The following is a 64,251-nucleotide window of genomic DNA, read 5'->3' on the forward strand; positions in this document are numbered from 1 at the left end:
ATTATTTGGCCTCCGACTTATCGCATTTTTTGCACTCTGAGGTACACTATCACGACAGATTTGGCCTGCGAGGTTTCCTGATTAGTGCGTATATTAGTAATACATTTCTGTACTTGGGTCAATCCAATACTCGCCTGAATATTTATACTATTCCAAATGCAGAGGTAAATCAATTGCACCATTTTGCGGCTGGGAGCAATACAACCTGCCATCTTGCCTGCCTGACCATAGTGGCTTCGGTCTGTGCGACATAAGGGGATCCACCGAAAGTAATTTTGAACCACCGGAGTTGAATGTACAACTCAAGTTGCGCACTTATTCTGGTCCAGAACATCCCGATAAACGCTGTCCAATCATCAAGGTAAGCATTTTTCCTGATGATAATTTTCGGGTTCAACAGAATTGATTTATGTTGCTGTCCATGCATCAAGCATTATAAGTGAACGAAACCAGGAGTCTTTAAAGTGCTGCCACTGCAAAAGGCAAGCAAATTTCATACAGCCGCAAAATCATGCGCGCCTGAGTGATCATACGTCTCATAGTAAATATAGCTAATATAGCTATGTAAACATGTATACATATGTACATATACATATGATGAAAATGGCTCATTGATCATCCGTTCCGGAACATGGTAAAATACTTATCTGCTATCTGAATGATATTTGGAGTTCTCGAATGCTTCACAAGTACGTCACTTATTACGGTAGCTTCAAGAAATGAGCAAGCAGGTTTATGACTCGGTGCTGAACTGACTGTCATAAGCCAATGCGACTTCATTTCAAATGGTCAGGGAAAAGAACATATAGTTAATTGAAAAAAGTTCAAAAAATAAAAAAAGAAGGCTGAGTCTGTAGATGAAATTATTTCCACTTTGCTGAAACTGCGGAATCCGAAAGGTCACACTTCTGTCTTTCCAGGAGAAGTTATTCACTGATGCGTTTTTTCACTGGAGAACTACTGGTTTATTTGAAAAGTGCCGTATATTATCTGCACTATTTTTGAAACACTAACGTATGTAACCGATTTACAGAGCCTCAATATGGGGGGCGCTATTTTACGGACCCATTCGATGTCCCATACATTAGTACTCTTCCATTTTTAAGTCTCAATTCTGCAATACCACAATGGGTTTCCAGCAGTGGTAAAACGCCAGCGTTTCTCTATCGACACAATGTACAGCAGCTTTGTGGGGCGATATTCAAATGAAAAAGCCATACAGTTTAAAATCTGGTAAAATTGCATGGGGGTATTGGTGAAACCCTTCGCACTTTATGAAACAATGTAAAAATGCAGGCCTACTAACTTGTTGCATTAGACAAATGCTTCCTGACATCTGAATATTTGATGAACTAAGGAGGCAAAAGGAATCCCAGATTCTGTGGCGCTTCATTACACCTTAGAAACGGCCTGAGTGAAATGACTGTATTATTCAACTTTCTCTGGTTGCGGACATTTGTCTGTGAGTACACCTGTAGTGTCTTCAATGGACACATGTACATATTTCGAGCCATGTGACAAAAAGAATATTAACAGTAAAATATTTTGAACTGTTTGCATAAATCCATTGGAAATCTGAAATTATATGAGACCTAAATAGGCTGATATTTCCCTTGTGCAGTTCCGTAGCAGCTGAATCTACAATTTCGAGCAACGCTCTCCAGGGGGTTAAAGCTAATTTTGTTTGGTGTTATGCTAGGACAACTTCACTGGGCTGAGTTTCTTGGAAAAATATGTTGCGTATAATGGAAGGTATTGATTGGAAGGCTCCCAAAGAACTGATACAGATGGATGTCTGCAATCTGGGACGGTAATTTATGGGGTGGGTTTTTTTTACGGATTCTTGATAAGAGAGCATTTTTGATTGAAAAATGGTAAATTTCCAGGTCTCACAAAAACACATGCAAAACACGCTGATTCGGTTTGAGATTCGGTATATAGCCTTATTCATGCTTTTTCCAAGAATACATAGATTACATATATACATTCATTACATATTTTTGAATCCGATGTTTCCAAGTTATGTTTGACAAGACTGCCGTTTATATCTGTCTAGTTTCTGGGGATTGGTTTTGACGTGAGGGAGTAGTTGTGATCAGATCTCAAAACTCTCTTAGTCGCAAAGTTCATCCAAACCTGCTGGGTCTCATCGAGCAAATCCGGATCCACTCAAATGCAAGACAATGTTCGAAGAAGCCTCAAGCCTATACTAGTGTGTGTGAGTGTCATCTAGTGCTAAACACAGCTATAATTTTGTCTTGTCAAATTTTTCCGAAGAATCAACAAACCACATTTTATGCGTGAGAGTAGATAGTCAGTACAATTTTCATACACGTGTGTCCCGTTTGGTGCACCCTCAAGGAAACTTATATTAGTGGAGAAATATTTGTAGGTTTTCTTGATAAAACACTTGAAGAGCAATGGCCCTGGCATATGAGCCTGAATGGTAGTTAGTTTCACGGCAAAATGCAGGGATTCAAGAGCAGCTACGGTTGTGATGGGGTGAATTAAAATTAAAGAAAACAACGATCACTGAAGTTTCTCCAAGCATACAGCCCGTTGCATTTTAGCCCTCCACTCTATTGAATGAAAACTGAATCAACTTCCGTCTAATTTTTCCAGTGTTCAAATAACCAAGCAATCTGTACACTGTATATTGTAGCGTTCGCCAGATATACGACTGGCAAACAGGTTGAGTGACCAATGCAAGCTACACACAAAGCAACGTAAGTTACTTTTTATATAATGGAATTCGTGAATCCTTTTGGTAGTAGTGACGAGATAAAGAGGTTTTTAAAACTATGTTAACTGTTGGTAAAAATAATGTTATCCAACCGATTTGGTTAAATCCTACTTAACGCAAAAACTGTTTCCTTCTTAGGAGCAAGCTTGAAGTTGCGGTATTTCCAACCGAACAGGTCTCCTAGAAAGAACGAATGTCTTAAAACTCCATCGAGAGCATTCAAACTTCGGACCCTTACAGCAAGTAGTTAAATTATAATTTATTCACTAAATGATTCCAATTCCGGAAAAAACGCACAGTGAAATAGTCAAGTCGAACTCGCCCGTATACCACAAAATCCCGTCAGGATAATTACGAAGGTTTCTTTGAAGTCGCTGGGTTAAATTCTTCCTATTATAGAAGTTGTAAATAATTAAATTATGGGCGCCTAACCTAAAAAAGTTGATGTACTGTTCGCATTAAAACTCAGTCATGTCAGGTTCTTCAAAATAGCACATTTTGAGTGAAGCAATACAATATCAGTATAACGCCAAGCAAAATAAAGGTTCTTTGACGAAATGAAATTGGTGGTTTTTGTGTTGAATTGCTCAAGCTGCTAGGCTGAATTTTTTTGTCGTCCGATCCAACTTAGTGCGATGTAATTAGTGACAATAAGTCAATAGTTATTAGGCTATATAACTGGAGGCCTCATGTTGCCCCAGCTGGATCAACCACGACACAATTATAAAACACAAAATCTCAAGAAGACAATCATGGTTTCGATATGAAGCAGAAATTCGATTTCTCCAATACATCAGGTTATCTAAATTATCTAACTTCTTTAACAAGAATTTTGGCTCATAAAATCTGCGGCATTTGCAACCTAAGCTGGCAATTCGGAAGCATCTCACCAGCACAGATACAATGCTGTCTACGGACAAACGGAGGTTGCTTATCAGCTACGTATTAAAAATTTCCGTCAAAATCTAACATTTCTACGACTAATTGTCTCGCTGGCTAGTTGGAATAACAAAAATAAGACGAAAATGTAGTAGTATCTCACTGGATTATTTTCCTCCTTAGCTTTTGGTTTGTTGAGCCCCCCAAACCCATAACAATATACCATTCAAACTATACAATAGCCAAGGCTGTTTCCGGATGCCCGCGAAGCAATTTTATCTAATTTTCAGTGAAGACTCAAAGTATATCTGATTCCAGTCCATTGATTGTTAACGCTTGTGTCAAAACTTTGAAAATTGATTGATAATCTTAGTGAATGCTAACGCGCTCGTGACTCAAAATATATCGAATGTATATATCTATATATATAATTGTAATAAGTATGTACAATTTAATATGTAATATCATACATGTAATATGCATACCATATATGTGAACTCAAATATATGTGGATTTGAAAATTCAATGCAATTTAATTCATACTTTGAAGAGGCTAAGTGATTCAGAAAATCAAAATCAAACCACTTGGTATTAATTTTAAAAGGCGAACTAAATAGTGCCTTTTGCTAAAACGACCAGGAACATTGAAGCGAACCTGGAAGAAATGGATGTCAAATGTCAAAAGTTGACGTCCACACAGCGTTCAAGTTTGCTGTTTGTTGAGGACCCAATTTAAATACATCATTGTTGTTGTCCTTATCACAGATCCACAAGAAAATTATGCACTTGAATACTTTGGCAGTTCCTCTATTTGTGTGGACCACAATCGGCAGGCCCCGTTAATTTTCTCTAAAGGGGTGGAGTCTATATCACTGGACCTGTACGGTGCATCTTGCCACTACGTAAGTAACGCTGAGCGTCTGATAAGCTTGACATACTGCTGTAGAATGAATGAAAGCAAGATTATTTTGGGATTATTTATTTCGAGTAAACTTATTGAGTACCGACTTGATGTGGGGGATTTTCAGTTATCCGCTGAGCTAAAAGACATGTAAATTACTGCACAAAATGACCCATAGCGAGGCTTGGGAACGAATCTGTGCAAAACTTTGAAGATTTGGGAACTCCGTTGCTGGCGCTAAATACACCGGTGAAAACTCTAACTGAGGCCATTACCAGCACACGTTACTCACTGTCTACGCATTAGGGTGTGGACAATGACACATTGGCGTTATTTATTCATCATTCTACCAAAACATCAATGTATCAGCCAATTTCTGGCGGTATCCATTGACAATAAGGTTAATAGCAAAAGCCAGGGTGAGTTTACCCCTGAGTAACCATGTACACGTCTTTCACAATTAAAGGTTGAGTAAAGAAATTGCATCAGCGGACTTTTAATTCTTGGGTTACTATACATTTTAAATGAATATCTCGGAAATAAATTTTCTAGCAATATCTTTGGCTACTACAGGTTTTCAGTTCAATGCCAACTCAATGAAAGTCCCTAAAGTCCACGCTGCAAGTTTTTCACGGACAACAAAGTACCTTGATGGAGTAAGCAAGACAGAACTTGCTAAACGATGAATGCCTTAGTTTCCAGTGGTCAGTTTAATCACGTCGCCAAAGGATATGTTGACATAAATCCCATAAAGTGTAAGAAAAATTCCACTATAAAGTCAAAATTGTTCGCTCAAATCCACTTTGAAAGGAACCTTGCTGTATTTTAGGCAAGCGTATTGTAAAAGTTGGCTGTTCTGTTACAATCATGACATGAACAATTATTCTTGAGATTGAAATGATTTCTCATCCACTGAACATTGCTATGCACATAGAGGTACCTCTTAAACGTTTTTCCTCTTACTGAATACTTAATTATGACCCTTCTGGTAGGCATAGCAAATCCTTTTTACGGGGGATTTTGAAACGTTATAGGAACGACAAACGTGCCCAATAATCTTTTTCGATATCACACAAACTTTTCACAAACTACAAACGTAACGATGATTGATCAGTTAATTTTGAATATGTTTAGAGAAATAAAAGCAATGTGGGTGTCAGTTGTGTTCTGTCTGTTTCGATGAATTCAATAACGTTCCAAGCTTTTTCTGCTGACAGTGACGCATTTGCTGGTTAAGATCGGGACCGTTGGTCGACTTATCTAGAGGGACAATCTTCACTGAAGTAGCATGGACAGTCAGTACAGTCAACTACAATATCGTAAAATGTGTTGTTAAGGGACTATTGCGAATCCAAAAGCTGGCTAATTTATGTGCTAGTATCCGTGAGGGGATTGTGGAGGACCACCATGAAATGGCCTCAGTAACACCAAACGCAACACTTATGCATTCTTTGAAATCTCCCAGTATACATGCTGTTTATTTAACTTGTATTTAGACACATTATGTTATTACCAGGACGCAACACGACTGAAGGCAATACAGAACCTAATGAAATTTAGTTTCCTAAGAAATTTTCGATCAAACTCGAGGACGTTTATAGCCTGAAATGAAAATTGGACATTTCGTAGTGGAAGTGCGCTCGTAAATGAGTGTTCCACCTCATGGGCAGCCAAAATGACACTTAACGTCAACTCATTTGATTTCAAGTTACTCTAAAAGGTGGAAGCTGCGACAATCTGCTAACGTTTCACTTCTGGTAGTGGTTGTGGTTTTCATTCAGCAGAATTTTAAGCAGAGACAGTTTGGAACTAATAAACGTAAATGTTTCCTTGCAGCATGTCTGCGAGCCAATGTTCGGGCTTCGTATCCATTTTGGAAACAAATTTGTTTACTGCCCACTTGAAGGAGGACCTATCATGGTAGAGGTAAACCACGGGAAAATTGGAAATCTAAGGGGGTCTATCAACTGTCCTCCGTGCCCCAAGGTATGCTCGGTGAGTCATTCATTGTGCCCTGACATTTGCGACAGTCCGGTTGCTAGTTATGTTCTGCAGGCAACCTTAAACTTTATCATTTATATTCATTGCTACATTGAGGAAGGGGACAATCAGGTGAGATATAGACAGATATAGATTTCAGGTGATAAATTCACAGTTGATGACTAGGATGAGCATCACGCTGTTACTTTCATCAATATTCTCATAATAATCACCCGACGAAATACAGTTTGCTTGGGCGTGCTGTTTGTGTGATAACACTCCGTTACCTATTTTGCATTACTCTGTTGTTTATGGGATGCTCCCGCGTTAGCTTGGCATAATGACGCATGCGCCTATGCTTGATAGGACCCAAAATCAACGAGGATATCTCTAAAGGAGAAAGCACAATGTTTACCCCTACATAAACTCTCAGACGGAAGGCGCATCTGAAATATAAGTGCTGTACAGGTGTTTCGTATTTTTGAACGGAGACTCCAGACAAAATCATAATATTTATAGTCAAATATTATTGTGTTATGAACGTAAACCAAAATGATTTGACCTCATTAGTTACTTCTTCGACAATCACACAGATAAAAGTGGCAATATGGTGCAACCACTAACCTGTATACAAATATCCTGCAGTTTGTGTCTTGTGTGCTCGATCCATGGCATAATCTCCACCTTCCGAAAGCACTGGTTTCAATGTTAATAAAATAAGGAAAAAACGTTATGGTTCGGGAGTTGAGAAGCTGCCTAATCAACGTTTGCGTTGTTAAAATGGATGCATTTAACCTTCCCGCATGTGCACGCACTTTGATAAGACGCTTACGTTGTGTACATATCTTGAGTTATTGCTCTGGGGCTTCAGTGAACGTAAGGTGCGTTTCTTGTAATAAATGCCTACAGGCCACAATAAAGTCAATCGTTCAGGTCTAGAAGCGAAATCTCTTTAGACATTTTTTTCCTTATAGATAGTAATAAGACTTGAGATGTAGAAGCGTAATTAAGTAGCATGAATTTTAACTGTTCGGCAGGCAAATGGAATGTAATGAGACTAAATATGTTAAAAAGATGGTCTACCAGTCAAAACACTGGACGCGCAAATATGGAGAGAAAATCCAAGAGAACTCCTAATGAATTGACTGTGGTTCTAGTGCGCATGTTTGGTGATGACGTATATTTGAGATGGTATTACTGGGGGCCTAGTTGCAGAGATACTTTCAGCCTTGTCAGCCTGGCTAGACAATAAATCATGAACATGGCCACCAGCTATCACGGAAACGTCAGCCCGGTGTCCTGAAATTTCACCGTAAATCTTCGAATTCCGCAATACAACGCGACCAAATACACCAGAGTGCCGCAGACTAATACACCTTCAAAGTAGTTATGCCTAACTTCAAGACGTGCGCTTCACGGCAGGATTATTGGTCTTGATGTCGTTTGGATCGTAAATGTTGGGCAAGGGTATGTGTGCTATGCTTGCCAAATTTACTTGCTCACTGGGCCACAGTGATCCAAAGGAATGATTATAGGCTTAATTTATATTCGAATTTCGATAAAAATATCACTTTTGAGTACATTTTTCATTTACGTACTTTCAAGGAGGAGAACTGTCAGCTTCAGCATCCATCTGTCTGTCCAGTAGCAAAAGGAAAAGAAGCCTGACAGGTTTGACGCAACCGAAACGATGTAAGCTTTAATAAGTTTTCAATATTTTTCTCAACATATGTCTATAGCATACTAATAGTTTAATTTTTCCCCAGAAATGCGGCGTGTATAATATCAGCCAGGTAGTCAGGTTTCCAGTTTAGGAAATTATATTTGGAATGTAAGGTTTAATGCAGACTTCGCAGGTTAGCGACGTAAAGGTTTTTGAAAATTCTGTATTCCGTCCAGTCATTGTGAAGCCCAATAGGTGGATTGGCCTACCATCTGGGCAGCCTAACCTGAAGAGTTATTTTATCAGCCAGTGCGACAGCAAGTCAACTCCTAGCCCAAAGTGACAAGTGTGTCCATTAGACTACAGCTGATAAAGGCATTCAGAGGAGAGGAGGGCAAATTTTTGTTATTAGTTTCTTGCCTGCTTGATATTTTTATTAATCCTATGAGTTGGTTTTGTTTTGCATAACTAATGTCAGTTTCCGGCCTGAACTCTGATCACAGGACTTTGGTGGTATCCTATCCGCATTCAAAACAATTTATTCCAAGAAAGGAAATTTCAAAGTGTTTATGCCCTAATCATTTGAAACATTATTTACTATTTTCTTATTTACAGTGCCTCCGAGCCCCGGGTTGAAATGAATATCCGAGCACAAAAGACTGGGCCAAGCGTACTGATTTATTTTTACTAAACGTTTGAACTTGCACTGTACATTTTTTAAATTATCTGTGGCACGTACTCATTCACGTCTGAATGTGTTTCATAACTTTCACCAACCTTGAAGCAACAAAATGTCGTTGCACAATCAATTGCCTATTTCACGTCTTTGCTCGTGTGTATCGCCTGCTGACTTTGAAGCACAATCAAATATATTACCTGCGTAATACCCTCAGGTAAAAGGCAACATGCGTTTCTAGGACTTGACGTGAGATCTCAGCCAATGCTTCCGCATTTTCAGAGAACAGCTTTTTGCTTGTGTTTAACCGTCATTCACTCTCTTGCTATTTCAAGTTCTCATAAAAAATCTCTCACCTATATGCAACTTAAGTTTAATTTTGAGACACTACTGAGTCAACAGATCATCTTCATAAAGGCTATCTACTTACCGAAATACATGGACCAAGCAAACTAGTCTGGCTCTCAAGAGTATTTTCTTGGTGCTTTACGGGCTATTAAACAAAAGTGGACTGAGAATTGTTGAGTAATGATTTTACAAATAGCTAATTTCCCTCTACGCACTGTTTCGTTTTCTAAAGCAGAAAAAATATTATTTCAGGGGATAAATTTACTAAAAACCTAGTGATTGAAAACCGTGTGCTCTAAATCTATGATAAGATAGTTCGATACTTGCATGGTCAGTTCCGAGCCGTAAACCGTGAGGTTTTCAATTAGAAATGACGTATGACTCACACGCAATTACAGGACGCTTGCGCGAAAAAATTCACTGCCTAGAAATATTTGTGGTCTTCATAGGTTACTTTAGTAGTTGGTCATATCCTGGGAAAACAGTACACAAGTCAGTGCAAATGTGAAGTCGTATTTAACCTATGAGGCCCTTTTATCTATCTGCACAATAACCGAGCGAGGCGAATTGCTGGAGGCCGACAATTTACTATTTAAATTCCACTCGCATTATTGATAACATCACAAGAGGGAGCAAATTGTGATAGGATATGGAGATAGACTAACGTATCCTGAGCTAGTCAGTACCGCTTCTTGAGATCGAGGCATGCGGATGACTTGTATTAAGTTCTTTTTCTGCTTTTGGTATTGATTAGGCAGCATGGTCTCTTCGCATGATAAGAATGTTGGTTTATCACCCTAGAGTGAACACCTGAGCACACCATTTTGACCACTTCCCTGACCGCAGGATAGAATGTATTTAAGAATTGATTAATCACGTATTTTGGTCTGAATTCTCTTACTGTAAGTCAATCAAAATAGTAATTTGAGACGTGCTCGCATGAGCGTGTATTAGTTATTCTTTAGTGCACCGAAATGGCACGTGAATGTTATATACGAGGTAAGACAGCAAAATGGGGTGCGCACAAAAAATGCGCACCTCACATCAGAGAGTAAGACGTCTCTAGTGAAAACTGGTATAAACACCGCACTACCGCATAAAATTTGCACTGTATGGAAGCAATTAGATGGGTTCCACAGAATGCGATTTAAGTGGAAAATACGCCAGAATCTCGCTTATTTTGTTGTGCGATTTGGACCCATGCTGTTGATTATAAGAAGCTTTGTTGTTCATGGAAACGGTGTAGTTTTACTCACTAAAATAACAACCGGATATCTTTAACGATCCAAAGGACTGAAACTTGGGTTGTGTACATTCAGGACTTTGGCAATCGGGTTGCCTAGATGTGCGAGTCTACGAATATTCAGAAATTTGGGTTGTCAATCTGTTTAGATGTGAACTTTTTATGTTGTGGGTTTGGATCACAAAGGGTCCGAAGTGTGCAAAAAATATTACAATGTTGCTTGCAGGATATAGATGGTGGCATGTGGTCATGAATATTTCTTCCATGATGGCAAAGGGACATCTGCTATTAAACGCACAAGTAAACTACCCATTATTGCCGATTTTAGTGGGAATTTTCAGTACCCAAGATGATCAGTTCTTTGGGAAGCATGTAGTTATTCGGTACACAGCAAAAGTATTCACAAGTTCCTAATTAAGTAATCAGAATATGTTTTTTGTAATCTCACTAAAAACTGGTCGGAACTAGTGTAAATCACACGGCAATTCCTTACAAATGGGACCATTATGGATAGAATGTCAGATTTATGGCGACCGTCTGGTGAACTTATGCCGGGCATAGACCTACAAAGTCAGACTATCTGACAGGAGGTAAACGGATATCATCGAATTATTGCAGAGTTTAATTGAAATATGTGGTTCACTGCAGCGTTTGACTTTAGCACACTACTAGTATCATGCACATCACATGAAAATATATATTTGGGCAGTTCAAGTGACTGAACCCCTGGTATGAAATGAAGTATTTTTGATGCCTGTGGGCAGCGAAAAAAAACAATAAACTACATCGGGTGCCACATCCTGATGCTGCACCCTTATTTAGCATCAAGAATAAAAAGTCGGCTGCGCCGGACAATAGTGGCCATTTTATTTTTTGGCCGAATCCAAATTCAAGTACATTTCTACCTAATGGTTGTAATACGTTCACATTTACGTTTGAGTTTCTGACGTCAAGTGTCTTGCAGTGTAAACCATTTTCCGTCCTGATTACACCCGAATCCGAATCATATTTTCTAGAGTCAAGCATGAGAATCTCGTTATGGTGGCACGCAGAAGTTCAAAAATAGGTAATTTTTTTCTACGAACTAGTCAGTTATCTCAACAGAACGCAAGCAGTCATATTAGGCGTGACGCTTTATCATGGTATGTTGGACAAATCCGGCGAAAGTGTCATATTCGCATACTTCAAATCAGATATTATAGTATGTACATTGGATTAACCTAGAAACTTAGAAATCCATGGGATCATGTTTACAATCAGACTTGGGTAGTTCTCCTGTAGTCACTGTGGTAAACCACCATTCCGACAGCGGGAACTACGAAATTTTCTCTAAAGACCACGATATTATGACACCAACCTATCCGGGCGTTCACGATCGACATCTTCGTGGGCGCAAGAAAGCCATAATGTTATTCAAGAATCTCGAAAATATGCATATCTTCCACTGTGCATTGTGTTGGATGTAGTTATCTTTAAGCTCACCTAGTTGGAACAAATACCACTTGACATCCAAGCAATTTTTCTGGCCATTTGAGTGAGTTTATTCAATAAGTGATCTTATCATCTTTCTCAGCAATTTTGTTCATTAGTGACAAACCGTTCGCGCCTTTTAGATAAGCGGACTGTAGCAAGCATCACAGTTCCATTCAACTTGTTCGGTGTACCATACTGCATTATGGCAATTTTTCCGAACGTTTCCGAAAGTGTTGGTCTGCCAGTGAATTTTGGTTGTGTCCGTAATAAGTACCAGTTAAACAAGTGAATTCCTATTTTTCAAATGTACTCGCCAATATTGCCCCTCTAAATTGTATGTCAGAGTTGATCCTGACGTATCTTTTGTCCTTCCAGACATGAAAAAAAGTGTTTCATCCATCGTCTAATTTGCATCAACATTACTACGTCACTTTCAATCACACGGGCAGCGCATTATTCTACCGTTTTCTTAGAGTAGAGGGTCACGTTTTACAGTAGACAATGAAGTCCACACTTTCTAAAAATTTAGCACAAGTTTAAAATTCAAAATAATTAGGCTTCGTGAACTTCTTTTTTCAAATTGTACAGGTCTGATAAACCTTCTCGATCATAAACTTAATGGACCATCGCGTGTGGCAATCAAACCTACATAGATGTACGGTAAGTACCATGGCCACCAATAAGCATAGCAATTCTCAGTACCTTTTGAAGTTGTTGTCTATAAGGAGCACAACTTTGACCATTTATTTTGGAGGAATACCAGTTTGTCGTCTGTTGGTTCTGTCTTGCTGGTCATGAAGCACACCCAGATGGTAGGCTGGTTTTGCACATTCCTAAACGTAGCCTAAAGCGTGTCCTTTCATAGTGGTGCCACCTTGTGATATGCATTTCTTGTCGTTCTGCCTTACTCGTAAGATGTCCCCAACCTGAAACCACGTGCTAAAACAAATGTGCTGTTACAGTCCAACGATCATTGATACCATGAAGATGTCCCTTGTTATGGGTTTTACGTCGAGCGACTCCAAGAGAAAATACTGAGAGAATTCAGACAGACGCCAAGGATAACAAAATAACTAAAGATACGGCGACATATTTGAGCTGTGTCATAAAACCCAGGTTGGTTTTATGATGAATATGCAAGCTTTCCCGAAATTGTAACGGCAAGCACATGCAGGAATTAAAATGAAGACAAGCTTTGACTTATACACACGGTGTTTCAGAAGAATAATTTACATGTCGGAGTTGGAAACTATAGGTACAGAGAGCTGAACGAAATACATTTCTGTTGCATCAAGTATGACCTCCTATATCCTGAGTCCCCTGAAATTTGCTGCAGTGACTTTACCAGTAACGTATCTCGGTACCTCTCAAATTCCGAAAATATTGATTAGAGTAACCCAACATCTGGGTCGCAAATCATTGATTTTATTTTAACAACTAAATGAACACGGGGAAAATTAAATTTTATTGTTTGGAACATGTATTGCTCCATAAAGTGACAGCCCAATAACCGCACCCCATCAGGTTGACTTACAGTAAATCGAGTAAGAAGCTCGGTCTTAAGGCAGCTGAATTATTTTTATTGCAACACCATCCGGGTATTTCGTGAAATTGTAAGCTTTATTAAACATTTTTGGAAATATCCATCCGTGACAGAGCCTCCTGCACAATCTTAAACAAAAGTGTGATGCAATGCACCTGAACGCTCTTAAGCGGTAGGGTCCTATTATTTTTCGCACAACGACGTTGTTTCCCCTGATCTGTTGGACGTGCTGTCACATAACCCTAGGCGGAATATTGATGGCAGGTCATAAGGCAGCAACGTGAACCTGGTAATAATTTGAAACATGTGCAACCAAGTTTTCATTCACAAGTGTGTGCACCGGTGTACACTGGACGACTTGCTATTGAAGAACCGATGAATTTCGGATACCAGCCAAACAAACAGCTAAATGGATTTGAAGGGAATTATATGTTTTAAAGACATTTTTCACTTGCGAATGAGCATATCTTACTCTATAGCGGTGTTAGAAACACGCTACCTCACAACGCTGGTCACCTGTTTGACGGAAAAAGCCAGAACTGATATCTTTATTATCTAGGTGCACCAAAATGGCTGATTGCCGTCGTATGCGTAACAGCTTAGGAAAGGTTATAAATTTGGACTTTTCTGTAGCAAATAAATTGGATATAAACATGAACGTATGGGGTAAGTTGGCGAGTTCATGGAGACTTGATGAGTGGCAGTAGCTGACCAAGGAAATGCAAAGAAAACACTACCACTGACTAAACGAATTGGTGCTAGCCTTGTCCATTAAACCTGCTTAAATTCAGCATAGGGTAGTATTAAACAAAACAAGACGTCATGGCAAAAAGCAAACAAAAGCCGATTGTGAGCGAGTGTATATGCCAGTATACTATGCCCAAAAAGCGCCTATGGCCTCTCCACTAGCAACAAACATCCAGCTCCACATTTTCCCAAACAAACAAACGTTTCTGAAATCGCAGTCCGCTTCGTCAGTTCTGACTCCAAGAACAATTTCCACAGTAATTTGCGGCTTGTCGGGTTTACTCACTTTTATCCCCCCGCCGGAAACATATTGACGTGGTGTGAAGAGTACAAATGATATGGAACAACGGTTCGAGTAATGCGCAGGAAGATCACCCATGTCTGACTGTTGCGCAGAGGTGTGAACGAAACGACTGCCACCTGGCTACTCCATTTACTTTCAGATGGCGCTTGCGCTGGAAGCTTTTCCAATCAATACTTCCTCAATACTTCCTGGTTTAGAGCGATCCGGTGGAGGGTTGATGTGATGACACTACCGAGGTTACAGAAATATGGCTACCATGTTGCCCCACCAACAACCGAGAAGATATTTTGTAAAGTTTAGCGCTCTAGGAAGAGCTAACAGGAATGAAAGGCTTTGGAAATATTTATGGTGCTACCAAAACTACATGTTGTGGAGGAGATTGTCACTAGGCATTTCATTTCAACTCCAGGACATGACGACAAAGGACATCTTTCAGAAAACGCAACCTGTTTATTCGTGTAGCATGCATTCGGCTAAGAGCGGTTTGATTTGAATAAGAAATCATGAGGCTAATTTCCGAAACATCCATTTCTTATTGATGCTTTATACAACCTAAGTAAGATCGGTGTCAATACACAGCCCAATTTTGTTCCAGTGCCCAAAACTAGCTTTACCATCACGTCGCATATCATACTGAGAAGGTACGACAGGATAGCTACAATTGTTTTAGAGGCAAACTTACGAAGGCTAATCGCTAATGCTTTCTTGCACGCTGAATCATTGACCTCTGTGGAAGAGACAACTATACCATACAGGCTCGACTTACTTTGAGGAACTTTCCATGGACTTGTTTCGAAAAATGGCCTGAAGCCATTTATACTCCACCCGTTCCCGATTCTACGGCATTTTTGCAAACTCATTCCACTCAGATGCTTTTAGTGAACCGATTCCAGATAACATACCTCAGGGTTTTGCTACAGAATAGACCGGTTCCACGTCGAATGAATATTGCCACAGATTTTCGACATATGAATTAAGGGTAATATTTCTGCGTCTCTCTACTCATTTTTCGTATTCTAGAGTCCGAATCTTGAATGGATTAGTTGGTGATATATACAGCAGAACTCTTGCCAATCACTCATTAGTATCTCTAGCAACTCCGGAGGCGATCCATTTTGCATTTGCAAAGTATCATGGGTGAAGTATGATTTACGTGCCGTTTCAGTATTTATTACTGCAAGTGGTTTAAATGATACCATTTGAACTTCATCAAGCGGTAAAGTAGCACATAGATTTGAGTATATCGTACTTTCGGCGTAACTTGATAACTCGTGAGTCATTTATATCCAGAAGACAGGGAGGATTGTAATTCCAATTGATGCTTAAAATAATTAAATGTGGTTCCATTAGCAAGACACTATGTTAGGCCAAAGAATACGTGGTCATGTCTAAGATTCAGCTTTCAAGATCATTAGACTTGATCTTTTCTGAGCGAAAGCGTATCGTCATATGATTCAGAACTGAAATTCCAACGGCTGCAAATGACGATATGTACCCAACAGCAGTTCCTACTCCCTGACCTGCGTTAGGTCTCAGATATCGTTTGAAGTTTGGCTGAAAGTCTGTCCCGGTGTTCAGCATACTTCCATGGCGCACATCAGGGTAACTGATATTGGGCTCATACTGGTGGGATCCCTAACGCAGAACGCCCCTTTTGGGTAGGCCTGTTCAGGATCACTGAATTAGTCTGTCCTCCCCTACACAGATCATTCAGATAACAAAGGCAAAAAGGATATGGCTATGCCCGCGGTGTTTACGGCGAAATTATAACATAAATTTTAAACAGCCCACTTTAGCCCCTGCGGGATTCCACTCCGACCTGCCGGAAGAGCATTAGTTTAGCCCTGCGTGTACCATTGGTTGCACGAGTCCTACGGTGAAGTTAACTACTAACGACGAAACAGTAGTATAAACTCGGCGTATTTTCAGTAAAATGGAGTGCAAAAGTAACTCCGGAATATGGGATCTTTACCAACACTTATGTTGACAAATGGAAGAATGTACGCCACCAGTAGAGACATTTACTTTGTGTATGGAATTATCAAGCTTTGGTACACCTGCATCCGGAAAAACGAGGTAATTTAGCTTATAGTCATGCACGCAGGTAGATATTGAAATTTCAGTAACTATTACTCCCTCCTTTGGGGCATTTCGGTCGTTTGGCTTCTTCCGAAAAATTCAGTTTCACCCGGATACCTTGAAATGATGGTCAATTCGGTGCTAAGACAAGGCAAAAGAAGGCAGGTATTTTAATTCTTCAACTTTTTTTAACAAGTTAGTAGTATTTGAGAACCCTGATACAATGTTTTAATTTGTGTTTTCTCTCCTGCACTTGTATGATACATTTAGATTTGTCTGTATCATCACCTTTCAGCAAAAAGTTTCAAATAACTATAAACCAACAAATTTTTTACTTTTTTCTGAGACTTAGGAAGTAATCACGCAAATTCAAAAGCATTTAAGAGTGAATTGATCACAGTCTGGAAGTTTCAGTTCTCTTTTTACGCCAGTTTTTCGTTAATTGACGAGGAGGATCGGACGGTTCATCTACTTTCCGAGTGATTAATCTATTCTTTTGCCAACAAATGGAGAAAATATCCTGAAATCTTTAACACAGCAACATCGACAAAATTGTATTGGATTGTTCCAATATGTTGGTGGCACTGACCGCATGTAATGAGAATGATTCCGGCACTCTTTATTTGTGCCAGGTGCATCGCATGCAGTCGTTTCATCTAGTATGTTCCCCATAAGTACTAGGAAAACATTTCTGTAGCAGTCTCTAATCGACTGAAGGATGTTTACCTTATCGCATTATCTGGTAGGTAACTGTCTTGCAGGTTGAAATATTCTTCTATCCAACTACACATCTAGAAGAGAGATAGACGAAGAAGAAAGATAGAGAGATAGAGAGAGATAGACGGATGTAATTTCATCCTGAAAGTTGCAGGTCTTTCTCCATATTGTATAAACTACTGCCTTTGTGCATGCTTTCTAGCTGTCAAAAATTCAGGTTAATTAATTTCTGCGTTTTAGTTTGCCGACTGTTTCCTGCATGCATCTCAAAATTTTGTAGAACAAATCTATTGAAATTCCACTGGGGCTGTTTCGAATTGTTTTCTGAAGGCCCCTGAGTGCCAGGCACAAATGGCTGACAATTTGAATAATGTGATCCACGTAACCAGGTTGAATTATATTGCACTGAATAAGCAAACAATGGATATTGAAGTGGTCGTAGGTCAAACGGAAAATAACGCCACTAAGGTGTAACAATACACGTGACGGATAGGAATAATTCGTGATCCTACTTTTATGAGGAAAAGCCAGAAAACGTTAACTATACCCAGTTGTTATATCAAAAAATACCAGCATATCATTTGCGTTTAGTTCTAAAACACTTAGAATTGTACACGTGTTTGTTACCTGCCCGGCAAAATCACAGGAACCTGTGGTGCGTTCGCCAATTCTCACGAACAAGAGGGCTACATACCACAGGGACCGAACTGAAAAAAGACATCGAAATAAGAATCTTGCATGTTGAAAGTATATTTTGTTATATAAGGGGGATTTTGCACTTATTTCCACTTAAACCATCTCATAATTACAATACCGACCTACGGTTTGTGGGAACAAATCGTGCCCCATTCCCGGGATAACTTCCTGAGTTTATCATATAAATTCGTTTGAAATGCCACAGAACCCAACAATTTGCTGCAATACTTAGCCATCCTTCGGCAACGTCCCAATACGCCTATCTGAATGTCAACCAAGAAATGAGTACAATTAAATCTGCGGTCGGCTTCAACTGGAGCACCAGCGTAAGTCACGAAATATTGCGCACAACCTAGTCCATTAGATGCATTAAATATATTCGTCAGGTTCAACGTGTATATGGGTTTTATGGAAATGGAGGGCTCTCATTATTCAAAATCCCTACGTAATAAGTCTGTCTTAATCCAAGAAGATAAATGTATACCATACATGTGAATCAAAATCAATTAATGTGAATCGACCACATTCTGTAGAGTGATCTGTTTGGGGCCCATGCTTTTCGTTCGGAAAAGTCCATCCGGCTGAAATGCAATGTGGATTGAATTTACTGTTTCAGCTTAGCTCCAAGCTAGCTAGTTGTCAAAATAATCTAATATACTTGAATGCTGATTTCTTTGGTAAAACTGGAAATCTCATTCGTAATGCGTCATCGAAGTATTCACTTCCGAAGAACATTTTAGGCGTAGCTCATCACCGTGGCACTCATGTGTTATGCTCGTTGACATTTTGTAGTGAGCAAGAATACAAACTTGATGAAATACAATATATATTTGAAATGAATTCAGCCCGTTCGTTCTGTTATTCGATCTGAGTAACTAAGTGTATTCGGGTAGATGTTTCACCTTCACGTTTCGAATGGACGGCCTGTTCGGTAAACACCGGTAAGTCTCCGAGGTACTGAGAATTAAGACGGACTTTTACAATAAACCATCTTCTCCCACAATGTGAGCTTTCAGAATTTACCTCACTAAAATTCGATCACCTTTGTGACTTTTTGAACGCACCAAAATATGTCAAAATATCAACAATTTTACATTATTTTTACAATTTATTACTAGTGAGATTTGAGAAAAAGAGCGCGTTCGATTTTTAACTGTATCTACTTTGAACGTTCTCACAAAACTTTGAAGCTGCAGAGTGAATATTTGGAATCATGAGCTGTGAGCGTTGAAAGTTAACTGCCTACTCACTTTTTTCCACTCCCGATTGTTAGAACTCACTGAAATAATAAGAATGGAGCTAAGGTTAGCTACTTAAATTTGCATCCACTCAACGTGATAGCACCTATAATATTTCAGAATAAACATCAGTCGCTGAAGAGTACAGATTCGTGCTGATTCAACCCATTTCGCATATAAATCTGTTTGACTAGAATAAATTCAGACGGATACTTATTCCTCAGTGATGTTTTTGTAAATTTAAAGCCTAGAATAGTATACGTATCCCATGCTCCCACTTATTGTTCAAGCAGTACCATCTGCCTAATTTTCATGGGCCAGTAAGACTTGATAAGACACTTTCAAGTTGTCAGGATGAATGATGTGCCTACTTCACATCAGGTGGTAAGGGTGTGGAGGGGACGCAAGATGCCGCAATGCGCTTGCCAGTCGCAAGTTTCTCAGGTTTGCACAAGCGTGTGCGTTGGGTAGGATATCCACCCAAGTGTCTCTCGTTTAGTGCCTTTTGTCATCCATCAACCAGTCTAAAATGAGAACAGATTTTCACTGCATACATGCTCGCATAACTTTTGCTCAACAAGTTTGGGACGTTTCCGTTTATCTTAAACTCAGATTTTTTTCTAGTATAATGCACGCCAATTATGTTTTTACCGTTCAGCAGGTCTGAACCTGAAATCGATATTTACTTAAAATCAACACTGGATAACCCTTCCTTCTATCGAATTTACTATAACCCGGGTTCACCTAACGCATGGTGGACGGTATGGCACAAACCATTCATGGATTTAATCTTATGGGTAGCTTTTTAATGGTTTCACTATCCTTGACCAACTACCCAAATGGGATGACGTCCATTTAATATACATGCTAAAACCCCGCATCCAATCTGTGCTTAACAACGGACGCGCTGAGTGTGCAACAATGACTTTAAAGCACAAGGCTAACGCACTGACGAATAAGTCGGTAAACATTCGTTCAATCTAATGGAACAAAGTGTTAACGAACATTATTTTCAGCTCAAACTCGGAAGACAGGTGCATGATGTGACTTGCTTCTTGTTTGAGAGAATCGATTCTGTTCGAGATCTTACTGAGCCAACCTAAAAACCGCTGGAGATTTCCAAACAATTTGCCAACATTTGCAGTAATATTTTGCCCTGGGTTTTCCCAGCTACTTATCAGAGTGACAAAAATATGCCTAAGGAAATCATGATCATCAGAAAATGAATTTTTTTTAGCTCCAAAACGGTATTTCTTACCAAGAACGTCTCCCTGTTTTGAAAACACATAGACGATCTATTACTTGGAATTGTGCATCTCTCGAATGTGTGTTTCAAGCAACAGTTCAGTTAGTGAAAAAAATATGATGGACGTTAAAATAAAGGAAAGCTGGTCCAGAAGTGAATTATTATCCAGAGTTTATAGGACTACAGAATACAGCAGTAGCTGTCATATGCATGTCAATAAGAAACCCTCACAAATTAGTTTTTTTTCTTAAACTAATTACCTAGAAGGTAAGGTTGAGGGGAACTCATTAGTAGCGTACATTCCGGAACTCACAAAGTAGAGCCTAACGAGCTAACTGGTGCGGGTATATTGTGTATTTCGCTAGCGTAATTTGCTGATATTATCCGGTCGTCCTTGCTTGTCAGCTAGAAATTTGCACATTATGACTAAAAGGAAAATGCTGAGGTGGACACGTAGATGTTCTCAAAAACTGCTGCGGTCAAATACGCTAGCGATGTTCGTCTTGTTTATCAAATACTTTTGGCGTGATGTATCAGCCCGCTTACGTTAAGCTTGTCAAGGCATTCGCCGCATAGTTTTAACGTTGGTTGAATGAATTGTGGTAAGTTGAGTGCGCACAATAAGAAAAAACGACCCATGTACAGTATCAGTCTATTTAATCAGGGAAGTGATCGCAGAAAACGTACCTCCTAAGGTGGTCGTACATTCTCACTACCTACAGCCACTGAATAAGTTGTGATGTAGTAAAATTAGGGTAGGAAGATCAGCTTTGGATGAATTGTTTAATGGGCGATTCATACACGGTCAGCTTTGCGTCGGTGAAGTAGGTCTCATACACGCATGGCTATATGGTTTGAAGCATGTTATGGATGTAACATATTCTGTGTTACCACGCTAATACTGGATGCCAAAAGAGATTACCGATTACTTGGGGAATTACCAGCCCAACCACGCACTAGCAGTTTCTCCTCAAATGATGGAAGAACGCTCGCAATCCAGTTGCCAAGTTTGACAAGCGGGTAAAATACCATTTGATCGACAAGAAACTGAATCATCTTGGCCAATATATTTTTGTTTTGGAAACCGTCCTGCTTACTTCGCATTGACTGTTAGCATGGCAAATCGCGTCGCACATTGGAAATAAAAGAGTGTGAAACGAGCCTGTGTTAGGTTACAATGCTTTTGTGGAGGCTTTCAGAGAAAAAGTCAAATCTAATGAAGTCTAGAGCACGCTTGTCAATCGACTGCACACCGCAAGAGGAATTTAAGTATTAAGACTTGGAATTTCGTGAGGACATTGTGCAGCCTTGCAAACTTTGGCTAGGGTTCTGCAAGTATTCCGAAATGAAGTAAAATATCACGCTCAAAATTCGAATCAATGTATCATGGGTCTAGAACGACGAACTTGGGTTCAACTAAAACCGTGTACGACAAAAATAGAAAAAAAGACAGAAATTCGGATTTAACTTTTCAGATGATGAAGATTCATGGCCGGGGGTAGGATTTGTTCGGTTGCTTATTCATTGCTGACCCAAACGCACATTTACAATATGCACATTTTTCGACATTCCATTATTTTATCCATTTCGATCTGTGCAACTTACTGCCTTGTAGCCATCTAATTTAGCACTTCATTAGATTATTAATTATTATTATTAAATTATTAACTTCACTAAATCATTCACCAGGAAATTAACGTTGGATCTCCAAAAGTAAATTTATTTTGTTTGGAAAAGACGCGCAGGGGAAGTCCACGGAAGAATGGAACAAAAAACAGGACTCACCAAATTATTGGCTACTAGTTTTAGCCACTTGTATGTCTAGTTAAAATAGGATGCTTTTCGGGATAAACGTATTTATTAAGGGTTACCTTTCGTAATGTTTTTACGTAATTTAGCCAATAAGAGCATTTTCGTGAAAGCATATTTTATTATGCTTCCACTGGCCTGGTGAAAACCGTTTCATTTTAACTTTGTCAAACTGAGGGAGAGAGGGTAAATTTCGTCGATGCTCGTATAAGTATCCAATGATTTACCTGAAGGGAAAGCAGCTGGTAGTGATAGGAAATGTTTTATACTAGATGAACACCCAAATTAAAGTTTTCGTGAATAATACTAGTGATAATAATAAGAAATAAAGATGGCATTCGGTCATACTCAAATTTAAGAAAAATTACATCTCAGAGCTCGAGGTATTCCGAATCAAGTTGTGCATAATTGGCTGTGAGTAGCAGAAACATTGTACTTTCTAAGGGAGTTTTGTCGCACTATACAACCAGAATATAAGTGTTTTCCCGATTTAGTCCAGCCATTTATACTTTTTAGAAACCATATGGAGAAAATGCCTGTTTAGGTAGAAGAGAAGAGTAACAAACAGTTTATAAAACGTTCTTTTTGCTTTATGGGCAAGCATATTAAAATTAATACTCACTTCTTGATTAATAAGGCAACGATCCTTATGCCTCAATACCGTAAACGTTGCCCATCTTCATTTTACTTCTCACACGCTCCAATCTTCAAGTAAAAGACCCGGCCGATTCCGTCCTGATCGATTTCCGCTGCACACAGCAGATCACTTCAATGGTATGCTTAGATAAGACAAAAAATCAATGAGTTGGTAGCAAAAGATTATCACTGTGTGCTCCGTGGTATATCATTGAAATGGAACACGGATTGGTGGGAATATCAACGGTGAATTCTTTGTTACAGATTACTATAAAAGTAGAAAGTCACACTGTACTTCATCCTTTTCACATTCAAAGTAAGTCAGTGGTACGTTGCTCTGCAAGAGATGCACTATTGTGGTCACTGAGAGCAAGTGGACAACGTATGGGACTATGAAGAACACCATAAAATTGCTCATAATTTATACACCTTATTTAAATCAGTACAAGTTTTACCTATCGCTTCACAAACCATATCCCGTTTAGCTGATGCTTAGGAAATTTGGGCCAAGTTATTTTTGGCAGGAAACACTTACTACATTTAGTTATCTGTCGGACAGATTGGCGTTCAAATTTAACAATAGTGTGTTCCATTTGCGAACCTCTAAACTGTGCGGTTCGCCCTCTCTTCTCTTTCAGTAGAGAAATAATAATTTTTAGTACAGTGTATTAATTTTGGACGTTCATGAAATGGTAAATCCCATTCAGTCAATGTTTCTCTACTTTATTCTAGTGCAATATTAATGGCGAATTCAAATGAATATTTTGTAGTTTATACTGTGCTGTCAACAGCTGTTCATATCCAAAATCAGCTAATCAATAAAGTATTTGGTTGCATGAATTTCCCCCATTATCCTCCAAATAGCTGTCTAATTTGAAGTCTTAAGTGAGAATGTAGGTAAGGCTCATGATTCTTCGATTACTTATCTTTTTGACAACTAGTTTTCTGGTAAACAGTTGAGGGAATATGAAAATATTATACCCGGTTATTCGCAACAAGCTCTCTTAAAGGACTTGTCATGTTTGAGCCGGCGGTGCAGGCCGGTTCACAGGGTAACTGAACTACAGGTGCTCACCAGGCGCTCACACATCAGTATTATCCATGGTGAACATCATTTTTGTCAGTCTTTTTTTACACGACATGTTGCACTCATTACACCTTCATAAACACTGCTATATATACAGTATTTTACCTACAGCAATTTGTTGCAAATAACCTTTTGCTTTCCGTTTCAAAAGTTACAATACACCTTCACTAGTGAATAGTTTCTTTCCTTAAAACCAACACTTGCGTTCGCGCATTTCATTTTTGCGGTTAGATTAATGGGAATTTAGCAATATTATTGATGTTCCAGTTTTCTTCTGCGGATCGTCGGTTACGACTAAACACGTTACGCCATTTGTAACCCGGTTAATGGCATGTTTAAATCTCCAAGAAACGGGTTTCAGTCGAATGTCAAAGGTAGGAACTGCGAGCCCAAAACAGTCTACAGACGAAATGGGTCAGTCATCTGGGAAACTTAGTGGCCTTGTGCTCTAGCTAAGGGTAGAAACGCAGAGATTCAGACAAGATCCGTTTTAGTTGACTCGACCAGTCCACATATCTTTGTTCGATGTACACACTATCCGCATAAACTGCAGGAAACGTTTACTCTGTTCTTTCACCCCGATAACGAATAAAGACGTGTCCTTTTTTTAGCTTTGAATAGTTTTCTTTTTGTTTGTTGCCACGGGAATACAATAAAGCCCCGGGGAGGTGATTGCAATTTGCGATAGTCTGATTAATACCATCGAAACGATCTTCTTACATCATGCTGCTCTAGTAGCGCTTCAAAGCATAGATGAATAACCAAAGGAAACTTTGCTCATGAAACGAATAGCTGTTGCCATAGGAGGGACCGAATTTGAGATACAGAAACCTAAGTCATAACCAGTGAACCATAACAAGTTGATTCCAAAAGACAATAAGCATTAGCCAGGGTCAGGACAATTAGAGTTTTGAATTAGAAGATTTAAAGTTTTGTGACAAATGGTGCTTTATTTCTCACTTGTTCGGGATAAACGATAACAATTGTGCTTTAGTAGCCCGAATTGCGCTGTTAATCATGTGATGATTTCGAGGAAATAACCTCGGAAACCTGATTCGTACATCAAAACGTGGAACAAGTTTTTTTTCTGTCTAATCCCGGAGATTCAAATCTATGACTTTGAAATTTACCAAGAAGAGCCTAAATCCATTGCTCCAAGAAAAAACCCACTTCAGTAAGTCCTCATGCATGAGGTTCTATACCACTTGAGGTCCGCGCTGCGGGGCTAACAAAACTAGTAAAATGCTTTATACCTAGGGGAGTACCAGTTCACTAAGATCCGAGGATTCACGTGGGCAGTAATTGGGTTATGTCCATACCCAGCTAGTGACCTTGAATTTCCAAGTCATTTTGGAACAACCGAAAATTTGAAACTTAACGCGTATGTAGAAGGTTAACTTGTAATCCGCCTCACTTGTCATTTATCCAGATGATGCGATTTTATTACATGACCTCTTCAGTACACTGAATAATACGTGGAATATCAGGCATTCGCTAATAATTATGTGAATCCCACAAGCAAGCAATAATACAAAGCCATAGGATATAACCAAAATAGGTGAAAGCCAAATACGTTTTCAAGCAGGCATCGCTTAAGCCTTCTATTGTTTTGCCTAGTATTCACCCATGCAATATATCTACTAATAAGTAAGGATAACAATTCACTGACGCACTGTCCGCCTTTTAAGAAGACTTAAATTTAGCCAGATTTTAAGTTGCCTGACGACCAATTAAAAACGTATGAATGGTCGGGACAACTGCACGCTGTATGGAATGAGGTTTAGAGTTGCAGGGATGTATTTTAGTATCATCAGAAACTTTAGTTGAAATGTACATTTTGAGATCGTGTGTTATCACGTGCCTGGTTGCTTCGTTATGGTCGCACCATGGCATCCCGATGGGACACTATATCTTTTATGCACAATACCAAGGGTCAAATCGCATAGTTCATTTTAGGCTTAAACAAAATATGCATTGTGGTATCACCACATACCTTTGTCAGTGTGAATATGTTTTGCCTTCTGGAGCATTGAATGAATCATATCGAAACATGATTCTCTACTTATCTCGCACTTTGAATTAATTTCACTGAGGTGGTTCCGTTTAAGCAAGTCTAGGTGTTAGTGCCGTATCTGCCATTTGAGCCCCGCAACAAGCATTTTCACGAGCCAGTCAACTAACGGTTTGTCTAGACTGATTGTTCCCTGCTACGAAGTGGTGCATGCCCTTTTTGAGTGAAAGGATCAAGTCCTCTAAGCGATTTTGATGGCAGTGGTTTTTTATTTACATGAGGACTTTGATGTCCATAGACTTCTCACAATTCACGGGTGCTTCCTCATTTGCGGACGTGCATTATTTATAAATAAATATGGATTAAAAATATTTTTGCTCAGCTGCACAGAAAATTGGCAATAGCACTTAAAAATGAACCCCGTGAATATTATTCTACTTCCGCAATAGAAATGATTTCCAGAATACCGGCACTGTTGACCGTGTTTGTAATACTGAATGCAGTTGATGCAGTCTCGATTCGATCCACTCTGAAATCAAAGGTAAGGTCTAAAAGTCGACTGACTAATATATATATTCAGGTCGCATCGTCAGCAGCCTTCACTGACGGCGTTAAAATTCGTGTTACTGTTGGGAAAAAGCTGAATGGCAGTGAAACAAAACGTGATCCGGTGAGTCACTTTTCGTGGGGATGAACGCAATTTACAAAACAATACGTTTCAAATTTATAACCGTTAGATGGTTATCATTCTATTTGGAAGGGAGGGATTTTAAAAAAATTGTAGCTAATCATTATGTTTGGGTTTTCCCTTCTTGTAGCTAGTGATTTTCTTCCGTTAAAACCTGTCTAACCAATGTTTGCTTTATAATGTGACATTTTTATTCGATTGCAGGTGTTCTTTGACGGTTTGATGGTTTTTCTAAGCCTGGAGTTTTTGAAAGGATTAGCCTTGGTCTGTGAGGATTTTGTGCGGTTTTATTCTCAGTTTGGGTAGAGGGACTAAACGAATGTGTGTCTGGGAATGGTTATTGAAAGCTTAATCCGGTACTCTGTAAATCTGAAAAACATGTTGAACCTACCTAATTATTGTTCGGGATCCTTGATTCTTTTTACTTCGGTGAGTACTTGCAACCGGCGATCCTCCGGCTGGTTGGTGTAGAATAATCCGCTTTAGAGTAGTGACCCCCAGAGGACTATACAAATGCGCCTCTGCAGAAATCTAAAGATTAGTTAGCGAGAAAATCTTACAAACCACAGTTCCATATGCATCAGTTCCATGTGCGTACGCTTGTTACCAGACTGGATACCTGCTTAATTGTCTAAATTTTGTAAGACGAAAAAGATATCTCATGATGAGTTACGAGCAACGTCTGTTCAAGCCGAGACAAAATCGCTCTTTTAAGGAACCACACCCATGATTCAGCATGTAGGCAAACATGTCATTTGCTATTTATAATGTTACTTCGGCATTTCTCTCAAAATACCCCGCGTAAAATTAGAGGTTTTACATATCCTGAGGACGCACATTCCAAGCATCAAAAACATTCATTTTTCATGACGTGCTCCTGATGGGTGTCATTTCTCAGCAAACAAAATCAGGCTGGGATGGTTTTAACAGTTGGGTTACGAAACATGTCTCTTAGGGTTAGACAACTATAAATCCATACTTAAAAGGAAGAAGCAAGCGGCATTTAATGATCAGAATAAAAACCTTCACCCCCATGGATTCATCACAGAGTAGTTTTAAATTGCATTATTATGCGGCCTGGCTGCACGATTGTAATAAAAAGACTGGGTGCTTCGTGATGTATGTATCTGCTGCGTCTGACGGATTGGATGAACTTTGAAATCTAAAGTCCCAGGTTGTGAGCCCCCACGCCGGGTGCATTCAACCCCGGCCAGCAGTTGACTATTTGACACCTATTGAGTGGCGAAATTTAGAAAGAACTTTCTTCACACAACATGTGACAGCAATAAACAACTGTATGTCATTTGCATAAGCTTGATTAAGTCGCATAGTTCTCAAAATTCAGTGCTTAGTTTCTCATCATCTTTCTACAAATGAATCTGTACGCCACAGATAAGTCAACGGATGACAACAGTTGACAGTGTAACAACAGTGTAAAAGGGTTACTCATAGGTAAAGGAGAAAGATGCTTCGGAATTATCCTTTTCTTGCGAGCAGGATAGGCTGATTTCAACAAATAATAATGTATATATACTCACAGTTCGCCATTTCTTGAGCGAACCAGGCGAATAAGTTTCTTAAAAGATGGTACTGACCCCGTGCGCGAAATCCTCACAATGCACAGCTAAACAGTTGTGTTCAAAAGTATGTCTGTAAACAGATTTTCGCTACATTGAACCGTTTATTTTTGTTATATGCTTCCAAATCCCCCATATTTACATATATACAAGTAAAATACATAACGTTTACGAGAGTATTTATATAATCTGCCATTTGGGAACAAAGTTCACATCAGCGCAGCATTTTTTAACCTTTTTTTTAAATTTCTGTTGATTCAATAATCCAGCTTTCGGCAATGGTCGCTGCTGTCAAGGCATGGTCAGAAACGTTGCGAGTGAAAACCAAACCTACCTATTCGATTTTGTTTCCAAGGTAAGCCCTTTTCTGAAATTTCCTTTAAAATGCCAAATGTTTGTTCTCCTTGCAAGCTACATTCCGTGAACTGAAAGAGCGAACACCTCCCGGCACATACACGGGGTAAAATTGAATGAACTGAAGTGCAAGTAGCTTAATAGTACAGGGAATCTGCGGGTACATTTCTATACAGTAGGTAATGGTCAACATCAGTAGTAAAGTCAGTTGGATGGCAGCGTAACTTAATACCCATAAAGAATAGGATAAATTCACCTTACAATCACAGCCTGCATGTAAACACAGTTTCGGTGGACACAGTTTGGCTATGCAAACTACGTTACGTTTGAGGGAAAATAAATAAGAAATTAGATCCGAACACTTCAAAGCTATTCGCCTTCTACACCACGAAATATAGGGTTGGAGGAACATATCTTTGGAGCAAGTTCTTTTTGATAGCCAAATTACTGAACGTTATATTTCTGAACACATAGTAGGTGTTCAGTTAGATTGGCTATTTATGGCGAAGAGGTTGGTTCCATATCAACAGCGGGATGACCGGGAAATGCCGACGCTATAGAGAGTTTTCGCGTTGAGCGTAGCCCGGGTGTTCTTGGTGGACATCACCCGTGTTTCAACGATGGTTGCATACTAGCATAGGTTTACATATTACTCTGAAAGTACATTTCTAATGGTGATAACCCGCGTTGAGTTCACTTTGAATCAATCGAGGTTAGTTGGTGTCGTACAGATCACGTGAGGGGCCATGTACTGTTGATGCGCTTGTTGTCTGATGATGACTTCCTGACGTGAGCGAACCTGGATCATAACCCAAGAAGTCTGGTTTACCAACGGTGCATTAGCGAGAAATTCATTACAATGTAATCTGGATGTAAATCAGTGGTCAGTATTTAAGAACGTGATTGAAAAAAGCGTTGAATGGGAGCCAACAGTACAGGATTGCGGCGGGCAATAGCATTCTTATGATTTTGTAGAACGGGTAGCAGAAAATCCAAAAATGCCTCTGAAAGGTATGAATCAGACGCGTCGCTATTCATGGCTTCATGCTGTACTCAATGAACAAAAAGCCCCGGCCCTTTGCTATGGCAGACTGCGAAAAGTGATTTATCGGTTGTTCTGTTAACTAGTTGATAAGGCTACTTTTGGTAACCAAGGGCCAAAATTAAAACGCTGAATTGAGCCACCCAATCTATGGTGAAAATGACGCCAAAAAATTAGGTAGTCGTAGGGTCCTTGAATGGTTGGCCCTTGAATGGATGCGAAGATTCGGTGTTGAGCACCAGCGGCAAAACTTGGTGAGTTGGTCTGAGAGAGGAAAAACTTGGATTAAATGAGTTGTTGTGGTAGATTTATTGTACGTACGAACTGGGAAGTGTGGTTTCAATAGAATGTTGAAAGTCGCATCGGCATATTTTGCTTCCAACCATGTCCGTTAACACTGGCCCCAGGAAAGTATCAACTGCTGCATCGTTTTTGGAAATGTCCACGAAGCTGCTATCTTACAAGCTTCGAAAGCACATGTCGAAATCTGCCGTAACCAATTTGCTATTCTGTGGTATGGTAGCTGGAATATGTTCAGACGTGATCTCAGTGAAACTTCGGAACACTATCAAACAAAGGATTATTTTAGTTCGTTAGCTTCATCTATTGAAGAGTTATTATTGCCCAAAGTGAGGTTTAGCTGTATGGTTTTCAGGCCGAAACAATATTCACACCTGTGAAGATTTTCAACAAAAGCTGGCTGATTTTGAATGTCTGACGGATCGCTTACAAATTATGTATTCCATTTGAAGCACGAAAGGTTACAATGCGCACGTAAACGGAGGTTCGAATATGAAGAATATATTGTGGTGGACACCTTTATAGTAAACCACATTCCATGTATATAATGAGTAAAACGACGATGCAATGGCTTGGGATATCCAAATTATTAGGTGCGCACTAAACTGTCAGAAACTTAAGCCTAGTTTCGTTAGCCTAATCACCGACTCGATGGTGAGTCAAAACCCTGTGACTGACCACCGATTTTCCATCAACCTTATGTTCTAATTGAAACCGACTTGCACTGATTTCGAGAAATGCACTCATTTGCAAATATCTCGAATATCGTGACAGCTGAGTCATCAGGCGGCCGGTGTGCAGCACATTCAGCACATTCATAAACGAGCGATTCAGTTGAGTCTCTCGTCAAAAACAAACTGATTTGCAAATGAGTGTATTTCTCAAAAACAGTCCAATTTGGGTTCAAGTAAAGCATAAGGTTGATGGAAACTCTGTTGAGCCCCAAGAAGAAAAAAACCGATCGTTGGCTGCCGAAGAGTTTTAAGCAACCTTGTGAGTAGTCCCCCTCATGAAATACTGCGATATCTCAAATATCGTACCAAATGAAACATGGGGCAACCTGTTTGCGGCACATTCAGTTGTAGAACATCATAAACGAGAGATTCAGTTGAGTCACTCATGAAAACCAAACTGATTTTGCAAATCAGGGATTTCTCGATAAATTTAGACTACCCTTTACTCTAATCCCCGTATCCCTCTACATAACTACAAACACAACGAAAGTCCCATTATATTTCGCAGCTAAACACCGAAACTGCGCGTCATTACGCAATTGTTATGGTAATAAATTAGAATAGTACTTGTAGAACGTAACCAGTTAACAAGAGGTTAAATTCTTATGAACACATCCGACAACCCTGATGGTGCCATCGTGGTTGAACATAATCAACATAGACAGCTTGATGTCCAAATAGCTTCTTACATACAAGTTCGATTGGCCGATAGGAGACATCAAATTCGGTTAACAAAGTCCTGTTTCAGAACAAACTTGGACCGAATTCTTGAAAGTCCAGCTACACGGTTCTGTCGTACTCATTAGTTAATGGACATTCGGGTTTAATTGGCGCCGAAAATCTCGCCTGTTCCACAGAAACTTGAATCCATTAGATTCCGTAGCTGAAAATTCCGTAGCAGTGAATCCACTAGCAGCACAAGTTGACCAACGGACAGAGGGTCATATACACCAAACCTGTTTGTCTAACTGATTAGCGATGAAACAGTCAAGTGAGCAAGCGCTTCCGTATTCAAAAGCTCCAAAACATTTCTAACAAATTACTTGGTAGTTACCAGGACCAATGGATGGATCGACATGCAAACAGAGTACTGACAGCGTGAATGCATCACACAATATATACCGAATGTCATTTTCAACTACCAATAGGTTAAGCGCCATGGGGAACATAGCTAAAACATTCGGATTTTTCGAGGAGACGTTACCAAATTTTATATCCACCAACGCAGTGCTTCGTCCCATAAGTCCCATTTCGCATCGGATATGAGCGGAGAGCAATCCATCCACAACTTGCGTGAACTGAAGGCTGAATAAATGCATATCCCTCGGTTTATGCTCAAAATTATACAGTGCGATCATCTCCATATTGTTCTACGGTGGGCATCCTGGCAACCTGTGAATAACAAACGAAATGCGCACACAGTTTGCAAGCTTTGAAGAGATTCTGAAATTTTTATCTCGATTTTCGTAACGCCAGTAAATTGGGAAACCTGCAGGGAGATTTGGGCATGCAGCCATTTGTTTAGTATCTATACACCATTCAATTCCTCAGTATCTGGATAAACGGCAGGATAGGCTACCTCTCAGCTATTGCTCATGTTTCGCACTCCGAAGTCTACTAAATAGAGACGAGAGAACCATGAAACTCCTGGAATTTTATTCAGTAGTTAAACAGATTTCCTGCATTTAATGGCCGCTCATAGGTGTTGAATTCGGATGCCTTTCATTAGAGTCTTATAAGGCCTAGAACCCGCATTAATGTGATGGATTCCGCAAAACGTTGTTTCGCTGATATTCTTCATTAGGCATATCCGAAATCGCTAGGATCAGAGGCATTAGGTCGGAAGGAAATATTTTTGACTTGAACGGCAACACTAACAAAAGCAAGTGTGCCTCTGGTCCGGAAATAAATCATTTATGTATAGGCCTAGTCGCGGAAAAACTACTGATCCCTGCTGCAGCGCTTCATCAGGCTATGTTCTAAGACCCACGCGAAGTGGTAGAGTTTCCGTCAATGGAAACACAAAAAGAAGTTAGATGTGGAAAAATATTGTTGATAGTAGAAAACTGCATCCTCACCTAGATCAATCAAAAAACTATCTTTTGGGTATTGTCAAAATGCAGTTTTGGGTACCTACTTCTTTGTGGAAGCCCTCCGCAAATATAGCGATTCAGATAAACTATAACAATAAACTTTACATTAGAATTTTCACATTGCTTTCTCATTGCTTTAATTCTTTATAGCTAAGTCTAATGAATAAGAAATTTGATCCACATTTAACATTAGCGGTAGCAGTTTTGTCTAGCTGAATCCTGGCGAGATATTTAAGCACACGTTCAGTCCCGCTCCAACAAGGTTGAGAAAAGTTACCAATGAAACCTGGGTAAACCTGCCTTCTCGGGAGACTGTAATGTTACTTGTAACCGACTCCCCAATAATTTAGTTGACAACTGTTTTGATATTCACAAAAGCAGAACTATTCTTATACATCTACCTCCCATTTTTTAAACATCAGAGATTGTGTGGACGATGACCAAGAACACACAAAAAATGGAATAGTCTGTCGTAAAGGTTGTTTGGAACACACCAGCTGTGGCCCTTTCACCTTCGAAAAACAAACGGTAAACTTTGAGTGCTTTTTCCAATGATTCAATGTGTTTTTCATAGCATCCATACCATATCCTTCGGTTAACTAACAACTAAACAAATGAACTCTAAAAGTTGTTAACAACGTTTTGTCAGTTGAACGAATGTTAATCAGTCTTTTTCCACTTATACTTACAACTCAGCCAACGTTAGTCCTCCTGAAACATTTTCCATGCAGATAGCTCTGCAGTTATAAGTGTGGAATGATGAAATTGGGTACACAAGGCAACGGGTCACTGAAGCAAATGGACGAGGCCTCAAGCAAACTCCTTCCATGAGATCAAATGGCCAATTGCACGGCGCAGGCTTGAAAGTTCCACAAGATTTTGAAACAAAAGACTATAGAGTACAGTGTCAAATTCCGATAGGATGTGCGATTACAACCAGTCGTAACCTGTAGTTTTAGACAAATGTGATGGTAATGTAGTCAAATATGCCTATGTCCAATTTGCATTCAAAACGCTGATGCCGTATTTTCTGAAACGTTTTTTCATATGACCAATATTCGATGTCTGATACGAACATACCTGTGTGAAGGCACACAAAGCTGGTCTTAGTGTTCAAACTTTTGTCATTTAAATGGGTCCCGGTTGCACGGCTGGATTGAAGACTCAGGCGTCCTAGTAACTGTTTCTGCAGTTGATGCACCTTTGAATTAACAGCGAGCAGCAATTAAGGGCCCAGGTCCTCAGAGGTACCGGCCACTCGAACCCTAGAGAATTTGTCTACACACTGTCAATTTGTGACTGCTGTATTTTTCTCCGGATAGCAGAGCGTTTTAAATGATGATATGGCATGATATGTCAGCATCACTTCCGCAGTTGAGTGAGTCCTTGTTGGAGACCGGCGACTTCCGAATGAATCCCGCTGTTCATCACCCCTCTTAGGGCAAATCTGTTTCTTAAGAACACTGAAAATTTAAAGTGCAAGTTTGTAAAGATGCCCGTTGTTGCGTAACCATCTCTCTTCTATGAAAACTACTAAAATCAGAAAAAAATGCTGTTCGATGCCAATCTATCTTACTTGAGATCAGGATTAAGAACGCAAATCAAAGACTAATTCACTTTGAAATATTTTACTAACCTCTGGATTTTACTTAGCGATCCTAAAACCCTGTCTAACTGCAGCAACATTCTACATATATGTATATGTATATTATAATGTACATATATGTCATTATATATATAATGCATATGCATGTATTCTAGAGAGCGGAGAGATGCGTTCGTCCTCGAACGTGTGTGGTTCACAAACCAGGATGATCGCAGGATCTTTGGCCATCGCAGAGTAGGGGCTCTAGCAGCACGAGCCGTGTACATGGAATATGCACATGCCCTCTGTCAAATAGAAAGATATATACCAAAATTGTCGGCCCACACGAAGCTTTGGCTGACATCGGCAATCGTAAGGACGTACTCCGTAAAAAAACGCTCATCACCTGACTTGAGCATACATTTCTCGCAGGGCACACTTAGGGCGTCTTATTTTCCACACAAATAAAAATGTGCGACGACCAACTTATTGAGTGTACTTTACACTGATTTGCTGGATGAGAAACTCACTAGAATGTCAGACTCTGCTCAGCTTCGTATAACCTTGATCGGTATCCCGATTCTACGACAAAAGATGAGGGGTTAACTTCGAAACAATTCATCGGCTCTTATAGAACAGGCCAGTGAAACAAAAACACAAAGAACCGTGAGCCGGCGGTCATATCGTCTAGGCTGGATAAGATCAGCTTAGATCCAGCAAGTCTTTTGGACTGGGGTCATCGGGTAGATCTCGATACCGCATTCATTGCAATTTACAAGATCAACCTTAAGAAACCGCTAAAGCCCAAACAGTAAGTGCTCCGGCCAGTGGAGACAACCGCAACAACAACGACAACAAAATCTTATGTAGAATATATTTTGTCTCCTCGACTGACACATGGTTCAGGACTATGCTTCAGGCACCGCGAGAACTTTTTGCGCTCCGATGAAGTGTAGATTTCTGTCAGTCTGTTGCAAAATGAGTTGTATTGCTCACTTTGTATATTGATTAGCTTTCGCTTAAAATACCTAGGCTGTTACGCATCCCGAGTAGCCAATTGAAAAGATATGAAACAAGATTCTTGACCGTGTTTCGGGTATCCAGTATACCATTATGATTCGCATATCTCTTGATCTTCCCCAGCGGTCCTGAGATTCCTCAGAAAGGGCATGCAAACGGAGGCATAATACCCGGAATAGACAATACATACAGGGTGTGAAAAACGTGTTTGACTAGCACAGTTGGATAATTGGTAATAACATACAGTATCACAATATCACAATATCACAACAATAACATACAATATCACAGTACAAATGTTTAACTTAAAGTTGATCATTTACGGCCGGCTGACCGCTGCTATTCTGTCCTCATTGGAGGATCTGTAAGGTCACTGCGACTAAGTACATTGTTTGTACCGCTAGGTTTGATTCTTTCTTGATTCTAAGAGGCTACGGGCAGACGTTTCAATGCTTTCAATGTCAATTGGTTGAATGCTATGGTGACCAAAGACAGTCGGTGGGAAATTTTGATAAATATTTAGATAAACAACCGAAGATTTAGTGGTGGGCCATGAAATGAAAACTGGAAGCATAACTTCAACACACGGAGTTGTTCGCGCTATTCCGCTTGGTTGTTTTTTTTCCCATAGTTTTCCGTAGTGAGTTGCTGTTTTCCCCAAAAGAATAGCGCCTAATGCCTACAAAATCGTAGTCAAATACCAATGTTGGGTCAGAACACTACATCCACCGATAGCCAGGTAAAAACTGACAGTTACACTCCAGCAGACGCGATAAATGCGTGTTGTTATTCAAAAAGGATATCGATTCCATCCCCCTAGCACATGGTGGTTCCTTGAAACTTACTCTCTCCTCAGCGCCCATAGCCACTATAACCAATCCGATCGCCATCCACCTTCTGAAATTCACAAACAACTCTTATTTATTTGGGTGTGGAATCCGTCTTTACCGATCCAAAATTGAATTTCAACATGTCAGCATCATTTAATGAGGCTAATGCCAATCGGCACGGTGTGGATGTGTGCAAGAAGTTGAAATCCATCGTGAGTTGCAGAGAAATGTTTGTTCTTAGAAATTGAGTATCCAAAAATCCAAATTAGGCTGTTTGGATGTATCTGTAATTTACTGACCACAAGTACGTTATCTTTCACGTTCAGGTATGCAATAACGGAACACAATCGCTACCCAGCGAACCGGTTGATCCAAATCAAGCAGAACTAAGAATAATATTCGAAGAATTGGATGCTACCTTGTGCACCTCTGGGCTAATCAAAGCAGATTACTGCGCAACTGATCCACTGACTGACCGGTGAGCATTACTATCCGGACAATTTTGAAGGGTATGCCACATTTATCGCCATCTTTCTTGAGATAACCCATCGTACTTTGCGTTAAGCTAGGTCTTTTTCATTCGACTTCATTAGAAGGTTTTTATTCTAAGTGTCGTTGCCAAAAACAATTACGGAGCTGGTGAATACGTAACAAACAACAATCGTTTCAAACTTTGTCATCCCCAAGGCTGAAAAACACTACGTTGTTTTATTTATTCGGTGAAATAAATAAATATCACCCCTGCTTTACTCCATATATACTAATACGTCATGGTGTAAAACCTTATCTGTAGGTATCATTTTAAGCATTCTTTACAGTGTACGTGCACTCACCCTCTGAGATACTTGAGGCTTTTGACTCCATTGGCAATGACTTTGAGTTGTTATGGTACTGGGTGAGTGTGTTGTTTCTTCTGCCCAATATGGGCCGCAGGGACGATCTACCAAGTATAACTGTAACGGCAGTGGTAATAGAGATAGATTAGTAACCAAATTTCATCAAATATATATAATAACGATTTATGATTAAATGCGACCTGAAGACGTTCATCACTGACCGATTCAGGGCCGCCGCTGTTGCCTTTGTTTGCGGTCTTATACGCTGATCTGGGTTGAGCATTCTGGCCAAATTTGCGAGTTTTACTCGCATCACTACTAAAGACGGTCCTGTGTGATAAGTAAGATTAGTAAGACGAGAGACCGTTTCCCGAGTGTTTAGCTGTAAACATTAACTGCAAAACCTAAAGGATTGCTATCCAGTTAGTGCACTTGGATAAAACAAAAAGACTTGCATTGAACTATACCGCTCAAGCTGAAAGCGTTTTTCAACACTCCCGTAAAATTGGAATTACATACTGCGCGGATATAAAAACATGTGTTGTGTGATAAAGTAAGCAAGCCAGCTGAATAACTTCAGTGGCCAGGTGACTTTGGCCTATTTATATGGACTCAATCACTCTTAAACTGTACACCCTTTCGCAGGGCTTCAATTGACATGCTGTCTTGACGCAACTGTTTCAACCCTAGACAATGTTTGGTTGACCAGAAATCGTTCGATTACTATAAAGACCGCTAGTGTTCCTAAATTCATGTTTTCTTACTGCACACCACAACTGTTAATTTATTAGAAAGGGCAGTAGAAAATACTCTAAGAAATCGATTGAGACCTTAACCTATATTCGCTGTTGGGCACCACAGTGCCAACCAGCATCGTTGTTCCGCAACTGCGGTTCACGCTAATCTTTCTCAAGTTATCTCTAGTGTTACGAAGCACGAACTGATATATGCATATGTAAGTAAATAAAAATATGACAGCGGTTCTCAGGCTGATTCTGCTAATCGATTCGTTTGCATTAAACATTCGAAACTGTTGTCTATTTTCGTTCTGTTGACACTTCAAAGAGTAATCCTCATTGGGAGCAGCTTAAATGCAAAATTAATTTATGGAAACGCCATCAGCATATTTAGTGATGGTTAATGATATTATTTTCGAGGATTTTTTGTTACTGCTAAAGAGTCATGCTGAACAGGTTGAGAAACAGCCTTGCTTTATAAACTGAAGTGAGCAACTTACACACGAAGATCTTATTGTTTTCTCTAGCTCGGCTGTTTTCAGCACAGGATTTATCCTCTATTCACCCGCCTTCCAGAGCATAAAAATACCTCAAATTATTGTTATTCTTATTGTTACTGTTATCTTAGTTTGAGTAAACATGAAGACGTAAAGTGTAACTCTAATATCACCCTGGCAGCAATAAAAAGTAACACAACTATCACCCTCGCAGCACGTTCCGTTGATCGGCAACAAAAAGTTTGCCGCTAGTTTAAATTTCAGGCATCGTCCACGCCAACTAGACCACTGCTTTTCGACAGTATTCACCTGTCTTTACATTGTATTTCGGACGACTCCTACTCACGCAGATTTGGTGGCACTGGTACGCATATCTCGCATAGCGGAGTTTCGGAGAGAGGCATTGACATCAGACAATGGCTAGTTCAAACAAGTTGCACGTAGAACGATTTCGTCAAGGATGAGGGTCTCATAAATACGAAAACCTCGTAAATTTTTGAAGGGTGGTTTGTAAATCGGAATAAAATATTTGTACAAGTATAGCTTAGTCCTATGGTTGGCCACCTCTTGGCTCCACAGAGCGAAAAACACATTACACTTTTGTGCGTCTTTTTGTGTGGTTTCATTATTTAGGAGTTAGGGAGACATCCATGGCTACTTGCCTAAAGGTACACATGCAAAAGTCCAACAGCACTGCCTACGAGGAAAGGCGGACCATTCTTAACTGTTGCCTTCTCTCTACTTTGATAAAGCACAGAAAATACCGCGCGATCTATTGCAATAAATGCTTCTCCCAACTCCGGTTCAAAGGCGTATATCTACGCAATACATAGCTCTCGTCTTAGCCACAATACCGCTGAGCAGACAACTACATATATAAAGCAAAAGTTACGCAGCGTACAGAACCAACAAAATGCATACGTCAAACACTGATGAAAAGCAGAACGCATTATCCATGCAACATATGGATGAACATTTTACAATCATGTCGATCGTCAGACCAATTGTCAGTAATGGATTTTGAATTGAACTGACCCTCTATCTTCATTCCCTAGTGGCTTCCAAAAGTAAAATTTACATAATGGATAATATTCTCTCCAGGTTTACATTCCAGGAATAGTTATTTACTGACAGAATCAATTATCCCACTTGACCAATCAAAGCAACATAAGGGGTATAATACTCCCTCATAGATACATAATGACACTCATAGAACATGAACTTATGTTCCCCCAACCACCTATGGGTTGACATTTCTGCCACTGCAAATAATAACGTCAACTAGCCGAATAATTGGCCGTTCACTTTAGGCCTCCAATCTTTAAATCCCTCTTGGCCGTAAGTCCTACTTATAGAACATGGTCTCACAATTCCCCTACTAATGTATTCCTTTCATCCCACTGACACTCATACTAACCCCAATAAATTAGTTTCATCGGCAAGAATCTTTCTAATTCACTCTAATAATATTGTTCCGCTATTATGAGTAAAGATCCTGGTCTCATCTGTAATAGTCATCTATAATATTCCAATAAGAATGAATCGAATATGGAGTGACTCTCTACCTACCTACGTTACTTTCGGAATAAAACCCCACTCTTCTTGTCGTCACTGCCCACATTCGAACAGATTATGTATCCTGTTATCTTTGTTTCCAGAAAGTACAGCAATCCTGATGCTGCGTTATGCATGATACTCTACGTCGTTAAAAATAAGAAGATCTATTACCTCTCCGGTCAGTATTTCCCAGTCACGTAGCGCCGAAGACGCTTGAGACCTTCTGGAGGCTTCTTATCTCAGGTGTTGATGGTTGAGGGATTTTGCAGAATGCACTCTCCAATGACTTCTACAAAATCCCGCAACTACCAACAACTGGAACAGAAAGTATCCAGCGGGTTCCAAATGTCTCTGGCTACCCGACTGAGAAACCCTGACTGGCGGGCCGATCGACGGACACAACCAATGTATGTTACTGGATCGTCGCTCCGGGCGTCGAACTTTCCTCACACACCCAAGTGCGAACAAGTTCACCTGTTCATATGTAAAAATTCGGGTGTGCGCTGAGTGCGTTGGATGCCTAGTGGTAACACGCTCGCCTCGCATGTCGGAAGTGTGGAGTTCAAACCCAACCACCAAAACTTGAAATAAATCCGCGGTCAAATATTTTCCGTTCTGCACTTTCCGCTTGACTTGGTTCGCCGTCCAACTCTCAGTGAATCAGTTGCTCCCCGTTTTTCGGGGAGTGTGTACTAAGGTCTCTGCCAACCTGACAAGAGAAAACATTTTTCTTATTTCAGACCCATTCTAGGATACATCGGATTGTGCCCGGATGCATATATGAAATCTGCAGAGAAACTGAACGCTTTAATCCTGCGCGCTGTAGGCAGGATATTGGTAAGTATACGTTGAACATCCCCTCAAATCGTCAGTTCAACTATCGAAATATTCGAGAGCATGACAGCAGTGCACAAAATTGATATTCTGCTACCCTTATTCACATGCTTTTTTCGGCCATCTGTTGTCGGCCTATTCTTTTGGACAAGAGTACCACGATGGCACTGGTGCTAACAGTATTGCGTAAGCAGTTATTCCTAAGCTTTGTTAGGCCGGTCATCTATACTCTCACCTTAAACTTGAAAGCTTCTTGAAGGGGGCTTTCGGCTCACCGGTAAATGGCCTAAATTGAGATGAATAGTATCCATTCATGAGGATTCTTTCTTACTTCTCAGACTGACAGGACTGAATTTCGTGAAAATACATATTGACCCGTACATACCGATTTGTACTAATTATGTACAAATGGATACTAGTTTTGAATGTCAATTTGCGGTCTAATGATCAGCTTACCTGGTTCCCTAGAATCTTTATCACTGGATTACATCCGTCGTTGGGATTTCGTCCAGCAATTGAGGTCAGCTTAGTCGGAGGACCCTAGAAAAACTGTAGAGATGTTTTCTTGGCGATGAAGATCAACAGGGGTGTTTTTAACCAGTGATTCCCGGTTAGTAGACCAAACAAATAGCCGTTAGGCCAAGAGCAGCTGAATTGCAATTTACTTAACGTACGCCAGGAACAAATATCCTTCAGTCATAAAATCTACATCACGTGATCACGTTTTGACTGGCTTCATGAGTGAGGACTTGTCAGATGGAAGTGAAATTGTCCCTACCGCAGTTTTAGCAGATTTAGTAGCCTTCAGTTGAGATTTCGTCCGTACAATGATGCTAAACCCTTCTGAAAGCCTAGAAAGGTTATAGATTTCTTTTATCTTTTTTGGAAATAACCAGCCGTGCGCCTCTCATAAAATTCAAGGGAGTTGAGAACCTACGATGTTTCGTCTGGTAGTCTAAAAATTCAACTCCGAGTTTGTAAGGTTGGTACTGCTTCTCATTCCCAAGAGGGACAGAGAAGATGAAAAGTGCCTTTTAGCCAAATAGCATATATTGTCTTCAGATGCGCGATAAACTCATATTAGAAAATTAACTAGCCATCCACTGATAACCCAGCTGCTCCAACTACAACACAAATTCTCTGCGGCAACGACGGAGCTCGTGCAGCAAAAACTAGAAACCGACAGCGGTTTTGTGGACTTGATTTGTAGGGTGAAGACATTTTAGATACAAACAGCTCGCGTGAATTATTGGGACATCAGCTTAAGTTATTAGTCAGGATTCGCTGGGTAGAAAACTGCATTTGAGGGTAGACTATAACTTGTGACTTTGAATAACCAAAGGTTACGTTTACTAGCTGACAAATAAACACAATATATGAGAAACACGTTTCAGGATGGTCGTCTGTTTTTTTTTGGTATTTTTCTTGCAGTAGAGGATCGTTTATGGGATCGATGTGAACAAAATGCTGCAATACCAGAAAACTAAGGATTTTTTGTGTAATTTACCACCCTCCAAATAGCTGACGGGATCTTACGGACCCCGTTGCCGAAGTAAATGATCAGCGCTTACTCTTTGATATCTCAGATTATTCATTTCCCTCACTGAGTTAACAGAAACCTCTATGAAATTGGCACGCATTTAAAGAAGTGGATTTCTCAGTGGAGTATGTGATCACTGCGTAATTCCAAGTGACCCTGGTATTTGTAGTATCTCGAACAAAAAAGCGCTTTTGTTGCAGTCGTAACGAGACTGTTGGCGTCACTGGTGATTTGTCGCCTTACGGTTGCCGGTGAAACACTGCCTCGAGAGCAGCAAGCAAGAGCGCGGCCTAGTAAGGGTTGAGTTGATCAAATTTTCACACCACGTCAGGTGCTGGAACAGCGCGATACGTATAAGCACCCATACTGCTCGAAGGTATCGCTATTCAACATGGAAATGCTTGATGCTTACTCTGTAGATTTAATGACGCTATGCAAGATGGAATTGGCTGAATTCAGTGGAACTTCTTCATTGACAACCATCCCGATGTATAAGGATGGTGTTGAAGATACTATGGAATCGGACGCGCCACCAGTTGTTGCCACCAGTTCAGTCGAAGCCTCTTCTGCCTCTTTAACACTCCCACACTGGCCTTCACCAGCCTTCATCAGGAAAAGTAGGGTGAATGATTAGATCGATCAACAGCGACTGACGTAGTCGACTCAGGTTCAACCTCGGTGGCGCAGTAAACGGCTTCAGACAGATTTTAGAAGGATGCATCTATCAGACAAGAAATGATAACCACGAATTCGGTTGAGTTATTTCGGTTTTGATACAGAAAGGCGTAGGCTCTGTGACAGACTGAATCCGTTCTTCAGTCACGTGACCTGTGATACATCCGTGCCCAATGTCGTGCCTACCGGACAAACAGAGTGGTCAGCCTCACACCAATGATGCTGCATTGCTGTCGAACAGATGTAGAAGAAAACAAATTCCAATATGCCGTCCACCTCATGCCTGTGAAATGTGGCGAACGCGCAGAACCGAGGTAAGCATGAGGTTGTTCTGATTCTAGTTCGACATGTAACGTCACCGGGCGCATAAAACTCTCGAATCGCTGCTACAACTCAAAAAATGTGACTGAGTGTGCTTATCTGACGCTTGAATATGAGTGGCTCCAGGCGCACGCTGTTGTCTACACCAGCCAGGTGACTTATGATGATTTCCATGATGACGGTTAAGATGACATTCAGAACTGGTTGTAATGCATACAACCGTGAAGAAAATTGACTGAACTTCACCACAAACGTAGTCCAGACTACGAGGCCAGATGTCCCAGGGAAGTTCTGGCGAGTAGGCACTTGAAAAACTTTTACTTGAACAGCTGAAGCAACACAACGTAGTGTCTGGTTGTGGAACCTGAGCAGTTTATCATGCCTGACGTTTATATTTTTGGTGTCCACGTATAACATAGATAGTCATGTCTCCAATCTGTGGAACATACGTACTCCGTAGGGGATGATAAGTGGATAGCCAATCGAAATGCGGTCCTGACCTTGACTTTTCCCCCACAAATCCTTGGAGGTTTTCTGGCGGATAAGTCAGTTCCTCACAGTCAGACAGCGAAGACGCCAGGGGGCAGAACGACAACGGAATCCGGTTTTCGGTCCCAAGGAGGAAATCGAGACTGCACGAGTCGGTGCTTCAGATGTTCACGTCTTTCGTTTAAAACGTCATTCTCTGTCATTATGGCATCGAAGACCGTTGGTGCATCTGTCTCTGAACCGTTCGGAGAGCCCGACAGATGCTTTTCGGTAGCCTAGATGTCTGCATGACCAGAGGATTGGCGAGTAGACGCCTGAGTATTGCTACCAGCACTGTCCAAGAAGCACTGCCCGTGTTGAGAGTATGGGTATGTTGAGAGCGTCAAAGCTTCGGAAAATGCTTCTCCCGCTCCACACGTAAATGAGCCAGATCCGAGTGGATTGAATCATTCGAGACCCTGTAACACGGGTCCTTTGATTTTCGCTGCAATACCCATTACCACGGGAACGACTGGCAATGGTGAAGCGACAGTACCATCACCCAAAGTCACCATCGATATTATGGGACCATTCGGACTCCTCAAAATGCCACTTTGATCTTCATTTTTATCGGATACAACAGTGGATTATTTATCCACTCTATGGTTTAGGTTGGCCGATATAGCTTGAGTCGGATCCATTGACTGACGGAGCGAAAAGGCCGCATTCTCTGCTCCAGGTGCCGGAAAATTACCGAATGCCAATGTTAACGCGAAGCTCGCAGAAGCCGAAGCCACTGAATTTTTCACATCTGGTTGTCCGGTTGACTCAACGTAATCCTTTCTACTCAGGGTCTCGACTGACAAGGTTTGAGAAACGGTACCCGATTCAGCCAGGAGAAATTGTCCGGGAGAAACTGTCGGCTGCATAAAAACACAACAGTTCAGATTCAAAACCGAGTTGATGGATCCATCTCCAAAAGTGACATGGGAATCACCGTTGCCAACAAAAATACTTGAAAGCTCCTTCGCATGGTAATTTTTGCTCCTCTAGGCGATGTTTTACTTCCGTAGCGGAAAGTGGCTGGATTAGTGGAGTTAGGGGATTCAACCAAACCGACTGCCACAAATAGTGTTCTCCCTGAATAGCGTGTGTTCTTGACTGCAGTGAGCTACGACGATAGTCAGTACGCACCTCAGAATCCAAACTGTATATCATCGATAACAATGTCTTCCCCAAGTTCATTATGGGCTGTTACAGATGGAAGTAAGTCTGAGGGTTGAAGCAAATGTTTTCGTCCTAGAAATGCCCGCTGGTAGTCGAGGCATACCGGAACCTTACGCAGCGTGATCAATTAAGGTGACGGGAGGCGATGGAACGGAACACGGCTTGGTGCATGGATAACTTCAAAACATATTCCGACTGGTGGTCGATAGACAGAAGTAGCACGCCAACCAAGTTCTAGCACACGGGATGGTGTTTTCTGGTGAGCTGAAGGTGATCTGTTTGGAATGGGGGCTACGCGATTTTCAGGACTTGGTCTTGTGCTTCTACCGTTGCGATAGTAACGTGGTCCAACGTGTCCCAGAGTAGACTATGGAGCTGCAGATGGTCCGAGCGCAAGTGTCGTTAGGTCAGTCTGACCACCTTCAATCACCACGGTGACATCCGGTGAAACATCGGTGCTGAACACTGATATCATGCTGTCGATGGTGATGATGATGATGATTCGTTGCGGACCACTTTATTGTCTACTCTAATTCTCTCTACAGGGGTCTGCCATATGCAGCCTGCCAGATAACCTTTGCGAATCACGCACATACTGTTTTGCGAGCGGCATTACTTTATTCAACTTCTGAAATGCAACACATTTCGTTTAATATTAACTGGGAATAGTGTTCTCTCTTTAGTTACGTCATAATACATAAATTTGGCCTCACTGTACTGCCATACTCACATTAAGGAAGCTTTGTCTTGGTATTTTTCCAATTCAAGGAAATTCGGCAATTATTTCGCTTAACAAATTTTACAAAATTTGGGACAAAATTTACACTTTTGAAACCGGGTGGTAATACAGGGACTAACAGAAAATCCCCCTGTTCGTTGTGACTTCCGTTAAATTGTGAAACCGCTACTGTAAGGAACATGACATAAAAGAAAGAAAATTTGTCTCTCTAATATTTGGAGAGTATACTCACTAATGTTGTCTTTTCTCGTAGCTGCTTAAGTCTTTGAATTAAAGCCACGGTTTCATAAAATTTTTCTACGCGCCTACTGTTTACATTTCATTGCAAACTTTAAACTTCTTGTCAAATTCAATGTAGTCCTCTGCGCAGCTGTGGTTCGCTTGACTTCAATAGTAAGCTTGAACTATATATTGATAGGATGGCGTAGAATAAACAGAAATACCCTAAGTTAATATACAGTTTTGCACCATTTGGCTCTTTTATCTAGTTTTTTGTTCCTCCTGGAACATGAGACGTTTTTCAAAAACTGTGCTTTTCAGGGTTTCAACAAAAAGGCATTTGCGTTCCTTAGAGATGAAAATGGTGAACCAAGGACATCAAGAAACCTTTCCACCAATCTCCCCAATAATGGACAGGATGCATTTGGAATCTATACACCAAGGTGAGAGTTGGCTCTCCGCAACACAGCAATATTCCACAAGCGGTAGGCGTATTGCTTTATGCTGAACAGAAACCTAGTTGTGCTCATGAAGTTAGACATAAGGCGAAATGGCAAGTTGCTATGCTTTTATACTTTTGCTTTATTTCAAACCATTGTAACACATCAAACATTCTGCGGGCGTTTAGGACAGAACTTAGGTTTAATTTGATGAGCTGATACAGCGTTTTTGGAAGAAAACTCTTGTCTTAAAAAACCAAACTTCTTTCATAAGCTGCACCGTACATTGATGAAGAGTTACAATGTAAGCAGACAAAATAATGCAATGGCCGTCTACCAGAGTTCACCTGCGTAGACCCCAAATGAATTCAATCACATTAGTGAAAAGATGCTGCTGTGGGGGGATTCCTTCCCCACATTAGCGAAAGTTTTTCACATAGATACATAAGTAAACAGGTGGGGTAATTAGTGCGTTTAATGAAATGTACTCAGCGTTAGTCACAACAGCTTTCGTACGGGAGCATTTCTAACCCATGTGACAGCAAGCAATAGTATTATCGCGGTACACCTTTAGAGACGTAGACAGATTTACGCTAGTCACCTGAGAACAACTGTATGTTAACAAAGTTGAAGAGAAACAATCTGAGATTTTGGTTAATTTTTGGGACAAATGGTAATACTATTCATCTATTCTGGTCACCATATAGTTAGGTGTGATAGATTTTACCATAAATCGTCTTGCTACCCTTTATTACAGCGCTGTGTACCATTATTAACACTATTTTTGTCGAACTTTGATTGACAATAGCAGACATTCTCGCTGAAATCCTTGTCTGCAATAAAAAATGCAATAACTGTAAGAGATTCATCAGGGTTATAGGTCTTCTTTGCTCCACCGCTCTGGAAATATGTACACCCTAATCAGTTCAGGGCTGCAAACAGGGGAATATGTATCGTTTACTTTTAGATGACTTGCAAGTTACCGTAAAAATTCTAGCACTGGTCTTCCATTGGTAGCGCAAATTTTTAGTCCCCATGTGGAACACGCAATACTTGGTCAACGAGACAACCTTATATCCAGTCATGGAAAAAGCCATCGTATAATGAGCTGATTAATGTTAATTGGTATCTGATGCCATCAGATTGACCTTGACTGTTGACCGTTTAATTTATTGCATTAATCTGACCAGCAAGCCACTAAACAGGATGCAGGCCACAATTGACTGTTTATTTCATCTGTTGTGTAGTGCGACCGGCGGTTGACCTCAGAATTCAGACTACGTGGTCAACATGACCAAACATATGTAGATTTCGTGCAACTTTATTCACGATTTTCCACTCCAATCCCATACTTCTTTCTCTTGAGACGACGTTCATCTAGAGGATCTCGGGGTATTTACCACTATCAACTCTCTCCTGTTAACGTTCCCACCAGATAGAGTAGCTTAAATGTGCTATTCTCTTCAAACTTTGCTCTATGGAAGCACTACCGATAGGGGAATGGAATTTGCGTGAAAATAATCCAACGTCCAAAAGCACTTGGACATTTCTTCAGATCAAGTGACAAACGTTTGTGTCTTAAATTCCTGATGGCTTTATTTTTATGATAGAATTACATTGTTTTTGCTACTAATTATTTCGACATATGGGGTAGGAGAGCTTTCTTCGCTGTGTCCTGAGGGTCCTTTCCGCTCAATGTGATAAACATAGGTTCGTCATTTGGATAGGTATAAGTTCCGGAAGTAGCATACGTAATGGAATGATAATGAATTTTATACTGCCAATTTTTTAATTATTTTTAGCTCATCATACCTATTCTACAAGTCAATGAGCAGCTCCATGGTGGTTGACCGCGTTGAAAATTCATACCTATTTTTGGCACTACCGACATTAGTGGTAAGTTTAACCGAATTCGCCAGCACTTTTGAACTCGCATACTTTGCGTATTTCCAGACCATACGACCATCAAAACTATCATAGTATTCTGCTCACCGTAAGCAATGAACTCCTCACGCTTACTTTTGTGTAACACACCAGTTGGCTCATTAGTATCTAATCTAAGACAAAAATTCTCATAAACGTTCCCTCACTAAAATGGCTGGTTCCTCATTCTCCCTGATCAAAACCATTTTTCCAATCAAGTGCTTCGTGACCAGATCCCATCGTTACGATATAAAGTCAACGTTGTGCAAGCCAAGTTTCTGTAGTTGAAGTCAGATTTGTAGGCAGAGTCTGAATAGATGCTTGATTACCAAGCCTACAGAAAAGAAATGTGACCAAAAAATGGAACCTTTCTAGTTCCTCATAATTTTTAAACGTTGAAAAAACACACCAGAGTAAGGGGGTTAGGAATGATGTCCAGGGAGCATTGCGTCAACGCGCCTCACAAAACTACGCGAGATTATACTTGTTTTTCTCTTCATCGTTCTGATACTGCAAGATAAATATGAGGTGTCAAGTTACGTTGGATTCATAATGACCTTTATCTTAAATAGGAAAGCACTGAATACGTCCTCTGATAGACACAAGACAAACGAATTGCTAATTTAGTTCAGGTGACTCCAAATACTTATACTGGATAACGATTCCAGGAGCATTCATATGACCAATCGTAAAACTCTGCCTAGGCCTTTCTACCTATGTGAGAACACACAGCTTCGGCCTAATATCCGCAAGTCAAGTGAAAGGCTCGGTGATACAAGGATCATCCACGAATATATCCACTCATTTCACACGATTTCATGGAATGTTCATAGCCAAAACACAGCGAAATGAACGCGGATATTTTAATCCGTCGTTTCTTTTGCCGTGAGTAACTTTTTTCCAAGGCTTTCTACAGTCAATTGAACACAAACCAAATGCAGCATTATTTGGGTCCGCAATCATGTCTTCTGATTGATGCGTTCTTGAGATCACTTGGCAGTCAAAATAGACTTGTGCGAGTGGGTGTTAGCATTGTGCCTGTGCACGTGATTGCTTGTGTACTTCGATTGGGATGCGCCTGCAGTTGTGACACTCAACCACACTGTGTTTTAACTTGAAACTTTCCACATTATACATCACAATATCCGACCTGAATCTGGCGGAGAACTCTTTGGGGCAGTGCACATATTGCCGCCCTATATTGACATAAAAGACTGTATCATCTCCAATCCAAATAACTGCATGGTTTCACAGCGATTCGGAGTGAATGATCACAAGAGTCGGTACCTTACCACCAGGCATCATACGGATCTTGTTTCTGTGGATTTCATATTCCTTTCCTGTGTTTTCATAGCTCAACTGTGCTTAGGCGAGCGTGATAGTGCAGTTTGCTATGGAATATAAGCTGCTTCGGTGAGTTCAAAAGTTACCAATGGGTCAACAAACGTAGATTCAAGGCCCTAGGCGTACAAAAAGGGAGGTCTAAAAAGCACGCAATTTTAATGGTAGACGAGTTTGATTGAACGGAAATAAATTCAACTTTGAGCAATAAGCGAATAAGATTCTCATGTCCTCTTATTGAATAATGGAATCATATGTACCTTGAACGATATAACTTTCGGTACTGGGAGCCCAATGAAATTATAATACATCAGTAAGCAAAAGTTTGCAGTTTTAAGTCCTCCAGGAGATTCTTCGCATGCAAACCGATGGTTCCAAACAAAAATGGAAAAGTCGTATAGTGCTTCTCATAATTGCTAAATTAAATCTTTACCAAACGCTACGTTCAGAGATTTCCACCTATGTCTGGAGAACGGTATGGAAATATAGGGAAATTTTACTACGGTAATTTATCACCCTTAATATATTTCGATAATGTCAGAAAGGGAAGGAAATTCTTTTTCAATATAAGAATGACTGCTCTTCCCACAAGCACAGAGGTAAACTATTATCGTGGGAGTGTAAAATGGGCCACATAGTCCAGTTGAATGGAAATTCCTCATATGGTTTCTTTACAAATCGAGGAATATGTGCACCACCTCTGATTCACTGGCTAACTTTTTTCACTTTTTTCCAGGAATATGCTAGAAAATACTTTGCCTATCCTCAGTTAGAGGGGATCCCGCTGGAAGATGAAGGGACGTTGGGTGTCATGGAACAATATTTTGACAGCCGATTTGTTTCGGTAAGTTAGTCATATTGTGATGCAATTCTTCTCCCCTTATCTTTCCTTTAATATAGTTTGCATGAAGTTATTTTTTTCTTACACCAGATTCTGATCGGGGGACCGGTCATGAAATAATCAATGGAAGGAAGCACAGTTTAAGGTATTATCCGGTTGAAGTAGACTAGCATTGGTGGCACAACACTGCGGAAAAGACAGATACCCAAGTCAGTGTACCAGCAGTAATTGAGATTTTTTTGTCTATAAACAGTAACGTTTGCCCAGACGGGCGGTCTACAGATTGTCGTACTAAACACATTTTCAGTTCCACCTTAGTGCTGCAAAGTATGAAAAGTGTTTTGCCATCACCTGATTTCTGTTAAAATTATTACTTAGTATGATCATCCAGATTTATTTTATTTGGTGACCTTGCTACCTGAATCAATCTTGTCTACTCCAACAATAAAACATGACGACAGGAAGACACAGGGATCATGAGGAGCTGTTTTGAGGAAATTTTCTGCATCTTCTTCCTCGTCTTAAGTACGTATCGTCGTGCACCAGTTGACATAGCATAAGCGGTTCCGTAAATTCAACCCAATCTCCCCATATTAGTTTTTAAGACCGTGCTGCATATTATCATGATGAATATCCGGTGCCAAAACTAAGACGCTCATGAACAAATGATTTCGGGTAATCAAAATAAATGCAGCGCTGTTTTGGTCACCAAGCTACGCAGCCCCTTTCATAATAGCGCTTTGCAGACGCATCAGATATCTGCCTGTTTTATGATACTTGCTGTGGGTTCTGTGAATTCATCAGTATGCGCATACTGAGAGGGGACAAGTGAAAAATTCGGATTGCTAAGCTGCATAGATGAATTTATATTGTTTTAGGAATAGCTGCATTTAGATTAAGGCAAGATTTCTGAAAAATGGCAGAGTGAGTTCGCGTGCCCTGATTCGCGAAAAACAAACGATGATTGTTACAATATCACCTTGTCGTTTGCTGGAAATGGGTTTTACAACTTCCTCCAAAGAAGTACGATAACTACTAGTGCCCTTCTATGAGAGCGATGATCATGGGTTCAGAGGACGTGTTAGTCAACATGTGGTTGTCTCTCACCTGGTGTTAAAATAGACTCAGCAGACTTTCAGATCTGTGAAAACTGAATTAACGTATTTCCGCGCCTTCACTCCAGGCAGATAACCGAAGACTGGTATGATCTATTTATTTCACTGTTTTGTTCCCTCAAAGCATGATGTCATGAGCTCTGGAACGGACACGGTGACTGGAATAACAGGATTCAGCTTGGCATATATGTACGACTCAGGGTGAGTATTATTTGTCTTTCATTCCAAATAACGCCGCGTTAAACTCACGCCAACGAAGTGATATTATAACGTTCAGACCACTGCCGTGAATTTTTCGGTTTCTAGTGCTGAATTATCTTTGAGGAATCTTTGATCTGACATACTTCAATTATGCACCACCTTACTGGAATGATAGTATAATAAGCCCTTTCTATAGAACAACGAGGAACCCTTCCCAGTGCAGGATCTGAAGGAACTGTAATGGAACGAAGCAAACTGCAGGCCACAGACTGCCATATTTCGCAGTTTTGTACACCGCTGTATTCTTTATGCACAGCACCTCTCCATTCCAATCAGAATTTTACGTTCATTGATTCCGTTGTTTCCCACCCAACCATTCATGCCAAGTATGTCTCTTATCAGATAGTCATTTGACTTCAAAATTTGGCCAACTGAACGGGCCACAAAGGCGTTACATAGCCACTGCTACCATCTGGTAAACCATAATTCCGATGCAGGAAACTGCTGTAAGCATTTGCCGTGAAATTTACATGCAAAGCAACCTAGTCCCTAATTGTTTGACGGCGAATTTTTGCTAAACGTTCCTACAGCCACCATTTTCCTGGGATACTACAAAATGTGACACCCGCAAAAAATATTATCCCTATTTGTCGTATTCCTACTAGTGCAAGTGTCTGAAAAATCATTCTTTCAACGGTCAACTCTTAACAGTTCAGTCCCGAGCCACACGTTAAAGGTTCAAACTTGTAGGCAGGAAGTCGGTGGTTTCAAGTCCCTCTGGAGTCTCGTAAGATGCACGGTGCCGATTATCTCCAATAAGGTCGAAACAGTTACACAGTGGATTCCGCCTTTTCAGTGTGAGTGATTTCAACTTAGACGACAGAATCTACGGCAAAAAAAGAATCAAACGTACTTGTGAGATCGAATTTAAAAGTCAAGAGATCCGCTCAACTTGAAGTTTCAGTAGGTTTAACGTAACTTAAAAGGACACCTATAATTGAGTTGAGAATTAGATTCAAGCCATCATTTAAAAAATTCTCACTGTAACAGCCCATTTCGTTTAAGTCCTACGTGATTTCTTATTAATTAAAAGTGTCTTTTATTCATATTGGGGCCTCGTTCTAGATGATCATCTCATCTGCTCCAGGGCTTTTTGTCTGGATTGCAAAATTTTGAATGTCGAAATACCACAGGAAAAAATTCCGAGCTTCCAACCTAAAAATTTTAATAAACAATTTATCCCTTCAATATTTTATTGTTCTTGTACTTAATGTCACTCTTTTGAAGCTGGTACGAAATCTCAGACGCGCACGAATTTGCCGGGACTTGGGGAAAAGGCAAGGGTGAAGACTTTTTCAACAAATCCTGTTTTGAGTACACAAACATTCAAAAAAGCCTGTGAGTTCCACGCTGATCTATTTGAGGTAAAAAAATTTACCAAATAAATAATATTTTTGACCTTTTAGAACCCCATCTGCCATAAGTTGCAGGGAGCATAGTCGTCCTAGAGCTGGGAATTAAAGGGCGCAACGATAAAACGTGCTAATTTTTACATAATGAATGCAGGTGCAATCAACGTGTTTCCAACTTTGTTTTCACAGCCACTTTCAGTATTTTTATGAATTTTTGCCTAAACTTGTTCCCGAACCTCAGTTATCTCAACCACACGAGTGCTTTTGTACTTACTGAGATCCTGTTTGGAGAGGACAAGGTATACATCGCTTGGTTTACTCAGGTTTCTAACCTCCGCACCGCAATACTGACAAGCAGCTTGACCACCTTGTAAACTCAGTTTGTCCGTTGGCATACTCAGGTGATTGTCTAACTGCTGATGAATACGTAGACTATTTGAACAAAATAACGCATGTCGATATTGCGGGACTTGATATTTGGAGGTGCAAACCAACAAACCAGCCCCGAAACATGATAAACCACATTGTCGTTAGTTACCGGTGGTGAGGGTTGGTAACCACATATTTCTCCTTCTGCATTACCTGCGTCGACGTCAACATACACTTGCCCGCGTCTGCTGGGGGACTTGGAAATCACACTACCCTCTCAGAACGGAATCTACAAATACCTGCCGGATTGTCCGATGCCATATACTAACTGTCACTTGGAACAGTATTCCGAAAACAGATCCGAAGCCTCTGTCAGCCACACAACTCAAACTCATCAATACGTTGGATCTCTGGTAAGAATGCAGCCTTACTGTTCGGAATAGAAACATGGCCCGACAAAACACTCGGCATCATGTGAAAATGAGAGCCCGTGTAGATTGAAAAGCTTGTTGGATAGGATTGGGGCAAAACTGAAGATGGAAAAGTGGAAAATTCCGCGGATAGTTCCACTGGACTCGCACATCTGGACCTCGGAAGCCTCTTGTCACAACAAAAATGAGAGACCGAAATTGATCCCTGATATCCGAAGAAGGAACGCTGGAAGAATTGGGCATCGTTTGAATGGCCGTCCTCCCATTGTGGCGTGATTGTTCCGGAGAATCCACATCAAATGGAAGCACTGGACTCGAGCTTCGCTCCCATTGGTGCTCAGCAGCATTGCATATCCAACTGCCGTGTCGGGACTTGAACTCCAGACACCTGACATGCGAAGCGAGCGTGTAACCACTACTCCATCAACGCACGTTGGATGCATCTGAATTTCTACGTCTGAACAGGCGAACGTGTTCACACTTAAGCGACGTGATTGGGGTGCCCAACCCATCGAACGACGACTCAGTAACTGTCCTGGTTGTGACGATCGATTGACTCGCCAGCCAGGACGTCTCAGTCAGGTAGCGTAACACACTTGAAACCCACTGGGCAACTTTTTGGTTGCAGTTTCGGGGTTTTGCGGGATAGGTATTTTTGTTCTTCTTCCACCTTCAGCCTGTGGACGAACTGCCGGACTCCAGGAAAAAGTTTAACTAAGAATACGGAGCCCCGTCAACCTCTCCTCAAGCGCTATGGAGCTGCTAGTTCTGAAGGCCTTCTACCTGCTTAGCTTCAGGGCGGTGGTGAATTCTTTAGTCACGTTTTGTCTAGCGTTTAAGTGGAATAAAGGGACCGTCCCAGACAATTGAGGTGGACCGATATTAGCGTCCATCTTTACGAATGCAAATTTAGTGACCACAAGTGTGTCACCTTGACCCCTGTAGTTACAAGGCTTCTAAGGTCACTCGTTCTTTGTTGTCAGACTGTTACGAAATTTCGACCGGCGAGCATCAAGCGAAATTAATGGTCGAGTAGACACTGCGTCAACCACATTTTTCACCCTCCATCAGGTATTATGTACAGAAGACCAGTTATCTTAGTATTCCTTGACTTCACAGTTGCGCTCCATTCCGTCGATCGGTTATCGTTTTAAACACCTTTGCTCAAGAGAACAAGCCCCAAGAAGTTTACAATAATAATCCGGTCGCGATATCCACATACACCTGAACACGTGAGAGTTCATGCCGAAAGAAATAAAGCTTCCACACAGTTTATTGTCTGATAGGGTTGCTCCCTCCGTTTATTTTTGACTTCATCGTCGATGGAATATACAAGTGAACGCTGGAAATTACTAGAAATCCCGGTGTTCACTCCGCTGCTGGTGAAGACATGGTCGATCTGGAATACACATAACGCCATAACCTTTTAAGATAAAGGCAAAGCACAAGTCATCCTGAAAACTGACCACGATTGTAGCATCTTTCGGCACGTACCTTGCAACATCAAAGTGCGAATTCATGCTGCATAACGTACAGATTTAAGCACACTAATTAAGATTTGGGGAGCACCACTGAATATTATGGAGACATTCGCATAACTCGGTAGTTGTATTAGCTCTCATGGAAGCATGTCTGAAGAAGCCTGTGCAAGAATCGCAAATACATAAAACAATTTTCATTTTGCGTCACATGTAACGTCGCGAATGGTCTCGCGTGTACCAGCCTATATTAATGTTTATGTTATTTTATGGTTAGGACATGACTCCTGCGGACAAACGATACAAGTCGTTTTTAGATTTTCGACAGCCGATACCTCTGAAACTTTGCTAGGTTTGGATGATATCCAGGAATTCGTACCGAAGTAGCTAGAAAATTATTATTTGTTTGTGCTGCGGGTACTTTAGTCGCAATGAACATTCATCACCATCCACTGCAGTATGTCTATCATGTGGTATACATACCGTTTCTCCTATAGAAATGCCCAACCCACGTGGTTGGCGACATGTGCCATAGCAGAATGATGTGAAAGAGATTTCAAAACACTCGGGTGTTGCAGGCGTGTTCCATTTACCATTATGGCGTCCGAGTAAGCCATAGCGCTTGGTTGGACAAAATGTACGTAACGACGGCTGGTCGATATTAGCGGCTTTTGTGCCGAACGTTTCTTTCCAGATTGTCTACTTGGGCCCCTGGGAGTGTAGGTACCTCCAAAGTCTTGCGATACGCCAGCATCATGTCCTTACCCTCACTTGCTTTTTCTCCTTCTTTTCATTTTAAGACTTTAAATGTGATTAGATAAACTTTCGGTTGCACAGCAGGAAAGCATTTGCGTGAAGATTTACGTTGCTTCCACTGATGGTAATAAGGATTCATTTGTAAATAAACTCTTGCTTACACATTGAAAAACTCGGTAAATATATAGTATTGCGCTCCGTAAATGAGCCAACCAAAGGAGGGCTTTATGGCTCAGCTAGTACCCAACTATTCAAAATAGGTGGAAGATAAAATTTGCACGCACTGGTGATGCCATCAGATATTTTCGATATAGGAGAGGCTGCATACCCTGCCCTGATTTCCCAAAGTAGGACAGAACAATTAAGCCAAGCGTACCGTAAGGCAGCCAAACTGTTGCACCTCGTCATGTGATTTCCATGACGCAACTATTTCTGTGGATGGTTTCATAAAATTGACTTCTATAATTTCAAGTTTAAGCAGAAAAATGCTTAGAAGTGCAGGTATTGCTTTTTCAATGCAGGCATTGCTGCGTAATGCATCATAAAATCTGAGATGAACCGTAATAGACGTAATTTCCGCTCCTCATTGCGCTTTTCATTATTTAGTTTTGCCAAAGTTCCGTCCAAATTCACCTGGCTATATGCTGTACGCTTATGATAGCACAAAAGTTTCCTGTCCACTTTAGGGTTCATGTGCGGCTGAGCCCGTTGACCCGATCCTATTCCAAGGAATGTAATCGACAACTGACCTTGCAGAGATCTATTGTGAGTCATCACACAATGAACACTGATCCCGTATAAAGCAGTGAAGTCCTCTAACACTCGCCCATTCCTCTGAGCTTCGCTATCACAGCACTTCCGTTGGAAAATGCCGGATAGTTATGCCAACTAGTAACTGACTAAGGGAGGAATAATTCTGATCCTCATTAATAAATACGTGGTACGCGTTTATCACGTTTAAAGTTTTGTCTATTGGAAATGGAGCAAAGCACTTGTACAAGTCCCGACGTGCCGAGAAAGCGCTGATGTCGAACAAGTCCAATCCCTTCATGCATATACGCTCGCAAGTTGCGATTCCCTACAACTTTACTGGTGTGGCTTCTGTTACACGTCTCCCAAGTTGTCTACAAAGAATTTCACTATTCAAGGTCCACTCTACTTCGCAGGTGCTACTTTAAACATTGTCGACAAAATTAATTGAAGAATCGTGTAGGCTGTGTGTGTGCCGTCTCCGAATTCGTGATATACGATACTGTACACAGTAGAATAGCATGAATTTTGAATCCGTTTGCTTTCTGTGATTACCAAAACCAAGTAATAAAATTTTCTGAACGCAAATTATTCCTTCATATCCCGCGCAGCTAACCTTGTTTCTTTTTGGTCGGTGGCAGAAAGCTGCGGAGGTAGCAAACACAATCCCACGGTCTATCCCTACGTCTGGAAAGATTGTGTGCCTCCCACGATTTGATTGATAGACACATTTTTCTAACGACACTTGTCTTTAAGCCAAAGTGGAATACTGCATGCTTTTTTGATGACGCTAACTCCTACGATTTTACTTTACAAAACTGTGAGAAACACACGCGTCAGGAAAAATAACGTACCTAATTTGAAGTCACGTAGCATTTACTTGATGCTAAGCATTTCGAGAAGTCCACCAGTTCGCGACCTTGAGCAGCCAAGTCATTTTATGAGCCAGCTGGAGAAATACGGTGCCACAAATTTTCAACGTTGAAATATCTGGAGACTTGGTTCCACAAGCTGCAACAGTAGCCTTCATCCTCGAATGAAACGTCTTGATAACATTAACAAACGTGCTTGCTCCAGCGTCCCCTAAAATTTCGCAAACTTAACCGAAACATTCTATTGGAGCAGCCTGGACACAAAATCACTACTAACGCACCGGGTTAGAACGGCTCTCATGGACCTGATTGTTAAGCAAAAGCGGCTTTAGTCCACACATTTCTATGGTGAAACAAATATGAGGATGAGGTGATACCGAGAAGTATCGAGTAGGATCGGCACACTACCGAATGCTGCAATAAGTCACCTCCAAATGTTTCACAAAGTTGTTACTCCCCATCCTACAAGCGTAGACTTTTCGACAGTTTGCAATCTAAATGAGAAGAGTGAATACTGTTGATGTTCCTCAGATGCATTTCACGGTGTTAAACGTTTTTGGTTAGGGGTCTTCTCACGGAGGCGCACCTCCCTGCAAAACCACACATTTTTACTTTTTTCCACATGAGCATTCTTCAGTGGGATTGTTTTGAATGGCAACCAAAGGCCTTTTTAACACTTTCCGCCAAACCTATTTTGTTCTAGAAAATTACCGCCGACACCTTACTGCACTTGGACGGAAGTCACGACGCCCGCCTGCCGCGCATACCCAGACTCGTACGGCTACTGTGATATCAAAGAAGACAACAATTCGCCGCTGATTTTCCACATGATACCTCCACCCCTGAACATCCGTCTGCAAACATCAAACTACTTTGCTTCATCACAGTTACGGAACAACTGTCCAATAATTTCCGTAAGTTCTATAGTAGCCCTTTAAACTTCCTCCACTGCTTTTTTCGTCAGATCTGTACAATGAAAAGAGCCTGTACATAAGGCAGACATAAGGCGGACATAAGACGTCACTAAGCCGTAACTGAAAACATGATTGTGCATAAATTAAGCTGGTGTAGCAGCGGTTAAGCTCACCAAAAATATTCAAGTGAAATCTGACATTTCAAGTGTAAGTCTACGGTAAGGCGACCCGTTAAATGTGGAGTTCAACAAAAAATCAGTGCGCTTTTTTGAACGACGTTCTTTGGATGGAGTACAACAGGCGATTCCAAGACTGAGTTGTTTTAGGAAGCCGGATTACGTAAACTCGCCAATTGGGTAAGCACAACCGGATCTTCTGAAATTAAATGGAAATTTTCCCAACTATGTCAGCATCACCATTAAATCCCTGCTCATCGGAAAAAATTGGTATAGTTGTAAGCCATCTTTCGCAATCATACCTCTAAAGAATCTCGAACAAACAGTCTTTCCAATAAACGTCTTAGGATCACCTTTCAATAGTTGATCAAGCTGCACTTGGAATGGACTTTGTTGAGTTGGTAGAAGCCCAGGATTATCCATCGGTAGTTGTTCAGATGGCGGCTGATCCACTCATCCAGCTTCGCAATTGACTTGACGGAAGTGTTCCGACCAGTTAACAAGCTTGGGGAATAAATCAACGGTCGCCTGACCAACAGCCAATATAATGTTGCTTCACTGATGCAGTTCATATCAGCGGAACTTGCGGGGAAGTACTCTAATGGGACTTCTTGTGAAATGTTACAGGTAGATGAAGCAGCATCCAATGTCATATATCACTTTTTAAAAGTGAACCTTTGAAACGTTTCAACGACGCCTTAGTTCCCCAATCTGAGAGTCTGTAAAACCAATATTATAATTATTAGTGCGCCCATCAGTTGACAGTTGAATACTGACTTGAAAAAGCGTCACGGTGACCATAAAAAGAGCCTACTAGTGAAAGCATGATTCCTTTTTACACGAGATATTGTTTGTTTATCGATCTGTTCACCGAATTTGGTAAATGGATTGCAAACTTCCAATCGCATGTCAGCCCACTCAACCGTCCCTGACGATGTCAGCTGATAAATGAAAGTCTTTAAAATAGTAACCGTGCTCAGTGAACATACCAATAATTATGTATTGATGTCAGGTTCACAGCAGAATCTATCTGTCTAATATTTCCTACTATTTTTCGTATTCAACAATTTCAGGGATCTTTTCATCTTAGTCTCTAATTTTGTTCTAAAATGTAGTGTTGAGAAGCACTAGAGGCACGGAAATGTTTCACATGTTTAGATGAGACTCACACATGCGTATCAAACATTCACGCCTGAAAAGTTAAAATAAGAACTACTCATTTCCAGCCTGTAGGCATTTCATTTTGTCGTTCATTTGAGATGGATTTTTTTGCAGATCAGTTTCTGTTTACTTTTCATATCTACTATATTTGCTCTCTTGCCCCAAACATACTTGGCAGCTACTGAGTTTCTTTCATGCTGACAATGAATAAAGTTACCAGATAACATTTTCTGTCTATTTTCAATTGCAGATGTTGTAGTAAAATTGAACTGATGGCTAGGTCTGTAGGATACCATCCAACCTCCCTTTCTAGCTTTACCCCATGATTTGATTTGAATGCCTCACCAATCTCTAATCTTTTCAAAAGCCCTGGTATGCTGCGTGCAGAATTCTACAGCAGCAAACCTTGAGCATTTAGGGACCTTTTCTTCAGGCAAATTCTTTCACTGTCTAGGTCAGAAGCGTAGATACATCTGACAGACACACATAATACCCACTGATATTACGGTCAGCGCATCACAGCGTGTGTGCCATACTTTTCTGACCAACACTGATTTTGAACAAGTGTTTCAACACATTTAAAATTTCCAGATAAAACTTGCCTGAACACTGTCGTAAATTCTACTCAAGGGCCACATCTGAACGAAAGTCGATCGAGTTTAGCTATGGTCCGATATACGTAACGTCTACTTTATCCGTTTAAATACACATCCGTTTTTTTGAATCCCTTGAGGATACATTTTACTCATGGACATTTTATTTCCATAGGAGGACACTTCCATGACAGCGTATGACCGAATTTCGCAAAAGTGCAGAATACCGCTATCTTTTGACTTTGGTAAGTCCATTTTTGTGGTGCACTTAAGAAGTGTTTCACTACCACCGTGAATGAAGGATTAGTGGATATACAACACTTTTTGAATCCTTGAGGATACATTTTACTCATGGACATTTTATTTCCATAGGAGGACACTTCCATGACAGCGTATGACCGAATTTCGCAAAAGTGCAGAATACCGCTATCTTTTGACTTTGGTAAGTCCATTTTTGTGGTGCACTTAAGAAGTGTTTCACTACCACCGTGAATGAAGGATTAGTGGATATACAACACCGCATCGACGAGGAAGAACAAGGCGGCAAGTTTGAACATCTTCACAGCTTATCCGGGTATTTTACTAAGAAATTTTTTGAAATTATGAACCCAAGCCAAATGATTTAGTAAAGCGTTCAATCTATTGGGCTTCATAGAAGTGAAAATTTAACAGCATATGAAATGGTCGCTTAGGCTTATATTGAACGAGGTCGAATAACCGACAGAATTTTCCGAAGCTAAAATCAAAATATAAAACCGCAACACCGTTTTTTGCGCTGATTAATTTATCGTTTGTACGTAGACGCCCCTACATCTATCTCCCACACTTTTTATTCGACTGGTCATGCAACTCAATTCAAACGCCAACGGTAGTAAGACCAGCGGTGGCGGTAACTCACTGGACCAGCTCATCCTGATGCCTAATTGATGATACGGAAGTCAGCCTGGGTGTGCTAATTTCAGTAGCACAAGAGGTGGCTGAACATATCGGATATTTCTGCCTACAAACAAGGCGATATAACTGGTGCCTGCGTACCAGATCTAACCATTAGACAGGACAGACTCGTTGGGCTCAAGTATGAGGATTGTGGCCAGCACTGCAACTCGAAGGTTGACCTGGCATGTTTCCAGTAGATTAATGTCTACGAAATCGCTGGCAAATGGTCATCCGTTTGGCTTCCGATAGTTTTTCCCGTCGACCTCCGAAAGACTTGCATGAGTCAGAAACGTCAAACCGAACATTCTTTTTGGCACAGTGTAGGTAAACTTGATTCAGAGGAGGATTCGGTTGCAAAATATTCCCACCAAGAGCCATGATCTTTCTTAAATCTGGCCGATCATTTATGTCCGTATTGTGTCAAGCAAACCGCGCGGTTCCTAAGGCTGGAACCACTTTTTCTGATCAATCTGTTATCAGTAACAACCAGATTATGTGTGCTTAACTTGAAGCCACAGCTGGATGAATCGTCATCCGTACCGGTCAAACAATTGGATAGACAGTTCTAATTTTTTCCCAATACAACCTGGTACAAAAGAACCGTGAGTTACACCCTGACAGATGTTAATACCGAACTCTGTTCAGGAGCTGCAATCTAGCATCATGAAATTTGGGCAAACTTTGACGTCAGGGAACCTCCACTGAGTTAGGACACTTCCAAGCACCCGGAAACACGTCTGACAACGTCTATGGTGGAAATCCCACCATATGCCGACCAACGGAAAGCGAATTCGCTTAGTCTGTTCCATCGACGTCTGAAAATTACAGTACTAGATCTGAAACTATGGACATCTGCTGGTCTCGATTTGTCGTGGAAGGAAACTGCGGTCAACATTCGGACCCCAAACAGAACCGAATGGAGGTGTTCTGTGTCGACAGGCAGTAAAGTAGCCCATGCTGCTATCGTACTGGAGTTTGGTGGAGTCAGTTACGAGAGTGGGAGTTGGCCCCATGATCCTCTGGATAATTCAGTCCCGGTTGTATACAGGCTCGTCATTGTCGTGGGGAGTTACGGGTGTTCTAAATGTTGCAAATCGGACAACGTCGGACATCCGTCCTTGTGATTCTTGTTCGGCTGATTCACAAGGGATTCGCTCATCGCTGGGTCCCCGAAGCTGTATCCGTGTTACACGCTTGGCTTTGTCACACAGCCTCCAACTTTGGCCTGGCTTTTGTGATACCTCAAAAACTTCTGTTTCCATTTCGCACCACATGGTGATCCTAACTCTTGCGGTTTCCAAAAAATAATCACTCTTATTTTAATACATTGTGCTCTCCTATAAGAATGTGGTGGTTAATTCCGTTCTTTTGAAGGTTAACTCTGACAGAGGAGCGAGGCAGACAAGTTCACTCGCTTCAATATCGCTCATCATTATGAGATAGCAGATTTGCTAACAGTTTCAAAATAACCCCATCGGAAGGTATCACTTTAGCTGATGAAGTCAGCCAGACGCTGAGAGGGTTGATGTGGGGAGAATTGATGTGACAATCGAAGCCCAAAAATGAAAGCGGTTGTATGTACTGTGGACGTAGATATTGGACAACCACGACTTTGGTTGAACCCTTTCGCTATGACAAGAAAGTCATCACATCTTCGGGTCCAACATACAGTATGTCTCATTTGGGCATCGCATTTATTTTCAGTGAAAAACAAGTCTGCAAATACCTGCAGAAAATGCTTGATAAGGTGGAGTTAAGTCGACTAATGAAGATCATATGGAGGTACGCAATACCAAGGCTGATGGTCGCTAATACTTTGCCAAGCCTACACAATAAGGACAGCAGACAACCTAGTCGTAACTGGGTACACATTCCGTTTAGCTAAATTTACTCTGCCAAACAAAATGGGGGACTCGCTATCCCAGGCCTGATTATAGCCATTCAGATGTCACAAACGATGTGTATGGAAAAGATGCTGTCGAGGCAGTGACAATACTACGCAGTGTGGTTGATAATCCGGCTTGGTCACATTGACCAGACGATCTTCTGTCATGAAACTGTGGTCAACCAACATCTTGGTATGCATCATCCAATCCTTTTGGTTCCCAGATGATGCTCAGTGTGCTTGTCCTAACCAGACTGCAAGAGAACTCTGAAACCATTCCGTTCTCTGACATACAGTTTTCGTGAAGTGAAATACACCTGGTTCAAATTTTTTCACCAAGCCTGACTAATGGCTGCTTGGGAGCGCCGAGCGACAGCGACAGATGTAAGCTCATACTCAGCCGGACGCGGAATAGTTTTATCAAGTGAGATGAACCAGAATTACAATGCTGCTGAATGTTTGCTTGCTACCAGTTCAGTCTTATTGCTATCACATGTGGTAGATACTTTTATTCTACAAACTGATCCTCAGTTTATATTGAGGTATGGGCTTCCGCCAAACCACCAAGACTGTGGTTGGACTGAGTCCTCCAAAACTCACAGTTAGTAATTAATGTTAGCCCTAGTCGTACGTACTACATTTCGTGCGCAAAACGTTCGCTGACATTTCTTTCATGTCAATGACCTACACACATGCTTTCATTCCTATGTTCTACCCTTTATATTGTACAACGCGATTCCCCCTTTTTTGTTATTTTGGTTGGTC

General features: G+C 40.7%; 2 protein-coding genes across 2 annotated transcripts in view; both read left to right on the forward strand.

The window, feature by feature from the left end:
* The window catches only part of T265_12953 (hypothetical protein), a gene marked incomplete at both ends in the record, with an annotated part of 19,204 nt that extends 12,686 nt beyond the window's left edge, over positions 1–6,518 (forward strand). The window contains 4 exons of the mRNA XM_009166442.1: positions 163–361; positions 2,663–2,726; positions 4,388–4,524; positions 6,360–6,518. Of these exons, the coding sequence (XP_009164706.1) occupies positions 163–361; positions 2,663–2,726; positions 4,388–4,524; positions 6,360–6,518 (559 nt within the window). The remainder of the gene's footprint in view (positions 1–162; positions 362–2,662; positions 2,727–4,387; positions 4,525–6,359) is intronic.
* Positions 6,519–26,470: 19,952 nt separating this feature from the next.
* On the forward strand, positions 26,471–58,640 carry T265_02216 (hypothetical protein; the record flags this gene model as incomplete). The annotated part of the gene is made up of 14 exons (XM_009166404.1): positions 26,471–26,689; positions 28,554–28,639; positions 33,230–33,335; positions 36,569–36,720; positions 40,205–40,365; positions 40,621–40,706; positions 46,214–46,335; positions 48,135–48,228; positions 50,333–50,440; positions 51,677–51,753; positions 53,041–53,151; positions 54,253–54,397; positions 54,431–54,542; positions 58,525–58,640. 14 exons carry the CDS (start codon positions 26,471–26,473, stop codon positions 58,638–58,640), a joined length of 1,695 nt encoding a protein of 564 aa, XP_009164668.1.
* Between the last annotated feature and the right edge of the window lie 5,611 nt (positions 58,641–64,251).

This window comes from Opisthorchis viverrini, assembly GCF_000715545.1.
Source record: "Opisthorchis viverrini unplaced genomic scaffold opera_v5_27, whole genome shotgun sequence".
Classification (NCBI taxonomy): domain Eukaryota; kingdom Metazoa; phylum Platyhelminthes; class Trematoda; order Opisthorchiida; family Opisthorchiidae; genus Opisthorchis; species Opisthorchis viverrini.